Consider the following 55456-nt stretch of genomic DNA (forward strand, 5'->3'; position numbering starts at 1 on the left):
CTTCAAACTGATTCCTTACCGCTCAGTGGTCCACCCATCAAATCCATCTCTCTGCAATTTGGAGATCAGGATGTCATCTGGGACCATGTTGTGGTTTAGCCCGGCTGGCAGCCAAACACCACACAGCCGTTCGCTCACCCTCCCCCCTCCCTCTCCGGGATGGGGGAGAGAAACGGGAAAGTGAAGTCTGTGAGTTGAGATAAAGACAGTTTATTAAGACAGGGAAAAGAATAACAACAACAATAATAATAATAATAATAATAGTATTAATAGTAATAATGTGTACGAAATAAGTGATGCACAATGCAATTGCTCACCACCCGTTGACCGATGCCCAGCCTATCCCCGAGCAGCCGGCCCCCCCACCCCGGCTAGCCACCCCTATATATTGTTCAGCATGACGTCAGATGGTATGGAATACCCCTTTGGCCAGTTTGGGTCAGCTGTCCTGGGTCTGTCCCCTCCCAGCTCCTGCTGCACCCCTAGCCTGCTCGCTAGCAGGACAGAGAGAGGCTGAAAAGTCCTTGGCTTGGTGTAAGCACTGCTCTACAGCAATTAAAACATCAGCATGTTATCAGCGCTCTTCTCATCCTAATCCAAAACATAGCACCCTGCCAGCTACTAGGAGGAAAATTACCTCTGTCCTAACTGAAACCAGGACAGACCATGTGAAAGACCTTACAGAAGTCCAGGTGGATGACTTCAGTCAGTCTTCCCTTTTCGACTGATGCAGTCACAGAAGGCCACCAGATTGGTCAAGCACGATTTGCCCTTGGTGAAGCCATGCTGGCTGTCCCAGATCACCTCCTTGTCCTACATGTGCCTTGACATTGCTTCCAGGAGGATCTGTTCTATGATCTTCCCAGGCACAGAGGTGAGGCTCACCAGTCTGTAGTTCCCCATATCCTCCTTTCAACCATTTTTTAAAATGGGAGTGATGTTTCCCTTTTTCCAGTCACCAGGGACTTCACCTGACTGCCAGGACTTTTGAAATATGATGGAGAGAGGGTTGGCAACTCTGTCAGCCAGTTCCCTCAGGACCCTGGAATGCATGGCATCAGGCTCCATGGGTTTGTACTTGTTCACCTTCATCAGATGGTCTCAAACCTGCTCTTCATTTATAGTGGGAGGGACTTTGCTCCCCAAGCCCTCGCTTACAGGTGCAGGGAAACGAGAGAGATGGGCAGCCTGACTGCTGAGTCAGTGAAGGCTGAGTGAAAGAAGTAGCAGAGCACCTCAGCCTTTCCAGTCTGTCGCTACCAGTTCTCCTTTCTCATTTATCAGAGGGGGAACACTCTCTTTGGCCTTTCTTTTCAGGGGAATGTACCTCTAGAATCCCTTCTTGTTATTCTTTGCATCCCGTGGCAAGCTCAGTTCCATCTGGGCCTTGGCTTTCCTGATCCCATCCCTGCACATCCAGACAGCATCCCTGCACTCTTCCCAGGCCACATGTCCCTGCTTCCACTGCCTGTGCATTTCCTTCTTGTGCCTCAGTTTGACCAGCAGGTCCTTGCTCAGCCATCCCGGTTTCCTGCCCTCCCTGCCCACTTTCTTGCACAGGGGGATGGAGAGTTCCTGTGCTATAAGGAAAACATCCTTAAAGAGTTGCCAGCTCTGCTCAGCTCCTTTGTCTTGAATGATAGTGTTCCAGGGGATGTCATCCACTAGGTCTTCAGATAGCTCGAAGTTCACTCTTCTGAAGTTCAGGGCCCTGACTTTGCTCTTCACCAGGCCCATATTCCTCAAGATCACAAACTCAACCATGGTGTGATCAGACTGCCTCTGATCTTCACCTCTTTAGTGAGTTCATCTGTACTGGTGAGCACCAGGTCCAGTCACACTTCTCTGGTTGGTTTGTCTAATACCTGGACCAGGAAGTTGTCCTCAAGGCACTCCTGGAGTCTTGTTGATTGCTTACAGCCTGCTGTTTTGCTTTCCCAGCAGACATCCGGGTGGTTGAAGTCCCCCATCAGGATGAGAGCGTGTGAGTGTGACACATCTTGTAGTTGAAGTAGGAAGGCCTCATCAACAGGCTCCCCTTGATCAGTTGGTCTGTAGTAGACCCCAACCACAAGGTGGCCTTTATTGGTTTGGTCCTTAACTTTTTCCCACAAGAAGTTTGATGTAATTAAATACAAAAACCTGCACACGTGATTCTGAGGCTGAAAACCAGAGTACTTGTGATACTACTATCTGCTAAACCTTTAGAGATCTGCAGGAAAAATGAATTAACCTTTATTAGTAGTATCTCAGCTATTCAACCAAGCAACCTGTGATACGCAGCAAAGACTACATCCATTTTAAACAAATGTGGATTTCAAAAAATCCAAACAGCTGAGTGTTTAGTATTCTTGTTTTTAAACTGCTTGTTACCACCACTAAAACTGGCCCTGACAAGGAAAGTAGAGGACAAAGAGCTTTGTAGTATGTTAGGAACAATAGGTTTTAGCAAAGGTATGTTTCTTTCAGTAGATGAAACAGGGGTGTTTTTTCAATTTAATAAGTATTTCCATTTTCCAAGTAGGAAAAATAGCCAAATGCATTTGTAGTTCATGTGGATTAAATAAATCAATTTTAAGTGTAAAAGCAACCATGCAAGATTTAAATTGTGAACTTTTGCTGGGATAGGTTTGCCAGCAAGGCTAGTTCCCTTATTAGAATTATTTTACTCAGGAAGAAAGGAGTGGGGCATAAATCATGTCAACCAAAGTGGTGGTTTACAGTAAAAGCTACAACTCTACTAGGAGTTTTTTTCATGCGTAGTGTATTTGGGATAGTAATACTGAAAAGTATTCCTTGTAAAAGTATGTCCGAAAATGAAGGAAGTATGAGGGATAATCAGTCGTTCTACTGGTATTATTTAATCAGCAGGTCCACATAACCCTGAAATCTTAAAAGTGAACGTAACAAAGGAAAGGTCTGACCAAAAGTCTGTTAGACCTCATAAGGTGTTTCTGGACAGTAATCACTAGAAAATGTCTAGTGAGAAGTACAAGAGTAGGGCAAGCGTAGAGTGGTACATTCTTCAAAACACACTCCTGCCTTCCTTTGTCAGCAGAGGAGATAGCTGATCCATTTACAATAATAAATGCAAATCTCAAAAGATTTGAGCAATTTCAGAAAGAGTGATATCAGGGCCAGTTCCCATTTGGCTGAGTCAGGTACTAATAAACCAGCCCATCATGTTAAAATCAGTCCTCATTAAAATAATGGAACAGATAACACAGGAGTTCTTTGATAAAGAATAAAAGGATAAGAATATAACTAACACCATTAAGTGTGGTTTAAGGGAAAAAAAAAAAAAGATCTTGGCAAACATACCGAGTTTCATTACTTGCATAGGTGAGAAGCTTGAGCACAAAACTGTGTAGACAGAGTAGACTTCGGTAAAGTGCTTCACACTGTACACCAGTGAGTCTCACTTAGCGTAATATATTAAATGGTTTAAAAACTAATGGATTGACAGATCTGAAGAAGCAATGAAACAGTTGGATTGTTCATGGAGGTGGGGCCTTAGTTATGGTATCTGGCCCAACAGCTCTATCCATGGTCTAGAAGTAATCATGGTAGTGCTACCTGTGACAAAGATGGTGGAGTGGGTAAATAATGAGGAGGAAAAGACAATAATGCAGAACAGTCACATAGGCTGGATTACTCTGTAACTGGGACATTGAGTAATTTATGTCTTAACATGTCCAAACGCAAAATTACCTATCTAGGATTAATGAATACAAGTCACATACCTAGAAGATATTACTGAATCCTGAAAAGCAGAGAGTTCAGAAAAGATTAAAGGAACACAATTACAAGACACCTCAAGAAGAGTCTCTGGTGTACAGCTGGGACTTTAAAAATAAAAAAAAAAAAGGATCATTGATATTTGGGGATGCTAACAGTGGAGAAGACAGATTGTAGAAATAAGGTGACTTTATACCTGCTTAAAGTCTAAATAGACTAAAAACCAGAGAGAGCACAAAGAATCAGAAGAGTGATTTAAAAGCTTAAAAAATATTTTGCTGTTTAATAACAGCAGAAGCAGACAAACATAAAGAACAACAACAAAACAGAGATACATGAATTAGGTAGTGCTTTTCTGGTAAGAGGTCATTTTAGTCTAGACAAAGACATAACCAAAATTGATAGCTGGAAGTTTAAACAAGATGGATTCATTTTAAAAATTAGACTTGACTTTCTAAACAATTAAATGTGAGCAACCACGAGCAAAACAAAAGGGACAGCATGGGTTCTCTACCTTGGCTTCTTCAGCTCAAGATAGGATGGCATTCTGGTATTTTTCCCTGAGTCCAAGTCCTTCAGTTCACAAGGGAGTGAGTGAAATTTTGTGGCTTATGCCATAGAGAAATTTAAGTGACCTCATCATTTCAGAAGTGGAAGGAATTAAAGGTACCTGGAAGAATATAATTTATTGAAGTCATATTTTTTAGTATTCAGATTTTTTCTATTTAAGAATAGTTTAAAAAAATTAAAAATAATATTTCAAATCATGCCCAGTAGTAGTTGTCACTGTATGGTAGACAGTAAAATCTGCATAGAGCTGTTCAAAATTTCTAAAGAATTGTCCAGAAATAATTTACATTTAGAAATTAAACTAATGTAATTATCTAATGAAAGCCTGTGGAGAGATCTGAGTAGAGTCCTCTAGTGTCTGTGCTCTGCTGCTTGCACACAGGCAGTAGTGCCTATTTCTTCCCACTCTGGCATTTCTCTGTATTGCCAGTCCTTTCATTAGCAAACTGAGATGCTATTGCTGTTTTTCTTTGCTGACTGCTTTAGGAAAAGGTCTTTCTGTGTCCACCACAAGAGAATGTTGCCACCAGGGTGCCGTCACCAGCCCACCGTTATCTCTTGGCAATCACTTGGTCCTTCACCAAAAAGATCCCAGGTTAGATGGTCTCAAGGGTTTCCTTGCAGGACCCGGAAACATCCAGTAAAGAACAGACTGAGGCCTGCAGAAGGAAAAGCATTAGAGATGATTTGATCCCAGGCACCATGCCCCAAAATGGGTCTGTGACTCTTCTCAATTTGAGCAAAAATTTTACCAAGAAAACTTGCTGAAGCCTCCCGGAGCAGTGCTGTTTATTGCTGTGTGCTGTGATGAAGGCTTATGGCTGCACACAAGTCTGAATGTGTGAAACAAAGTCCCTTGAAACTACCTACAGAAAAGTGAAGACAGCTGAAGTCATCTGTAAGTCACAGGGTGTTTTATCCACAGTATGAAGTGTTGAATAATTTTATGTCTGAGAAACCAACATCATCAAATTCAGAGAACTCACAGCGTGGGACAGATGCAGTGTGACAAAAGGATGCAAGATACTCTAAGGTGTGAAAGGGTGTTAAGAAGAGCCAGGGCTTGGAACTCCTGCTGGGTAGAGGAAGGAGGGGTTTATACGATTTATCTTTCTTGCAGGTAAGGAATCACAAGCCTATAAATCTGTCCAGGGCTCGGTATGCATTATGTGATCCACAGGCAACAAAGGGTGAGTGCTTTTTAACCTCACAGCCCTCTCCTAAATCACAGCTCAGTTTGATATTTTTTTGGTACTAAAATGGGCACAGGCTGCTCACAAGTAGAGGTTTCCTGTTCTCCAGGTAGCTCTGCTTGTTATCTGCCTCATTAAAAACAGGACAAAATCAGTGCAGAACTCCAGGACAGTCACCTGCCCTGTCCCCTGACTCTGGCACCTAGCAATCCTCCTGGATTTGCTGCGTGCTCCTGCCAGGTGATATGCTCACCACAGAGCTGGAGCACTGTCTGAATGCCACAGCTTGGTGTGCTGCCCATCACCGTTCCCCCAGAAGGCTGTGAAATGGCTCTGACCGGTCTATCTGCTCTTCTGCCATCACCGCTGGTCTTCAGAGCGTGGTGAGACCCAAAGGGAGAACTGGCTTGACGTTGGTGGGAAGCTTCACATGGCTCCTGGGAAACAAGGCTTGGAAAGCACAACACGAGCTGGAGAAGTGCCCAGGCTGTCAAAATGCCCGGGCTTCAGGTAGCATCTGGCCTGATGTTTGTCAGAACAAATGGCTGGGCCACCAAGACATGCACGTCACAGCCCGAACATCAACACCCACAGCACAGAGCCACTGACTGACTTCAACCCGTGGAGCTTAGGGACAAAAGTGCCAATTGAGCTTGGGCATACAGAGCCACCCCATGGTATAACTTAATAATTACCTCTAGGACCAGAAACGATTTTTTTTTTCCAGCCAGCTTGGTTGAATTTGACCATGTGTATCAGTCTCCACATTTAGGACAAATGTAGATAGCCAAATAAGAGATGCTCACTGGACTGCCCATGTGTACGGGCAGTCAAAAAATGCCCTGGAGCCAAAAGCTTGGGTACAAAGGAAGATGGATGAAGAAGATGTAAGAGAGAAATATTTTCTTTTGATGAGAAAACTAGTTGCAATGAATGATGTAAAAAAAACCAACAACCTGATCAATCATCTATTAGTACACAAAACTCGTTTGAAGAAATTGCCTCTAAAAATGCTCATCTCGGATAACCTCTCTAGTTAAAAACATTAGAAGCAGACAGCATAGTGTCATTTATTTTGAAGCTCTCTGACGTTTTGCATTATACAGGTTTTTAGTTGCTCATAAAACCTTGCCAGTTTCACAAGTCTGAAATTTTCCATTAGGGGTGTTGGCCTCAAACTGAATTTTTGGGAAGATTCCAGACACAGTTTTTTCAGCTGCCTAAGATCAAACCTGCAGATTTTTTTTCCCTTGTTAAAAAAAAAATAATAAATTAAAAATCATAGTTACAGAAAGAAAAAAAGTTTTGAAAAAAGATCTTACATTTAACAGCAGGGTGGTCCTTGTGTTGTGTAGGGACCTCTGGCATACTCTGGGGAACTGACAAGTGGTTTGGCTGCATTAAAAGCTTTGAAATACATTGGTTTACAAATATTCAGTAGACTTCTCAATATTTAGCTGCTAAAGGTAGGGTTTCCACAGGCAATTTTAGTTCTAACTCTTCCTTATCAAGTGCTGTGCATGCTTAAAGGAATTTTTAATTAGGTAGGGAGGTTAATTATTTATTCTGCAATTTCAAATAACATCTCCTTGGTTCAAACTCTCATTGTTTCAGGGGGAAAAAGGAAAAAAATATTCAAGGCTTGCCCTATAATTCTGTAAGCTCATATTTCATTTGCCTTATTTCTCCGTGAGTCAACCCTACCAGTTCCAGAGCTGTTGGAGAGTACAAGCAATAAGGGCGAAAGGACCGGTAAACATTCAGCTCAGTACGTTGCTGGAAGACAGCCTGATAGGTTATGAAAAAGAAAGGCTAGAGAAAATTCAAACAGTTAAAAGGTATTTCTATTTTCTCTTCTTAGCTAAAAAAGTTGCAAATGGCCCTGAGGGCTATCTGCTTCAGTGAATACACAAGCATTGTATTTTGAAATAGGACTGTGCCAGCCCCTCCCTGTTTCTTTAATAAATAGTTTAGCAAGACAGCAGGGCATTACAAAACAAAGCATTGCATTAAGGGACAAACTCTGTTTTCAGTGTGGCTTGAATAGGAACAAAATTTGCTGCTAGAATAGCATGAACTGATTTTTAGGGTTGGAGTTGTCATTTCAAAACTGTTATTTGCTCTCTTTCAAGCAAAACTCTGTTGTAGCTACAGCAGCTGTGCTCTACGTGAGCTGCAACAGTACTTTGAAACATTGAGATGACAAATACCCTATAAAAATGAAAAGTGGGTTTCTCCAGCACAGACATGAGCAATCTCTTCCCTAAACTTACATAAAAATACATGTCGTGACGTGAAACTTTCATATAGGACTGGACTGATGGGACTCAAGAATGGAGCAAAAATGAAAAGCAAAAACACAAATGAAATTCAAACTCCTGGAAGTAAAGCTTAAACTCCTGAAGAAGCTCCTTGTTTCTCCCTGTCCTTACCTGACTTGGGATGTGGAGTCTGTGGTCTACTTAAATTGATAGGAGTTTGTGATCTGTTTAGTACGTGTAGAAGCTTGTCAATAAACTTACCAAGTTGCACCACTAAGTACAGAGAGCCCACTCTTCTGCGGTATTAAGTGTCTAAACAGACACTTCAATGTAAAGTTAAAAACCCTTTCCAAGTCAAACGTGAGGTTTTAGCTGCAAAAATAAATTGCCATCATGAGGATACACATTGGTGGAACAGTGACAGCGTGAACCAAGTCATGTAAAGAAAGAACTATACCTTCAGGAAAATTGAAGTAATTTGAGATCAAAGTTTCCATAACGCTTAAAACACAAGCTTACCTTTAAGCAGATAATAGTCCCACCGGTATTAACAGGACAATTCGTGTGTCTGAGGCGTACACATACATCGCTTGCACGGCTGCACCAGCATGTGCAGGCTCAGCATGTTTAACACACGTGTTATCAGACAGCCAGAGAAGGGGCAAGAAGCCAAAACCATATGGAGAATATGTGAATGCTTGCAATTGTTATGGAAGAAATAATTACGCTCTCATACCTTTGTTGGTGAAAAGTATGACTCCATTTTAGATTTATAAAGGATTAAGTTGTATACAGTTACTGCCAAAGGAACAAACGGGAAATGCTTTATGCTAAACTTCATCGGCAGCATTTTGGCTGTAGGCAGGAAAAGTACAAAAGAAAAAATATTCTACTTCTCTATGTACAGTACTAGTTACATTAGATAAAAAAAAAGGCTTCTTGAATAAAAACTGCCAAAAGCCGAGACTTAATTCTGAACGCATGTAGTAGTTAGGACTATGTTGCAAATGAAACATTTTGAGATTCATAATAGATTACATAGTCTAATAGATGATTAAGCAAAACCAGGAACAAAAATGGATCAGAGAACCTTACATTTGCAGAAGAAAACTCTTTTCAGGTCTTCATCATTAAATAAACTGAAACAGTACCTAAATATAGAGTTGTGCACTATTTTGCAGGGGATGAGGCTGAGGATGTCTTTCTATTTCAAATGACTCCTGTCTGGTATATTAGATTTCTTTACAAATGTCAACCAAGAGACGATAAAGGAGAGCTGGTGCTCCGATTAACTTGAATGCTTCAAAAGTCCCTCAGAAAAATCCTACATAAAAAGCCCCCTAAATTGCTAGGTGGTGATAAAATCATGCAATGCAGGCCAGTGGGCCTTGTTCCTGCTGTGAAGGTGAGAACTGAAATGACTGACAGGCACCTTCTTGCCTGCCCTATACTTTTTTCTTTTGATATTTATTATTCTTGGGATTATGGAACATGAGGCTTAAATTTATGGCTTTTTTTTTTGGTAGATGTACTGAAATATTAAAAAAAAAACATACATACTGGGCTTTAGAAGCAACTTCTTGATCTGAAAATTTGGTGTTTTCAAAATGCAGGCCCTGTAATTCTTTAATGAAGCCTTCCTCAACACAAGTAAAAATCACCTATGAACATTATTTCAACTATTTGGACAATTTTCATCCATGCTTGAGCTGGGTGTTCTAGTTCCTTGCATCTTACAGAAGACATAGAAGAATATAGAATCAGAATTATTAAGGTGGGAAAAGACCTCCAAGATCATCTGGTCCCACCATCGCCCTACCACCAACGTCACCCACTAAACCATGTCCCCAAGCACCACCTCCAACCTTTCCTTGAACACCCCCAGGGACGGTGACTCCACCACTTCCCTGGGCAACCCATCCCAGTGCCTGACCGCTCTTCCTGAGAAGAAATGTCTCCTCATTTCCAACCTGAACCTCCCCTGGCGCAACTTGAGGCCATTCCCTCTAGTCCTATCACTAGTTACCTGTGAGAAGAGGCCAACCCCCAGCTCCCCACAACTTCCTTTCAGGAAGTTGCAGAGAGCAATGAGGTCTCCCCTGAGCCTCCTCTTCTCCAGACTAAACAACCCCAGCTCCCTCAGCCACTCCTCACATGTATTTATTTAAATGCTTGAAGTAATTCCTTTGACAAGATTCCTATTCCTTGCCACCAAAATTCTCCTAGCTCCTCCTCCTTTGTTATACATTTCCCATGTTAGGGTTTAGTGTCTTTTGTTTCTTTGTTGTTTAATACTTTCAAGGTAAGAAAGGAGAAATTATTTACGTGCTTGTGCCCCTTATATAAGTTTTTGACTGTTACAGCTGAAATGTTATTCACCACAAACAAAAAGCTCTCTAAAAACGTTTATTTTGCCTGGGCTTAGTCCAGAAAGATGTGAAACGAGCACTCCTCCTATGCCAGTAAGACGGACTGGAGACATAGGGGAAATTATATCTGCACAGACAGATACAGATTTACAGAAACGAGAACAGCAGAGCCAGGACACATTCATAATTTTAGCATCACGGTACGTGAACATCAGCTTTTAAGCCAGCTGTGCCAGAATAGTGGTGGTAATGGAAGAAGTGATGCGCGACAGGCCGTACATAGGAAGTCTGGCGGTTTCGGTGTAGACCACTGAATATAATCACGCATACACAAGCGCCATCGCATGGTCAGGACGAGACAAGCTCTGGAAAGCAGGACTTGGTGCAATGTTTAAGTATTACTAGTATAAAGGGGGAGGCAGCTGTTTGAAAATATGTAGGGGTTTTTGGCCTTGCCCTTGCGGCAAGGCGTGACGCAGAAGGGCAGGGGCGTGCGTAGCCGGGGCCTCTCCCTGGTGGGGAACCGATGGGATGCCAGCACATCAACAGGAGGGGGGCAGAAGCTGCATGGAAAAACAGTGAAAGCTCCTTTTCCAGGAGTGAGCTAGAGGGAACTTGAGAGGGTAAAGAAGTCACGCAATAGAAGCATCATTTTAAAATGCTTGTGGATTTTTTTTTTTTTTTTTTGTAGTAGAACAAAATCAGCGAAGATGTTAACTGAAAATTCAGGCTTCGCCCTTTCAGAACATGACCTGAGATTTGGCTGAGAAACGACATTTCCCAAGTACCTGCTAAAAATTCAGAAGTAATTAGTCTGACACGGTCCATTAACTTTGTACCACTGCACAAGATACCTCCTTATTGTACCGAAGAAAGGCTCTGTTGCATCAAGCTGCCTTGTTAAATAATCTTGAAGTAATGCAGCCTGACAACGTCTTCAGTCAGCACCATATCCTTCAACAATGCTTTGGTTTAACTTGAGCCAGTATAAAAAACACTGTATGACAAGTCAAACCTTCTTCCCTGTTACACCATTCAAAAGCATTCAGTGCCTCAGCCAGGAAGCCAGAAGGTAACGCAACAGATGTTAAAGTATCAGAACCGCTAGTTGCCCTCATTTTTTCCCTTCTGCATTTAATTTTGGCTACTTTAAAAGATATCTCCATGAGATACTGGGAGAGTACTCCTCGAGAACTGAACTATGAAACCAGAAGGTTTTGCACCTGAACAGCTTCCTGCTTCACCACTGGTATGTTTGAACTCCCACAAGAACAGATTTATACATCAGAATATAACCACAGGGTTCTGGTAATCAGGTAGAGTTTAAACTTTTACTTTTAGAAACCAGTCCTGCATGTTGGAGCCAGACTACTTAAAGAAGCATTTTCTTATTGCCTCCATACGTATGATTACAAACCAATTTTTCCCCAAACCTCCTCTTTTTAAGGTACAAAACGCAGCAAAATAAAACATCATCCTGATTTTTTGTTGAATCTAAGCCTACCCATCCTTTTAAAACTTTGTATGTTCCTCAGCATTTTATAAGTTTCTTCAAAGAAAGGACCTCAATAAGCACCACACACAAATACAAGCTCCCAGCTTTCTTTACCCCTTTTCTGCATCACAGAATTACGCTGCTTCCTGCATATCCATTCACTGTCCTTTTTGCATTGAGCAAGTGCTGCATATATGTAGTAGTCTAATTAACAAAGATACTAGTGCTTTAGAGAAAATACCAATGTTACTAAGATAATTACATTTTTTCCCAGTATTTTTGTGAAACCATGGCTTTGAAAGCCAGCTTTTAAGCTGTTAACAGGAGCACCACCACAGTTCTGGGAAACGCTCTCTTCATGTTACCTCCTTGTTGCACAACTAGCCACGCATCCTAGGAAATGGCCATGCAGATGCTCCACACTCAGGCATGCCTCCTTTCTTTAATCAGCTCAGAGCAATTCCTAAAAATAGTTAAGCAGTGGAAACAGCTGGAATCTTGGGGAAGGAAAAATAGAGATGTTTTGGTTTTAGGATTTTGTCTTTTTTTTTTTTTTTTTTTTTACATGCTGCTTGGACTAATACTACTACAGTTACACCATTCTGGCTTTAACTGCATTATCAGTGTGAATTAACGGATCTGTACAACTGATAGATGCACATGGACTTGGATGTATTTTTACTTTAATGGAGATAGAGCGCAAAGGTATAAAGTTTTAAGTTACGTTAGATACCTAAGGAAATGAAGGTTAATTTCCTAATTGGGGAAAGCAAGAACAGGATTTCCCACATTCCCTGTCGCCTACAATCTTACGACAGATGATTTGTCCTTGAAACCACATTTTAAATCCAAGCTGCCAACAGAAATACATAGCCTTTGACCTGATTCTTTTCTTTCCTGAAAGAATGGATTTTCTTCCAATAGTTACTGAACTCCTCAGAATGACTGGCAGCTAATGGGTCTTATGAGTTTTAATACAGAACCAGTTGCAGGTTCATTAAAAAAAAAAGTTAAGTTACTCTGGTCTTGTAGTTTTTTGACATACTGGAATTATTTTGCAAAATATTTAGTGAGGTGACATATTACCTAGAGTACTGTGTCCAGTTCTGGGCTCCCCAGCACCAGAGGGACATAGAGTACCAGAGGGACTACTGGAGTGAGTCCAGAGGGGGACTATGGAGAAAGGCCTGGAGCACATGTGGTACGAGGACAGGCTGAGAGCTGGGCCTGTTTAGCCTGGAAAAGAGAAGACTGAGGGGAGACCTCATTAATGTGTATAAATATCTGTGGGGAGGGCATCCAGAGAATGGAGCCGGTCTCTTTTCAGTTGTGCCCAGCGAGAGAATGAGAGGCAACGGGCACAACCTGGAGCACAGGCGGTTCTGGCTGAATATGAGGGGGCACTTCTTTACTGTGAGGGTGACAGAGCACTGGAACAGGTTGTCCAGAGAGGTTGTGGAGGCTCCTCTGGAGATATTCAAAACCCACCTGGATGCCATTCTGTACAATGTACTCAAGATGATCCTGCTCAGCAGAGGGGTTGGAAGAGATGACCTTCAGAGATCCCTTCCCACCTCGGCCATTCTGTGATTGACATACTTTCCGCTGCATAGCTGAGAGGTACCACCCTAGCACCCTCTTAAAGCCAACTACCAAATGCTAACAGATTATTTGAAGAGATCCGGTTACTGAGACACGGGTATCTGATGCCACCTGAGATGCCCTGCTGTATCCTGCCTGGTTGCCAGCTACTGCTCCAGAGTGCAAGAACTGATGGCTGCCTGTTCCATACACGTGCCTTGGCTATCCAACCCACCTGAAGCGGGCACCTATGTTCATGTTGCTAAATCTGACCTACAAATGGTTAAAATAAAAGAACTCCTTTCAAACAGATCCTCAGTAAAGGGACAGAGCACATGAGTACTCTGTTACTATTTTTCATTCAAATCAAGAACATTAAATAATTTACTTCCTTAGTTTTATATGGCATCTTTTCTTCTACTTTCATACATCCAAATCATGGCATCACAATTTCATCTCTGTAGTCAGTGAATGCTGGGTGCCTGTATACAGACACATCAGCACATTACATATTTACACTTACAACATTCGTATTTGGCTCTGACACTACAGTCATGTGCTTCACATGTACATCTAAATCAAAACTTTTTTTTTCACTACTCATACCAGAAGAGCCAAACCATTTCAGTTAGAGGCAATGTAAGATTCTGTTAACAACAACAACAAAAAACTGTATTTTACATACCCCATTCACCACAACAGGGCAGAATACGTAGCACACTGTCATACATAAACCAGTTCACAACTCAGACCACCTACACATGCTCCTAACACCCCTTCTCTTGGAAAGGATCAGGAACAGACTTCATTCCAGACAGACAATTCTTCAACAACCATCCACTCTTAGGCAACTCTTTTTCTGCACGACACAGCGTACACGCACATACAATGAGCCTAACTCCACCAACAGGAGGAAGTTCCAAATAAAAGAAACTGCTGTAGGACAGGGCTGCAGCTGCCAAAATACCTAGCCAAGCCTGTTGGAAAAGCCACCGTGAAAGCAGGCTGATGTAAAAACAGAACAGAAGCAAAGTTTACCATCCTGGCACTTAATTGCTTCTATTCACACACTAGTTCCCATCAGTTCCTGAGCACACGATCGAACAAACAAGGTATTGCTTAATGTTTCAGAGGGACCAATACAAAATTTCATAAAGCATTCTTTTATTACTGATAACGTATACCTAATGTATAAATTTGATATTCACTACAGCAGTATCAAACCACATTTTAGACCCAAGCTAAGTAATGACCTATGGATATTTGGATGGAATGATGTAGTTACGGCTACTGATCTAGCACTAGGACAATACTAGTACTTGCATTTATTACCTACCTAAATGAAAGAATACATCAAGTGTTTTGGAAAGATTATAGCACTTCTTTTGGATTTCAGATCAAGACATTAAGGCCTAATCTCCAAAATACATGGATGACTAGAAACGCCTGTGGGTGCTTAACCAATACATCAGAAGCATTTTGGCTTGGCATTTCTTTAGTATTAGACCCACACATTGAGGACATCCAGAAAGAACTCTTTGGAGATTTCAACTTTGTGGCAGAGTTGTTCTGGCACTCTGTGGTGGCTTACTTTCTCTTCTGTGTCCTCATGCAACCAAACTAGGTAAGATTTTAGTTTATCTAAGTCTTCAGAATTCAGAGTTACATAAGTGAGCTTCCAAAGCGTTGAAGATGCAGTCTTTGAAACATCCATGTTCATTGCATACTGGTCAAGTACTAGGAGAATCAGGAAGAACTGTATCTGACACTTTTTAAAAGGAGAAGCACTATACAAAAATCAACGCATTTAGTCCCAACACTGTGTGAGGTAGAAGTACTTTACAAATGGAGAAACTGAGTACAGGAATGTAGATGGAATAAGGCAACAGAAAATACAGTGTGAAATCATTAACAGAACCAATTTGCTTCACTGAAGTCCATTTTGATGAGTGAAACAATATTTACCCTTAGAATGCCCTTGGCCATCCCAAACACAGTAGCTCAAACCAGATTTCGAAAGTGAACACAGTACTTTGTATAAAAATATGGGAAGCAGCATGACTTGCTAAATAGTCTACTATATAAAATACCTACAACTAATTACACTAATACAAATGAAAAGAAGTTAAATCTAAATGAATGAGTGTTAGCACCCTACAGTAAGTTTATTACGTTGTTTTCTTCTAAGGAGTATGTGATCCAGGAAAGCAAAAGTGGTTTTTATACCTTTCTCATCTCATTGTGATTTTTTCCTTCAAAATCATTCCCTTAACAGCCCTTTCCAGCTATTTTATAGTTCAAGATCACAGCTAATAATCGCTCAATAGCTTAATTTAAAATATGCCAGGTTGCTCACAAGTTCCACAAGGATAAAGAGCTATGCTTCAAGATAATCCCGTTCTTTTTGCAAACCCATTCTAAAGTAAGTTCAAAAAAAAAAAGTACTGTCAATTCAGATCCAGTTTGTTTTTTTTCTTTGGGCATTTATCCAAAGCTCCTTGTAATATTGAAAGTGACAAATATAAGTCAGTCAACACTGCCATCTTAATTATAAAGTGTACTACAATCACAATCCTAAAGTCAGAACCATACAGACTTCAGAAGAAAGTTTCTGCTGTAAACAGCTGACTAAATAAACCAAGATGTTGTGCAGAAAGGGTACTAGTCTTCCAGGAGACGATGGTTTTTGCTTGTTTAATTCTTGTACTGGTTGAGCAATCACTGCTGTCTTTTGTTATTCAAAACGTTTTAGGAATTAATGAAAATAAGTGATATTATTTTATTTCAATACCAGATTTATGGTTTGTGTGTTACACTGGGGCCGGCTTGACTGATATTAAACAGATATGTCTGAAAGAGCAAACATAAATTAGACATGCCATGAGACATGTACAATTAACTTCTACTAAAATGTGGATAATGAAACCCACTTCTACGACATTTCTTTTACACTTTTAATGGTGATAATGACTAGTATTTTAGTAAGAGGGTAAAATTCAATAAGATGTACAAGGAGAGCCATACAACTCAAAGATGATGTTTGCACAGCTTCTGATTCCATTGTGAAAATATACCCCCTCCAAAGTAGATAGAAATAGGCACTTCATCTTTAAAAATGAAGCACTCTTTTTCGCTCTTCAGTCATCATCGACAGTTGGCTTGATTGTCACTCCTCTCCTGATTTGACCCCAACCAATTAAACTGTAAAAAGAAAAACAGTTTATGTTTTTTTAATAGCAGTTAGAAATATCCAGAATAAGTCAACGTACTTCTATTATGCTTAAGCCTTCAATTCGCACATTTTGAATTTTTTCCCCACTTGCCTTCCTCACAAAACATCCTGCAAGATCTAAGGATGAGAGACATAGAACATCTGCATGATTGTAATCATTTAAGAGTGCACCTCGCACAGTGAACTAAAAATCTGAAGGTTTTGTAACATAAGTTGCAACAGCTGACTGTAAATATACTTATAGCTAAATGTCTTTCTACCCCTATGAAAGTGCTGCATTACTTTCAGAGAGAAATAAAAATGTAAGGATTCAGACAAGATTGCAGTAAGATCATAAACAAATCTAACTCTTAATGAAACTATAACCTAAAAAGGTAAATCAATTCTCAGGTAAGTTCAGTACTCTTAAGGCCCGTTTTATAGGCCACTGTCACCTCAGAAAAACATACTTCAAAGAATTTAAGATTAAGTTCATTTACAGAGTCAGCAGGCAGACCGTACTATTAACACAACAATCTTTAATACATTTTGCATTTTCAGCAAGGAGATGCACAGGAACCACGTGCATTTCAGTTCCATTTGCTAACAGTAGGGGGTCTCTCCGGACATCAGCAAATTACCGAAAAAAGTAACCACATTCAATTAACATTGGATTTCCTACTTTTTGGGACCATATTTATAGCTTATAACTAATCCACATTTGGAATCAGTGTTCCCTGGAATCACGAGTGCATCTTGTTTGCTTTGGCATTTGCTGCTTAACTTCTATGCCTTTACGTATTTATTTTCTACTTTTTCCTCCTTTTCTTGCTTTCTTACCACCTTTTCAGTACTCCATTCCCTCAGGCAACAAGTTCCTTCCCACAATACCAACTGTACAGAGACAAGTGCCCTTTTGGCAAACTTTGCTTATGTTTTATGAGTGGGAAGTACGAGAGACAGATGCCTTTGAACGAAACTTGCATTAAAATTTGCATAAGTTGACAGTCGCTGGCTTAAAAAAAAAAAAAATGCACTGTTTCCAATACATTCTCCTCTTCCTTTCTGCTTTTGCTATCTTAATTTAGGTTCTCTATTTCTCTTCCCTTCTTCTTTCTCCTGTTCAAGAACTTATCTTTTTCTTTTCTTCTGCTCACCCTGAGCAGGGTTTCCTGATTCCTCTTTCTGATTTATCAGCTATCTCCAAGACAGCAAGCACCAAATTCTTGTCTATGCTTTCTTGTTGAACCAAAACACCCATCCATGGATATTAAAGCCTCAGTTCTTTTTCATACAGTAAGAACTTCTTGGGTGAATGCTCCTGTTCCCTTATACTTTCCCCTCATACTGCAAGAGCTGTGCAGGGTCAAGGAATATAAATACCCTTACGTTCTTATGGAATAAATACATAACAGTTACAGTATGCATAATCATCTAAAGAGCAGTACAGCACTAAGCTTAAAATTAATCATCAATCGAATCCACTCATCATTTTTAGCCTCCAGATACTTCCGTACATTCAGCCATTTTACATCTGTAAGTTAAACAGATCAAACCAGCTGATATATATTTTTTCTCTCTGCCCAGAGCACATGAAATACTGGAACCTTAGTATGTCCCTCCTCCATTCCCCTGCTATTACTTTAAGGTCACACTACAAGTCACATTCAGCTCCACAGGTTGAACACCACTGACTTGTGTGCGCATAATGACAAGCTTTGGCTTAAGGTCACTTGAATTTTCAAACCACTCCACCAAGATTGCCTGCTGTTAGCTCAATTATGGCATGGTTGTTTTGGCAGAACCACGAAACCTCACGTTTCCTCGTCTGTTAAGGTAAAATATCTATCCATCTACAATGCTTCTTTTAAAAGAGGATTGGAGAATAAAATGAAGCATCCCACAATTACGGTGTCAGTGCGTTAGGAGAATCCATAGGTAAATGTATATCCATTTTTAAAATTCCTATTCTAGAGCAAAATCAGATCCACCCATTTTCTGTGTTTAGATCATAACAAGCAGATATTCTACCAATTTCCTGTCAGCTTACCGCCAGTGCTTCTCAACTCGTCGACTCAGGGCAATTTTTTCTCCCACTTCTGTGCATACTGGGTTGGTTAGCACAATCTTCCCCAAATCAGCCTTTACTGCACTGACTCTCCCTCCAGTAGATAAGGATCCTATGTTTACCATTAAAACTTCATTCTTTGATAATTTTTGCACCTGAAACAAGACATACAAAGCTCTGAAACATAAGCTTTAGTATTTAAAATAACCTGCTCACACTGAGCCAGCATTATTTAGCAATACAATTCCTCAAATGAAGAAAAATACCACAGACAGTATTGAACATTACCTAACTGCCACAAAAAACGATGCAGCTGAGAAATGCAAAAACCATACATATCCCACACAAAATATGTATGGGATATGCATATGTATTTTATGCATACGTATATTACTTTATAGTACTTTAAGTTACTCTGACATGAATTCCTATTCCTCTGAAGAGCTTTATTCTGTAAAATTAGAGGTAACAGTTTTGCAACAACCATACACAAACAGGGAAACAAAATTACTACGTCAAAAATGTAGGTATTAATGAAACTTAATACAAGATATTAAAACAGAAATCAGAAAAAAATACATGAAATACCTTTTATTTTTTTTAAAAAAAGGGTACAGACCTTTGCAGCTTTCTTGTCCCCTTCAGTGCGCACACCTAATAGTCGTCTCAGCAGGAAATAGGAAATTTCTAGCTCTGTAAATATTTCAGGCAGTGCTCCAACTGCACCAAGAACTTGCCCTACCATTCGGTCAGCCCGACACAAAGTTGGATCGATCTTAGTTCCAACACCTACAACATAACAAGGAAAGTCCCAAGGAGTAATCGAAAGGTAGGTGTCACATTTACGTATTAAAATATTTGAATGAAACCTGAAAACAATAAACTGAGAATGTGCTGTGAATTCCCTGTGAACTTGGACAGCCCTTTCAGAATGCCAGCAAGACTGATCTGTCTAAACACATGAAGAGATATTCTACCGTTATAGCTGATACAATTAACAGTTCAAGTTGATATAAGTTGGCTAGTGACAGCCAGGAAAATTATTTCCTAAATATCTAATTGTCACACACATCGTCTCCTTCTACATCTAAGTATTTGAAATTGCTCATAACCCTTTTGGTTTCACTTAGCAATGAATTTCAGTAACCAAGCGTTTTCAAAAAGCATTAAACAGAAAGATCTTTCTGTAAGAGACTATCCTTACCTATAAGACCTCCTGGAGCAGCGTACTGTAGATCATTGTGTTCTGCAAAGAGTGACACGATTTTGGAAAAGATTGGCTTACACATGAGTTTCCCTTCACTGTCCTTGGACACAATACCAGGCCGGACCTCAATTTCCTGACCAACCTAATTACAAAAGTCAAAAAGTGGTTAACAGGTTGTTTCACAGGAACATGAAGAAACTACTAGTCATAGGTAAGACAACTTATTCCAAGGCCCACTGTTAATACAAATCCTTTGTTTTGGGCTACTGTGGAACTTTTAAGACTTTGGCACTGCTTAATGCAAGCCAGAAAATACCTAAAGCTCTGTATCTTGCAGCCAATCAAACAATTGCTTTTCCTTCCAATTAATTTTAAATAACTGCTTTTGCAAAGGATATTTATCAGCTTTAATTCTGACATACAAATTAAGGTGTGTTTTTTAATGACATTTCATTTAGAAGTGTTACAGCACCAATAAAAATTGAGTTAATTTGATCTGTGTAACTGACCATTGATAAACAAGACAAAGAAAATACAAGTCAAATGCTCAAAGACAGTTTGCTTTCCGGTCTACTACAGTAACTTTTACAGTTCCCACCCACTGACAGTATTCCACAAGAAAAAAATATTTACAGAATACTTAAGTAGGGAAGTGAGACCTGTGGGAACCCACATACACTTCAGAAGTACCTTTAAAGTTTTTCCCCTTCCTCCACAGAATAATTGAGAAAGTAAGAGTGGTGGGACAGGGAAAAAGCAATTAGCTCCCTCAACTTTTGTTAAGCAATGAAAACAGTATCATTAGTAATAAAAGTTAATATAGAAACATATTTTAAATATAATTTTAAAAAAATCAGTGTTTCTTGTTACAGTATTTTAAAACAGGAAAGTGGCAATGAGGCACATACAGACAGGATAGGTGCCACCTGACTGTATTCTTGTTTAAGAGAAAATCAACTACATAGATTAATTTTGTACTAAAAATGTACGAAAACTACTCATTATCACTAAAAATCTCCAAAAAGAGAGAAAAGGTTACCTTTAAAACACCCTTTAGAATACTGCCACCAGCTACTCCCCCCTTAAGGTCATCCACTTCACAGCCAGGCTTGTTGACATCAAAAGATCTAATTACTGAAAAGGACAATAAACAAGTTTATATTTAAGAGCCAGTTTTCAAAGAATGTGTGTTTTTTTCAACAACAATTTTGATTGCTTCCTTATCCTTATGAAGGTATACAACTATTTATGAAAACATAATTCAGAGAGAATAAAACATGAGTATTTAGCTGATTTGTTCTCAAATCCATTTAAGCAGCTCATATATATAACAGTATTTTAAAAATCTATTTCTGCATAACACACATTAAGTTAAATATCAATACCTGAAAAAGAAAGCAATGACCAGCTATTTAGAAAACTTCAATATTCACGTCAACTTCTTTGTAACCTTGTTTTAATGTACTCCATTCATATGCACTATGAACATGTTCTGTGGGTTTGGGGGGAAGAGGCAAAAGTGTGGTTTTATTGTAGTGGAACTGAATTTCAAAATATGCTGTACAAGAACAGAGGTTTTTTAATACAGAAAATTTAACCACGCTACCCTAATTATAGGATTTTCATGTAAATTATTTTTCAAATCAAACAGCCTGTCAATACTTTGTTAAATCAAATTTAAATTCACAGCAATTAATGTTTAAGATACTGACAAATTTCTCATCTTTATTGCATTTTACTACTGTTGGACACAGAGAATATATACAAAAGAACAATTACCTTGGAGAGATTTAACTGGATTAATTTAGCTATCAACAAATTATACAGCTCTCAGGAAAGAGTTTTAAAGAGCAAACTGAACACTCCTTTTAGGCCCACGTCTTTTTAGAGCATTCTGCAACATGCTATTCTGAGTGTAGGTAAAGGTAGGAAACATTTAATCACAAAAGCCCAAAGATAAGCATTTACATACCAATAAGCCTTGGTTCGGATGTGAAGTCTCGCAAAGGGACTGGGATTTTCTTCACTATATACTCACAGACTACCTCAATGTTGTATTTCAGCTGTGCTGAGATTGGAATTATTGGAGCTCCTTCTGCAACTGTACCTAGAACAAGTTCCACATCAAGTCTTAATATAGTATTTATAGAAGCATGACCAAGCGTTCTGTCGTTGTTAAAAGCACAAATGAAGTTTGAAGCACACTTTACACGTATTTCCCAAAGCAGTATCACAACATACACCCTTCCCTTCAACATCTTAGCTCAAGCCAGCCAGACCTACTTTTCAAGGCAGTCTGAAACAACCTTCATGTTGCCACTGGATAACTCCATACAGAGGAGTTTTACAGTTGCTCTATGAAAATTGTGAAAGGTAATCCGCTTCTTTGTGAGCAGAAAAAGTCTTAAAAGAATTTCCTCAGAGAGATCAGATATCTAATCATTTGATACATTGGTATTCATTTTACAGTCAGTTTTCGTGAACTAAAACATGAAGCACAACTCCAATGGCTTATTTTTTTTTTAGATTAACAGACCATGTACACCAGTAAAGTCCAAGTAAGGGATTTTCTATATGTTTATAAAAAAACATCTCTATGTCCCAACACTGAATAACTTCCACCACCAACTGGATTTCTGCTGGTGAAAACTTACCTTGTACAAATGCAAGAATCTGTTCATACTGTTCTTTAGCCTGGCTCTCTTTCACCAAATCAATCTTATTCTGCAGAATCAAAATGTGTTTCAGTTTCATGATTTCTATAGCAGCTAGATGTTCTGAGGTCTGGGGTTGAGGGCATGACTCATTGCCAGCTGGAAGAAGAAAAGGGACTGTGATACAGAAACTAGAGAGAGAGACAAAACTCCTGCACTTAAGACATCTTTCTGTTGTGCCTTTATAAAAAAAGTCAGCCCCCAGTAAGCTACATGTGAAGTACCCACACTTTCCCAGAACTGCTGGATTCAGCATCCACACAATATGACAGATGAGCGGTTGCAAGAACAGTCTGCCGTTCTACTTGCTCCCAACGGAAACCGATTTAAAGTTTCCAAAGGCGCTGACAGCTAACTCACGTCTACTTGAATCATGCCATCCTCTAGGTCTCAGTACTGACTGTACTGGACCTTTCAAGAAAGGTCTTAAAATTCTTTAATGTTTTCTTATCACTAACAATAAAACCAGCAACATCCCCAAACTGTATGGCAGACAGCAAAAATATTAAGTTCGTGAAAATGGCAGTTATCAGTACAGTTGGCCATCCAAGAAGCCAACTTTGACCCAATGCGCCATTATGATGGTTAATCTCACTTAAGTTTGGTCTATCACACTTTATAGACTTAAACTATCACTCCTCTGTTTATCAGTTATCTCGGACTACTTAAACTTCAATATCTGAAGTTGCTGTTCTTGTTTGTTGACATGCCCTGTCCAGATAATGTAATTGCTATGTATCCCTGTAGAGAATTACAGTGTTTCACAGGCATATAAAAATGAGTTTTACTCGCTTCTGATCACTTGCAAATCAGAACAATTGTTGTAATCAAGCTATATCTCCTGTATCCTGGATTTTGCCCATATTCACCTGGATTTACTGTTCATACTGATGTCTGTGTACTCTCCTATATGACTAAGACTACATATTTAAAGCAAACTGAAGCTTCAAAGAAAAGTCAAAAGTAACTGTATCCAATGCATTTCCATAAAATATAAATGTTACAGTAGTATTCCACTACAGAGATTCATCTTGGCCAACTGATGGCTACCAGGCTATTGAGTATGTATAGCTGTGTTTCAAAAAAAGAGCTTGTTGGAGTGTATTTTCACTGTAACATCACTTAAGCTTCTCAAACACATCTCAAAAGAATTCTCTTGTTTTAACAACTCACCCCACTAGATTTCAAAACCCATATAAAGCTGGCTTATGGTATTAAAAAAATAGAGCCCTGCTTTCGTGTAACAGTTATTACCTATCAACAGTAAAGCTGCATCCATTACTGCTGCACCGTTCAACATAGTAGCCATCAAAATATCATGGCCAGGACAATCCACAAAAGAGACATGCCTGTTGTAGAAGGTGAGAAAAAGCCAAGAGCCAGTTATCAACAATTTTTCTGATTTATATGAATGGTTAAGCAGATACCCAAGTTAAAATAAATAAATAAAAACAAATAGGACAAGTTTAAATAAATAAATAAGCAAACAAAATTTTGAGACAGCTGCTGAGAAGTAATATATTAAAAGTATACACATAAGAGCACAAAGACTATGGAAAGGCTACTGACGGCTACGGAAAGGCTTTCTGAGTTCTAAGATTCAATACCATGTATTCATACTAGTTATTGCTTTAATATTTCAAAAAGTTACATGGAAATTAGACTAGATTTAAATGCACCAGAACAAAAAACCACAGGATATAGCACATTATATGCCATTTCTCTTATCTCTTTTAAGATGTCTCACACTCCAATTTTAGAAAATTATGCATCTTTAATTACATAGTTACAATTGCACTTCAAAGATTTATCCAGAGACAGCACTGCAGTTGCTAGCTCCAATCTTATGGATTTGTTGTGCAGCTGATAACAGTCAATGCACTACATTCTTGTGTGAACCTATTTAACAAAGAAACCTTGCAGCATGCCACCAAAAAGCGAAAGACTAATTTTCCGTTTCACCAACAACATAAAAAATCTACAATAAGCAAATAAACAGCAAGATATAGAACCTAAAGCTTTAAAGCAATAGCTTAACAATGGCTGCACAACAATCACACTCCGACAGAAGCTATTGTTGGAACTAGTGCTCTACCGGGAATCTGAGGAAAAGGAGGAAATACATGACTACAGCAGAACGCGTATTTCATACGTAAGCGTGAACCAGGAATCCTGTCATACAACTGCCTTTGTGACTACTCTCATTTGAACAATCATTGTGCGGACTCACACAACCACGGCTGTGATTACGATGCTTGCATAATGACCATGCTATGCTTGTGAAGTAAATCAAGGACACCTGTCCTCCAGTACTAAGAATCAGGCTTTAACAGATTCCTTTTTAGAACTAGGAAAACTTTTCTGGCTCTATGGGAAAAAAGAGAGTTTAAAAGGTCACACATCAGAAATGAATTTTAACGATGAGTTTGCAAAGTCCACATTAGTTCTTACTCTAGTGGCTTGAAAAATGTACTTACGGTAAGGGTAGAACAAAGCATCGTTTCACTTCAGAGTCCTGCAAACACCCAATGACAGAGAACACAGTTGTGCTCTGCGCTGGACGGTGCACCACAACTAATAAAACCAACGCAAGTTAAACGATGCCTTAGATCAGGGGTGCCCAATCTCAGCATCTACGAGCATGAGGTCTGTTATCATTCAGCTCACAGCTCAATCCTTTCTATTTTCAGTTCCGTAAAGGAAATGCAAATAAAAAAAAAATACAATTTGTACCACTCATTTTACAGCAGTTACCTGACTAGTTTGAAATTCCCTTTGGTGCCAGGAATATCTGTAGGGAACTCATCTGGGGTGCTGCTTCCACAGGATCGGTAACACTCTGGTCGGGAACAGCTTGGGTCATCCAGCTTGTAAATCTGGAAGTAATTTTTAAAAATAGAGAAGTTTAATTAACTGATAATTATTTATAAGCTTACATCCACCCTCAGATGTATCAGCAACAGACTTGCTCTATATTTCTAGCAATAACTCACCTTTGCATTAGCATAGCCCAGCTTGATTGTGATATTTCTTTCCAGTTCATTTTTAAATCTGACAGTATGAACTCCAGATATAGCTTTGACTACTGTCGACTTTCCATGGGCTACGTGGCCAATTGTACCTATGGTTTAAAAACAAATGTTTGTCAATAAACCATTGTTTAATTTGCGCAGCGTTCAACTACGGTCAACACCTAATTACCCCAAACTCTCTGGAGACAGCAAGCCCAGTGGTACCATCACAATAAATATGGGTTTCTTAAAGGCTTTTGTTTAAACAAACGACATCCTAGAACTGTCTCTCGATGCACTGATCTTTGCATTGTTGTGATTTGCATTTTCATGAAAGTAACTTCAACATATAATCTTAAGGTATAATAAACTTTATTTTAGCAACTACACCCCACATTATTCAACGTGGTGTTCTTGAAGTAAAATCACGGTGCTTTTCAAGTTAAAATGGTTTGACAAGTCTCTTCCTGCATCTTGACAAAATTTATAATAAGAATACCTTATCTACAGTACTGTGCTTCAGTCAGAATTTCTTAAATTTTTTCAACACGGGTACCATATGCTAACACATGAGCACCACAAAGACTTACATTACTATGCCCCGGCCCCTCTTTTTTTTTTTTTTTTTTTTTTTTTTTTTTAGGAATTTGTTGTTACCTATATTAATTGTGGCTTGTCTGCTGATGACTTCTGGTGACAGAGGTGTCAGCTTGGTAACATCCTGTATGAAGGAGATTTTACAATTTATTCATCTTGGATTTAAATGTTTAGAGTGATATATGTATTGGCTTAAAATTTACCCAGTAGCTCCATTAAGCAAAATCCAACCAAGCTCATTAAAACATCTCTAGTTATGGATTTCATTTTTAAAGTATACAAAATAGAACAAAAAGGAAACAAAAGCCTCCAATCAGAAGAGGTTGTAAAGTGTTAAAGAAAGAAGGAAGAAAAGTAAACAAAACAAAAAGATTCAACAGAAGCTCTAAAACCAAAAATACCCTGCACCCATCCCCAAATTGAACTGGGCGCAACATGCAAATGCAAATTAACTTTCCATGGGTTACACAGCCAACTGTACTCATATTTTTTTTGAAAAAAAGTCTGTCAATAGACAGTCGTTGAATTTTCTTCAAGATTAAGGTTCCATTATAGTAAATATATAATTACGTGTATATTTGCAGCTTTGGAGTAAGTAGGTCCAGAGACAGTCATTAACACCATGGTTTTGATTCTGATTTTTTGAATGAGAACTTCTTCCTCAAATACTGTTACTCCCACCAGAAAACAAAAAAAAAAAAAAAAAGAAAAAAGAAACTGTTGTCCTCAGCAGAATGCTGCTGGAACCTACTGGTAGCGCCTGGCCAAATACATTCAGTATAGCGACTGCATTGAATTTATACGGAGGAGCTGCTGGCTTCAAGGGAAGATTCCACAAAGCCAGGAAGCCTTCGTTGCAAACCAGGATGTAAGTATTTGTGAAATCCTGTAGCGTTTACAGGGCTATGCAGGCAGGTTCTCTACGTGACAACCAAATAAAGTTAACCATAACCTTGTAATATCACCCACTATATTCTCAAGTACTACACGAATAAAATGTTCGGGTTCAAAGCAAGTTCCGCCCACCTACCACGATCATATTTCTACTTCTTGTTCGCCTGCCTTACGGCGGTCGGGCTGGCCGAGGCCAGCGGCGGGACGGCGACCTGCAGATGGCGCTGGGCAGCAGGACGACGGGCACGCGCGGCTCGACGCGAACCCTGTCATCGCCAAACTCGTCCCTCAAGCACGCAATGAGGCACGCACGCGATTTCTTCTTCAAGACCGGCATAACGCTAAGCTAAGCTACAAGCTCCGGCCAGCTCGTCGGGCCGCACCGAAGGGCCGAGTGAAAAAAGGGCAGAAAAGGAGTGAAAAAAGGGCAGAAGAGGGCCAGCAGCTACACCCCAGCAGCGAGGGGAGGAGGCTCAGAAGCCTTTTGAAACGATCAGCGAGCTTCACTGACGAAACTAACGTACTTAAGCATGAAACTAAGCCGGCTAAGTTTCACTAGCAGAGACTAACAGGCTTAGTTATGACACAAAAAGGTTAAATTACACTGAGGAAGATCCACGTATTTGGGTGTGAGGCTAAAAGCAAGGCCCGCACGGCCACGGGAAGAGACCGAGACCCGGCCCCGGCCCCGGCCCCGGCCCCGGCCCCGGCCCCGGCCCCCGGCCCCCGGCCCCCGGCCCCCGGCCCCGGCCCCGGCCCCGGCCCCCGGCCCCCGGCCCCCGGCCGTCCCGTTCCCTCACCAGGGTGCCGAGGTCCTGCCGGGAGAGGTGCGGCTGCCCCAGCGTCACCCCCGCCTCGTCCCCCGCCATCTTGGCCGCCAGAGGAAGCCGGGGCTGCCCGAGCGGCCGCCTGACCCCCGGCTCCGCTCCGCGCCGCCGCCGCCCTCACCGAGCCTCGCGGCGCTCCTCAACCCAGCGGGCAGAACCCGGCGCGGGGCCGCCCCGCAGTGGCCGCAGCGGGGCGCCCGGCGGCACCGCCGCGGCGAGGGGGTGGCTCAGGCGCGGCGCGGGGCAGCCCCGGGAAGGCCCCCGCCGCCCTGCCGCCGGGTGATGCAACCCGGCCCCGCGTGCGGCAGCGCCGCCGGGGCGCCGAGGGCTTCGCGCATGCGCGGGGCGGGAGCGGCGCGCGTGCGCCTGGCTCCCGCCTCCGGGTAACGGTCGCGGGCTGAGGGAAAGGGGGGAGGGGAGGGGCGGCGCGTGGGGCGCTGAGGTAGCGGCCGCCTTAACGGCTGCTCTAACGGCCGCCGCGGGGATCGGGCGTCGCCGTGGCCGGGGGGGGGTGAAGACGTCAACGTCTGTCACTGCGCGTCTAGCGGCTTGGACATGGAGGTGTGTTGGGGGCGGTGAGGGGCGCGATGTAAAAGGCAGGTGGGTTACCTCCCCCGCGTGAGAGCCACGCGTGCCCGCGTGCGCTGCAAGTGAGCGCACCCAGTTCGACGGCTGATCAGCTCAGCGGCTTTAACGGCAAAATGTCGCTGTGCATATGCTGGTAATCTCCGCTGGCCATCAGCCTAATGCGATTTTGAATGTCAGCCTTTCCCTTGTTACTGGCTTCTGGAGGCTGAGCGCTGTAGAGAACTGATATAAGGCCCTGCTCCAAGACGTGAGCTTTTTTTACACCAAACAGCCCAAAACCCCCACCAAATGCGTGCTGTGTTCATCAACGTAACGTGTTAAAACGTGTTTACAAAATAAACGTGTTAAAAAGGGAATAAAATCCCTGATCAATGCTGACAGCCATTTTAGAGACTTAACAGAGACTAAATGCCAAATTCACAACCCTCCCTCGTGGGGAATTGAATTGACTTCTTCTCCATGGGAACTTCTTAAAGGCCTAGGGCATATTGCTACTGTAATAGGATTTCTTCAATGATCAGAGCAACTGGTTTCACAATAAGTAACCGCTGTCAAATGCATCCACATTCATCAACAGCGGTTTTGCTTACTGGAAAATGTGGAGGTTCCCAGATTTTGTCTGGCTAAGTGCTTGGGTGAAAACAATAGGTCTCGGGCACACAGCACACATGTGATTGAAACGCGATGATGGAAATCTGTACAAAACTGGTATGCCTGGTTTAACAACGCGCGTAACCTCCAACTTTCACAAATACTATTTCCATACTTTCCTGATACAAGATCCAGGAGTGACTTCTGCTCTATATACCAATAGCAAATACATTGCCAGCAGTCTTGTTTTGAAGAAAAGAATACAAGAATGTGGTAAGAAACTGTACAGTAATGATGTTGCCAGTGACAAAATGTATTATGTCTTGCAACCCAGTAATTCTGCACAAAAATAAAACACATTTTCATTTCTAGTCTTTCATCAGGCCACATGATGTTTTACATAAGAATTGTAAATATCTTGCTTTTGGGAAAAACAATATATGCTTATGACAGATATACAAATTATAGTGAGAACATGATGTAGTACTTGAATGTAGTTGCCTCAACATCAGGCATGAAAATGAGCTGAAAATACTAGACTCTATAGTTACTTAGCTATATACTTATGCAGTAATGCAGTGCAATATAAAATTACAGAAACAGCTTTTGTCACGTTTGCAGCAATCTTTAGAAATGATTTAATCCCTGCCAAGAATTCTGCCAGGAATCTGAAAAAATAACACAAACGGTTGCTCCTATTTTAAACAATGAAATGCTACATTTTGCATATTCTGATGTTTTATTACTAGGGTTCACTGTATTTGGGAATATGTGTAGTATGAAGAAAAATGAAAGTCTAAAGACTGCAAATGTCAAATCAAAACAAGACAAAAACGTTTCTAGGAACTGTCAAGTATATGATACACGCATGCATAAATTTAATGTCTAAATTATAGAAATGAAATAGTAAACTACATACTAATATAACTCAAAAACTTATGTCCCGAATTTTATTAATTTCAATAGTCTCACTTAAGCCAATGGTAACTACTTAATAACCGAGGTTGTACAGATACCTAAATGAGAGGAGACAACCTAAATCTCTATGTAAATTAGTATTAGTTAAGGTAGTATTGACCCTACTGGTTGCTGACTAGGGCCCAAATTTAACAGTCTTACATTTTTAGTTAGGAGATTGCAGCATTATTAACAAGTTTTGTGTTTTACACTAGAGGCAAATTCTCCGATGTGGAGGAGGAGTGTTTTTTTGTTAATACTCTCTAATACGTTAATACATGTTTTAATAATGATGAGAATAAGAATGTAAAAACTGCTGGCTTGCTTTGTTTGTTTTTTTTGCCAGGTTTGAGGTCCATTTCTATGGCAGTATATAGGAGAGACCTGAAGATCATCTTACACCTCAGCTTGCCACAAACTGCAAACAGCAAAATGACAGTCAGGTAAAACCAAAACAGCCCGGCTAGCTTTTTCTGCCTTCCCTGACCTGTGAAGGTCAAAAGTCTGATGGGGGCAGAGGGATGCGTGATGTTTCAGTTGTATGGTTTCTGCACGTGTGAAACGTATTCTGTAGTGATTCTCCTTGTCAAGCATGAGATAGGAGCGGTGTGGTATGTGCTTGATACAGCAGAAGACATATCCTGTGAACAAGGAAGAGCTGTCTTTTTGAGGCTGAGGAGGCAGGAATGGTAGCTGCTTTGGGATAGCGGGTGCATAAAGGTCAGTTGTTTCACTGTAACTGCACAAGTAACAGGTTTTGAAACAGTGACCGGGGAAATGGGGCAAATTTACTGCGTGAGTAAGCGCATGAGGTGGAACGGTATGAAGTTGGCTGAGCAGAGAGAGGTCAGGTCACCGGTATGAGGGAGTGAATGGGAGCAGGTTGTTTGTAACGTGGAGTAAGTAGGCCATGAGGGAGCAGCAGGAGGTCAGTTGAACAGAGTGGGAATAGCAGTGGGAAGTCTTTTGTGAAGCTGAGCACGGAGTAACTGGTTGATTGTGCGAAGCTGTGAAAGGTGGGATAGACCTTCAGACTGGGGGTGGCAGTTCTAGAGGAGTTGTGCTGTTGTTTTATTAATCGAGAGTGGGGTGGGGGTGGTAACGAATGGCTGAAAATTGACAGCGAAGGGGATGGGAACAGCAGTATACACGGGGAGGATGGCAGCGTGCGTGCAGCCTGTTACTTAAAGCAGAGAATGACATAGCAGGTAGCACAGGGTTTGAGGGTGGCAGGGCCAGACCAAAGGTCCGACAGTGCCCGTGTGGTGTCGTTAGATAGGCGGGAAGGTCGGGTTTTCTTTTGACCTCTTACAGTAAAGCAGGGAGGTGAAGTCTGGGCTACGGCCAAGCCCCGCGCAGTCAGTCCGCAGGGAGCCGCGCGCAGTTCGTCGCTCGGGGCTGTGCTGTGCAGACGGGGCTGGCGGCCCTGACCCGCTGGGCTTCGGTGACCTGGTTCCCACAGCGGCCGCCGGGGCTGCCCGTGACGAGCGAGGCGGCTCGGATCAGCCTGCAGCTCCCGCAGCCGGCCAGCTGCGAGGGGGAGGAGTTGCGCCAGCTCCTGCGAGGGCTCGCTGTCGCTCGGAGCGCGTTCCGGTACGACGTCCCCGCCGCGCCGCTGCCCCCGCGGTGCCCGAGGGGGCCGCTGCCAAGCCGAGGCGAGGCTGGCGGGCCGCGGGGCGAAGCCAAGCCCCGGAGCCCCCACAGGTGGATGCTCGCGGGCGAGGAGCCAAGCAGATGACGCTCCTCGGCACGGCTCTCCCGATCCCCAGCGGCCGGCGGCCGCTGCCAGCCCCCGGTAAGAGACCTGCCTCCCAGGGGCCCGCCGGGCTCCGGGCCGGCTCCGGGCGGGGTAGGCGTGCGGGGCCGGGCCGGGCCGGGCCGCGGGCGGGGGAGCGGCGGCCGCCTCGTGCCGCCCGGGGCGCGGCCCCTCCCGCGGGCTGCCGGCCGCTCGGCGGGCCCGCAGGTGGCGGCGGAAGTGACGGGCGGCGCGGGGCGCCTGCGGCGGGGGAACATGGCGCCTGCGGCCGCGCCGGGCAGCGCGGGAGGTACGCGGGGGGCGGGCGGCGGGGCCCGGCCGGGAGCGCCCCTGGCCGAGCGGAGCGGAGCGGGGAGCGGCGCGGCGGGGAGCGGCTCCCCGGCTCCCCCCGAGCGCGGACCGCGGGGAGGAGGGAGCTCAGGGTCCCCCCTTCTTCCTCCTTCTCCGCCTCTTCTCCTCCTCCCGACTTTGCCTCAGCCCTCGCCCCTCTCCCCAGCCCCGCGGCGCGTCCCGCCGCTGCCGCCGCCTCCGGCTGTATGTTACACGGAGGGCACCCTCTCCGCCGGTCCTGCGGGAGGAGCCGCGTCTTCAGCGCCGCTGCCGCCGAGAGGTAGGCGAAGCCGACAGCCTTGCCGCTGCCGTCAGCTCCGCCGAGGGCGGCCCGGGCCCCCTCGCCTCCACCGGTCTCCGGGGCCCTCCTCCTCCGCTCCGCCCGCAGAACCCGGCGGGGGTAGCGAGCTCCGTGCCTACGGCCGCCGGGGAGGGGGCGGCGGGCACGGCTGGGCCGCGGCGGGCTGCCGGGAGAGCTGGGACTCCCAGCGCGGCCTCGCGGGACCCGGCGGCCCGTCTGGACCTGCCGGCCCTCCTGCCCCGTTGGTCGGGGCCACTCAGCCGTGTGGGACGTGTCGGTAGGAGGGCTGAAGTAGGTCAGCCGAGCGCCTGCCGCAGGAAGGGCTACTTTGCGATCGGCAGCATTAGAAAATACAGTGGTTACTGGTAGCAGGAGTAGCCTACCACTCAGGATTGGTACTGAGGCTTCTACCTGTTTTGGTAAACGCATAAATGTCACTTAAAAACTTAGTCTTTTTCATTCCTTTAAATGAAGAATAGGGGAACCATAAAGCTGTTACCCGATAAAAAGGCAGAACTGCTGAGGTGTGGCATCCTGTTGACTTCTTTGTTGTGTCATATACCTGTTCCTAAGATGTAACCCAGCTCTTTCACTGCCATCACCCCAGTTCACTCTCGGATCCCCTTGGCATACCACCATGTGTCAACATCCTTTCTGTGTTTTTTCCTTCCAACACCTAGCCAATGTGTTTAATTTCTACCACATGTCCTATAAACTTTCCCACCGTCACTCATCTCCTTTCACTTTCCTTAATTATATCCTGTAGCTGGTTTGGATCTACACGTGCTGATTTGCCTTTCAGCAGGCGAAGCAGAACAGATAAGTTGAGCTCACGCTGGAGGTAGTACTGGGTCTTTTTGTTTGGGTAGCTGCCAGTTTGGTGCAGATTTGTAGAAGTTTGAGACTTCTGTCCTGACAAATGAAGTTGGCACTTGACAGTGGAGTCAAAAGCTGTGCATCTTGGACAAAGGGCACAATCTCATCATTCTTATTTTCTCAGAGGACTACTAAAAAGGCATGTCTGAGTTAGCAGTAAATTTACTGATGGTAACAAAAAAGTCAATGAGTTTTAAGAAGTAGTTAAAATATCCTAAGTTGTATTAAAATAATTTTTACTGAAGTAGTATCATACAGCTTATTACCTTTTATCGTGCTAAAACTGTATGTGCTAAAAGCCTAAACACTTTGCTGTAAACATGTAGGATTAGATTTTTTGTTATTGAGTAGGAAATACTTAATTTGATACTTCTCTGTATAAAATATACTGTGATGTTCTTAGTATCTTAACAATGAGAAAAATCACTGGTCCTAATATTTCTGACGTTTGATAAAATTAATCATTATATACATTACAAATACATAAATAATGTTGACCCTTAGGTAGGGTGGTCCTACTTCTTTGAGAGCAGTGGCAAATTCATAGTTTTCATCCCTGCCATCATGTAACTCTTACATATTAGTGTTACAAATTTTTCTTGTTAGAGACGATTCTCATTCTTACGGCTCTATTAGAAATATTTTAGACTGCGTGGTCTGACATCAGTAAATGTAGCTGGAACAGCATTGGGCTGCGCTTGTTCTTAGCTCTGGCACATGTTTTTTAGAAAGATGTAGCTGCAGTGATAATTTAGCCAAATGGTTTAAAAATCTCTCCGTGTCTGTGAGGTGCAATTACGTCATCCACTTAATGTTAATTCATGGGGCAGAAACTGAGTTTAGATTCAGTCAGGTGAGGTTAAACTGGTCAAGCAACTACAGCAGCTTAATATGTCTAGCAGTCTTAAAAAGCTTGTCAAGCATCCACTTTCATCAGACACCTTTTGATTATCGTCCTAAAGCTTGATTTAAGGGCTCATCTGGGGAGCATATTATTATTCTCTGGTTGCTAGCGTTGTAAAATGCGAAGTTTCTGACAAAATCTGTTTGTATTCATCTAAATTGAATGTATGTGATACTTAAACTCTTCAATAGTCTCTTAAAATGAAATGGTTCTATTTTTTGTGTGTGCTTATAACATTTGGATTCTTCAGTGCAGAAAGACTAAATTGGGTTGTAATGCCGTTTTTTAGGAACAGAAAGCAATATCAGTTGAGAACCTCATCCATTATGAATACATATATCTAAGAGCAGCGACACATCTGCTTTGGGTTAGAGGTTTTTCCAAAACAAAACGCTCCTAGTACTGTACGCTATAGTTGAAGCAGACTTCCCTTCCAGTGTGACGTATAAGCATGCAGAGCTGAGACGATCCACATGTCATTTAAGTATGTTTGGTTATAACTAGTTCTGATAACGCTTCTAGCATAACCGTGATGACCTCGCAGGCAACTGATGTGCTACAAAAATGCTGCTGCTGTTAAGAGCTGCTGTGGATTGCTTAGAGATAGCGACACAGGTAGAGACTGTCAGTGTCTGATGTATGCCCCTAAAATAAATGCCTCGTACAGTGGCTGGTTTTCAAGAGTACCCAAAGTGTTAGCTTCTGAAGTTCTGGCAGCGTTGTTTCTTTGGCTCTGTGACTGTTAAGCTCACAACTGGTCGCTTCTGAAGTAACTGGATGCTTTTGGAATTCTCACCTCAGGCTGGGTGAAGTCCTCAGCGTGAGCTACCAGATAATGCTGAGAGGTTTAAGAGAAGTTGTTTCCAAAATTTAGGATTATAAAGGATTTTACACATGCAGAAACTTGATATGTTTCTTTGTTTCCTGCATCTCCAATTATTCTAGCAATGGAAAGTTTTGATATCCACTCTTACTGATCCTTTTCACTTTTATATAATTCCTTCCATTGTTGTTAGTGGGGAGCTGTGAGGAAAAATTGTGGTTCAGACAAAGTTTGGTGGGTTTAGTGTCAAACCATGTAAATAGAGGCCTAATTTGGGGGATAAATTATCTATACCATATAAGCATGTTTATACACTCATTGTCTGCATTCAAAGGCCCGTTTTTCAGTGACCGGTTCGTGCAATTGTGAATGCTTTGCCTGTATGTAGTGTATTTTCACATACGTGTATAAAATCTGACTATGGAGAAATGTTGCGTTCGTGCAGGACAGTGTTAGTTTAAATAAAGTTAGTGAGAAAGAGTGCTCCTCAAAGCAGCTTTTGCTATATGCTTTGCTATATAAAGCGTACGTACTGGCTTTGAAATTTACATTTAAATGCATGCATTTGACAGATGAAAGGAATGGCATAGATGGAAGACATTTCTGTTTTTTAAGCTCTATTTTAGTACTTTATGTTACCAAAACACGGCTATATATGCCTTGTGAAATATCTTTTGTGTAACCTGGAGATAGCGTTGTATTATGTGAAAAATTGTGGTTCAGCTGTGTTCACATAGATGCTTTCTTAGAATTTCTATGAGGTAGGTGGTAGAATGAACAAGTAGTTCATATGAAGCTTGCTAGTTCTGTCTCAGCATCACAGATGAGTTATTAAGGAACAGCAGGAAAGGAAAGCAGAAATTTGCCGTTCAGATGCTGTGCTCGATCATGTCAGTGCTTTACTAGGACAATACATTTCTATCCCTAGGAAGTGCACACAAGCTTCCGTATTAAATACAGATGCTTCTTTTTAGGGCACTTTTTTCAGGAAATACTGCTTTTGGATAGATTTTGAAATCAAGAAGGGCATGAGCCACAAGTAAGTATTCCATAACTTCCTTCTCAGTAGCCTGTGCATTTAGCCTCCATTTCTTCTACTTGTGACTAAAAGCCTCAGACCCTGAGGAAAGACGGTTCTCCTTGTTTGGCAAGAAAAAGCAGTCTGGAGCAGGCTTTTCAGACATTTATTACAACTGCAGAATAAAGATGAGAAATCAGTGTTCCAAGAAAGAGCTTTTACAGTCGCAGCAGAGTAGACTCTGTAATGCATTATGTGCTGAAAGAAGAAATGTCAGGAAAAGCTAACAAGGTTGAGCGTATTTCCCTTGTTTTTTTTTCAGCAGAGAATCTTACTTCCTGTGCTGCATTACACTGATCAGCTCTACTATGCGCAGGACAATGCAGAACGTCAGCTTTAGGCTTTTTTCCCTTTACTGTTTATACATTGGAATTTTTTGTTCCATTTTTCTTGCGGATCACTGTAGGCTACATGTCTTCTGTCAAATCAAGTGTGCTATTGTGACTTGCATGGGTGGAAAAAAAATCTAATTCTGAATTTTGCATTTTTATTGAAAGTAAGAAAAAATTGTTACGTTATTGTCTTCTGGGAAATAAGCTGCAGCATTTGAATAGTGCATAGAATTACATCGAAGATTGCAAGTGTCTGCGTGGGAGGAATAGGATAGCTGTGCTTTAGAAAAATGACTTCCTTTGAGAGTATTTTGTATTGCTTTTTTAATATTTGAGCTACCATGTTGCTGTTTGCTTTTGACTTGGAATACTAGCTATAGAAATGAAGATTTTTGCTGGTTGGTCATAATATGCATTTAACTTTTACCCTTTCAGTCTCTGTTGAAGACTCTATAGAAAACTATTTTAACCCCTTGTTAAAGTATATGCACTGGCCAACACAATTTTGAGTTTTAAAGAAAATTGTAACTTCTGATATTGTGTATGGCTTTATACCAGAAAAAGAGTGTTTACTCCTTTTGTTTAATAGAGGGAGACAGGTAGTCTTCCCCTTGTTACTTGTAAAATTCTGAGGCTTCTTTAGATGGGGTTTTGGTGAAGTCTTATTTTTGTGTTTTCCTAAGAAATCCATTAAATGCAGTGTGATGTTTGGGAGGAAGCATTCTGAGATTGAAAATTGTAGACTTACTAAAAATAATATAAGCAGAGACGTGAAAAGAAGGATTAAGTGACTTAAAACATCACATTCTCTGAAACGTTCTGAAATAATAACTTCAGAGTGTTCACTAGCTTGTTACCATTGAGTTTTGTGGCTGACTTCTTATTTTAATACATTTTCTTTTTTTTAACCAAATAACCACCTCTAGGGAGATGTGAAAATTGGAACCTAGTAGGATTCCCTCTGTACAGTTTTTTTTTTTAATGCCTTTTGGTGATTCCTACCACCTTACTTTTTCGATAGATTTAAATTTGAATGGTAATAGTTGTTTTTTTTTTTTTAACTACTGTTTAATCACATTAAAAAAAAAAAAAAGCAGTTGCTATACAAGCACCTTGATCACAGAATCATGGGATGGCTGAAGTTGGAAGAGACCTCTGGAGAGGTTGTCTGGTCCAAGCCCCCTGCTCAAGCAGGGCCATCCACAGTCAGTTGCCTAGATCACTGTGTGATGCTGGTTTTTGGATATCGTGACTCTATTTATTCATCTAGATCATTAGAAAAACACCCCACTTGCTCCTCTCGAGTTGGTGCATTTACCTTCTGGGATTTGTCTCTGTTTATCTTCACTTGCTGACTTCTCCTTTTTGTTGCTTTGAGGGTGATGAGAGCACCCTTTTAAAGCCCTGAGTTCCTCTCATTTGCAGAGTATGTGTAATGTAATTATCTTTCTGAAATTAAGGGCAAAGGCCCCCAACATGTCTTACTGGTATTGTTCCTGTGTGGTCTTTATGTATGCAGTAATGTATGTACTGTTTTGAAGAAATCCCTCCCATGAGATTGTTGCCTTTGTGATGGGAAATCCCATTATTTTCAGATTATTATATGTTGCTTCAGTCACCTGGGGAATGTTCCTTCTCTTGAGACTTTTTTTGACCTTTTTTTTTATATTTATTCTTCCGTTATTCTGTTCATGTCTCACATTAGCAGATGTCAACTGTCCTTCTGTCCTGTCATCTCCATTCACCTTGGAGTCGAAGCTGAGGCATATGCCTCCTAAAGAAATGTAGCTAACCCAGCTTTGCTGCCTTAGAATCCTACTAACCTTTGAACCCCTTGGCCAGTTTCAAACCAAATGGAGAGGTAGTTGTATATAGAAGTTGCTCTGTATTTTATGAAAAAGGGGAGTTCATTTAAAGTAACCATTAAGTTTCATAAAGAGAAAAAAATTTAGTGTGAGCTTAGCTACTGTTAGACATCAGAGGACTGGAGGTGGAAGGGGAGGTGTTAGAAGTGCTCTAATGAAAGAAAAAAAAATGTAACATTAGTGCTTGTCTTTTATTTAATATCACAGTTCCTATTGGAAAAAAAGTTCCTGAAGCCAGGCTTTATGTTTCCTCTTCAGTTTGTTGCTTCTTTTTGAGATGGTAGGAGTTAGAAAAGTAATTCTATCCTTTCTTGCTTTTATACAAGAATTATCAACAGCTAAGAGGAAAATATTTGATGATGATTTACCTTTCTGGTAGGGATGTGCTTTATTCAGGAACAAGGGATTCACAATAGGAAGCTCCAGAGCAGTTTGCATTTTCTCTCTTACCTTCAGTTGCATTGAAAGGAGTGTGCTATCATGGATACTGGATCACTGGAAAGTGTTTGGGTTGTCAGCTTTGTTCCCTTGTTGCTGCTCTTACTTTGAGGAATTTGAATTTTGTTTTAAGGCCCTAATTTGCCTGAATTGCTCCTGGCCTTAACTCTATTCTGTGATTGTCAGCAGGCTTCAACGGTATGGGAGTGGTGCCAATTCCACAAGGCGCGGCTACAAACACCCACACACCACTGTAGTTTTGTGTAGACAAAGAAAATCTCAGGTTTTGTTTTCCAGAATGGGTGTGGATGAGTTAAGGAGAGGAGGTGATTATCTGTTCATGGAGACTCATAAAATACATTGCCAACAGAATGGCAGCAGTCAGGATGTGGTGCTTAGGGTGCAACGTGGTAACTGCTCTCTGAAGTTGTGGAACCTCGGCCAACCTGGTCGCTCTCTGGTTATGTTTTTCCCCGTGGTTTATTTTCTGCCAGGCTTAAGAGCTGAATGGGTTTTCCAGAGCAGTCCGATGAGCAGCAGAAACGGCACAAAGTAGGCAGCAGAAGCTTGGACTCCAGGATGAGGACAGGGGGAGAATGGGGTGCACCGTTGCCCTGTGAATAGTGATAAACAGTTAGGTTGGTTCAAGCTGTTTAATGGAACTGCACCCTAGCTAGCCCCCAGGAAGGTGAGCAAGATTTTGACAAATTCTTGGATTTTGAGTACTTTTTTTATACTGCTTTTTACTGATTATTGATCTTCCTTAACTTTTACAGGGCAAGATGGTGCTGGTCTTTATTTTCTTTTTGACTTAATTGTGGTTGACCCTAGCTTGCACAGAAGTAGTGCTTAAAAAGCGGTTAAGCTTCACTAAGCCCAGTAGATAAAATACAGTAGATAGAATATTATTTATTGTGACCTAATCCTGTCAGTGCTTCCTGTGGCCTTTAGTATTTTGTAGTTTATAAATCTCATTATGTAAATAATTCTGAGAATAAGAAACAAGAGGGAAAGTTGGACTATATCTTTATGGGAGAAACGAGACGCAAAAAACTTAAATAGTATATTCGAATCGCAAAATGTTTGATTTCCTAGAAATAACTTTTGAGTAAATTGATGTACATTTTTTAAGGAGGGTAATTTTTTATTTTTTTTTATTGTTACACCTCGTACAGTTCTTCTACAGCTTGGTTCTGAAGTTAAGGAAGTTCCACTTCCTTTCTGAAACCTTTGATATTCAGGAGTCGGTGTTTTATTGCTCTCTTGAGATACCTCCTTTAGAAAGATTGGGGGGGAGGGGAAGGAGGGAGAACAATGGTGAGCTTTTTGGCATTGTATATTCATTATCTGACCACTAGGTAGTGTGGAGTGAGGAATTACTTCGGTATTACTGCATAGTTAAACTTGTTCATCAACCGATCTTTAAAAGGAGAATATTTGGGGGTGAAAAGTATTTGAATTTCGAGTCTTAAGTTGTTTCTTCAGTTAATTTTTCAGCTGAAGATAAAACCAAAAGGGTGGGGAAGACTTAAGTCTTAGTGAAAGCAACTTAAGTTAGGATTTATCTGGTCAGGAAGAGTTTGTGATATGTTCGTTACTAGAAATAAAAATTTATTTTTATTTTTATGTTTATTTTTTTCCCCCAGGTGATTCATGGCAGGGGACGTGGAAGGGTTTAGCTCCTCCATCCATGACACCAGTGTCTCTGCTGGATTCAGAGCACTGTATGAGGAGGGATTGCTTCTTGATGTCACACTTGTCATTGAAGACCACCAATTTCAGGCCCATAAAGCACTGCTTGCCACCCAGAGTGATTACTTCAGGATTATGTTCACAGCTGACATGCGGGAACGAGATCAGGACAAAATCCATTTGAAAGGTCTGACAGCTACAGGCTTCAGTCATGTCCTCCAGTTCATGTACTATGGAACTATTGAACTGAGTATGAACACTGTTCATGAAATCCTTCAGGCTGCCATGTATGTCCAGCTTATAGAGGTGGTAAAATTTTGCTGCTCTTTTCTCTTAGCTAAGATCTGCTTAGAAAACTGTGCAGAAATTATGAGACTTCTGGATGATTTTGGTGTAAACATCGAAGGAGTCAGGGAAAAATTGGACTCCTTTCTGCTAGAGAATTTTGTGCCGCTCATGTCCAGACCTGACTTCCTTTCATATCTGAGCTTCGAGAAGCTCATGTCTTACTTGGATAATGACCATCTGAGCAGGTTTCCAGAGATAGAGCTGTATGAAGCTGTTCAGGCCTGGCTGCGCCATGATAGAAGACGCTGGAGGCATACGGACACCATCATTCAGAACATCAGGTTTTGTTTGATGACACCATCCAGTGTTTTTGAGAAGGTTGGTGCATTTGAAAAGCAATAGACAGGATTCATCATTTAGCTAGGGCAGCATGCCATTAAATAGGTAAGATTCCCAGTCCTGTTAGGAGGAACAAAAAGATACCATTTATTTTTCTAGTATACCTGTAGAAGATAAACATCTTAAAGTATTGTCATCTGATTATTAGACAGTAGTATGTACAGTGGCTGGAGAACAGGTAGGTTTACAGTACATCTGTTTTAAGTGATTTCATATGGAAAGGATGCTTTAAAATAAGGTCACCTGTATCAAGTTTTATTTTAATCATTCTTGTTTTCTACAAGTTGCTTCTTGCTTTCCAGAGATTTTGGGACTGCATGTGTCATGTAGGGCATATGTCATGACAAATGTTACCAATATAATCAAAACATACTGACTGTGGAGTTTGTGTGTTTTAAGTACTTTTTAAAAAAATTATAATTGTTTACAAATGAAAACTGTCATCTGCTGTTAAATCTGCAGGGTGTTTTTGTTGTTATTGTATCTTCAGTACTCGTGCTGTTACACAGCAGTTGGAAGTAAGTCCTGATCCCTCAAAGATACACGTACATTTGATTTTATACAAGGCAAATAATGCAATCAAAAGTGATTGACAGTGTGAAACATAATGACTTTGAATATCAGAGGAATCTTTGTAATAGGTGATCTAAAATTTATCTGGTGATTATGTATGTTGAGAGGTTAAGAGAACTTGCTTTTTTCCACTGTTCTGTTGAAGAATAAACACAAAATGTTGTTCTTTAGCTCCTGAGAATCTCAGGAATATTTGTCAACAGAGAGCTAGAAAGCTCATAAGCAGCTCTCTCACAGCCTAGTAGCAGTAAAGGTATTCAAGTTAGGAGTTACTTAATTTGTGCTATTTTGTTTTAACAATGTTATTAATTTTGTGTGATCAGGTGAAGTTTAACTTGTATGTTTTTCACCACCTAATGAATTAATAGGATTTAAGGCCCTGTGTTGGGCCTTAAATGGGTTGGTTTTTTGTGTGTGAATTGAGTAGACAACTTAATACATAAAATATATTGGTGATCCTGTATTAGCCTGTGGACATGAAATAAATCTAATTACCTAGAATTGTTTCAGAACACCAATGGAATGTTTATATTGGGTTAAAACATTTCCAGCTAGTAAGAGCTGGATTCTGCAAGATACCGTGTAGTGCCTTGTTTTTTATAAAGCTTTTTTACCTTTTTATGTAATTTAAGCCTTTCAGTAGGAAAACTGGTAGGATTCACTAGGTATTCTTAAAGTCGATTTAATAGGCTAAGATTCATGTGAAAGAGGCTTCAGCTCTTTGAGTTTTTGGGATAGAAGTTCAAGTATCAAGCTGTCTCCCGTCAAATTTCTGTAAGCGCAAGTGAAAAGTGCGTGTTGATTTTTAGGATTATACTTAGGTGTAACTTCTGAAGTTGGTTTTGATATCACTGATATCTGTCCTGCATACACTGCTTTTCATGGTTTCTCTTGGCAGCTACCAAACAGATAGAACTTAAGGAGAGACGTTGTTTTCAGTGTCCCGGGTTATATACCCACATGTAAAAGCTTTATCTGTGAATGCCCTACCCATAACTGTAAGTGGCAACGGAGAGACTCCAGTGCGCTTTCTAAAGGGGGACAGTGCTATGTTCAGTACAGGGAAGCACAGCTAAATATGTGTGTTGTTCGTCACTGCAGCTAGAAATGTATTTGTCTTTTGACCTGCTAGAGAGCACTGAGTAATCCAACGTGACAAGCAACAAAGGACATCTGCAGTTGAAGCCAATGTGAAAAAAAAAAATACAAACCACTTTTTTTTTTTTCTAATAAAAGAACATGTCTGTTAACTGTTCTGTCAGTAACTTGAGGAAAACCTGCTACTGTGTGTAGAAAGGGGAAGATATTGATTACTCTGCTTTCCTGGAGATCAAAAATCAGACAAGAATTCCTCCTTCTCCTGAAGCCAGTGCATGGTAAACTGCATAAATGTACCAAATACAGTCTGAGGCTGACTCTTACGGTTCAGCAAGCTCAGTATTCACAATACACTCACTGACATGTCATATGTACTCTTATGTAACCTTCCTAACAGGCATTTCTGAGATGCCTGTCATTATGGTACATAAATAACTTACATAACGTAATTTTGCAAGTCGCAGTAAGGATACTTTTTGCCTCTTAGGCCATTCTGTTTCTTACAGCGTTTTAAAAAGAGATCTACAATCTGAGTGGTATGGCTTGTCTTTTTAAAAAGGAATTGATGAGTGACTGAGTTAATACCTCAAGACTGACATGCATTTGGGATGCACAAGAGAAGGTGTAGCCTGTTTGCTTGTTCTAAATGGTCCTGGAAAAGCTGCCCCTGAAGTAGGAATAGGTGCTTCTGTTGTTGTTTGGCTCTTAAAATAGATATATGAGGAAAATGGAAGGATAAATATAAGGATTCAGGGAAATTGTTTGAAAATAAAGGAAAGGTTCATGACTGAGAAGCACAAGTTCCACTAGACATTACATTTACCTTTATTTTAAACCTTCACATAACTCTTGTAAGTCTTGAGGAAAGTTGAGTTTTTCTCTGTTATTGTATACAACCATGTTATGCTTTCCCTTCATGTTTTGATTTTGATCTGTGTACTGCTCAGATGTAAATGTTTCAAAAATCTCTGTCCTTAAAACTTGGAAATTTTTTCAAATAACCATATTTTAGGGTGTGTTATGACTAGTCCGTACTGATTTATAAATTTTGAGTTTAAATCAGAAGCTTGCTAATCACTAGGTACATCAATTTGTACTTTAGAGCTACGATGAAAAGCACATTAATTAGTCCATCTTTGAGTATGTGCTTTTCTGTATCTAGCAAATCATTGCTTTTGAGAAGATGGCATTATAATTTTGTCATTGTGATTTCGTCTTTGATAAATGTATCTAATTTTTTTTTTCTCACCTCCATATCTAGTAAATTACATATCAATATTTTCTACATATTTCATATGCTGAGGTTTAGAATAAGCGTCTAGTGGATAAGGTTAGTGGTCCCCACTTCTCTTACATAGGTGCTGCACGTGATATTTTTCTGTCTGAAGGTTATCACTGACTTGGATAGACTTGCTAGCAGTATTTATTATGTGCTGAGCACCTCAATTCTGGCATGTAGATTTCTGGTTCTATCCTGATAGGAGAGTTCTTTGCAATTAGATTCCAGCTTCCCTGTGATTTCTCTTGCTGTTCCCTTTTTTTTTTTTTTTTTTAAACTGGGGAGACGCTCTGAGGGCATTGTTCTTGCTGTAGTCTTTTTCTCTTTTTATAGCTAGGCTGAAAAACACTACGTGATTTGTAGCACTTGCAGAATAGCCCTTCAAAGTCCTATGCAGGTACTGACCGGTTTTCACACTGGTGGTGGGCTGTAACTAAGTAATCACCCATGCTAGAGAAAGGAAAAATTAAGTACAGCAGTTTACCTAGTGTCATGTATACTGATACTTGGTTGCAAAGTAATTTTGGTTGCTGCCCTTTCAGAGACATACATGTAACTTTTTAAATTTGACTGAATTTTGACTTGGAGTAAGCGTGTCAGAAATTTAATCATGTTTGTTGACAGGCTTGTAATCGTGTTTAGAATATGGCCAGAGATAAGTAGATGTGAAAATAATATGGATTGTAGCAGGGTTGATGGATCTTTTGTTTTGAGTCAGCTTAGTCTCTAGTCAAATCTCAGTTATTTATTATTATTATTTTGCAAGTAAGGTAGAGTTAGCTCTAGAAATCTGATATATACATATTCTTTGAAAAGACATAGCATAGCTTCTGTGTTCCTGGTAGTTGAGTTTGAGCTGCTTCACTTAGACATTCAGAATTAGCAGTTTTAGAAAACTCATGTACAATTTTATGACCTTTGAAATAGTTTTCTGCTTATGTGGCTAGAAATAGTACAGTTGTATTATGAGCCATCCAAATCTTTGTGTTTTCACCAGTTCTACATAAGGAGCTATGCTAATATCTACCTCAGATAATAACATGTTAAGAATTAGTTACTGAGTTTACAAATAATAAATGTTTATTTTGGCCACTTCAGAAGTAGCCTTTCTATATTTTTTGTTAGCTTTTTACTAAAAGACCGAGTAACAAAAATACAAATAGAGCGAGAGTGGTAAATGGCTGCTGAAAAAAAAAAAAGCTATGCTCTGAAGACAATCTTTTGTTAAAGAAAACTTACCCTGCATTTCATTATCTTTCCTTCTGCTTATTAGTTTCCTTAATTGTTAAAGGGGAAAAATAAGACTGACATAGCATGGGGTATATTTGATCCTTTATAGGGCTCGCTTTTCAGACTAGACACTCTGATGTAGAGGCTTATATTTTGGGTTTATTCTTAGAATATGGTTGGAAACATTCTTTAAATTGCATGCATTGCAGTTCTGCAGGAAAATAGTCAATGATGAATAGTTGCTTTATTTCGGAGAATGAGAAGTCTTTACTGAGTGTCTCATGGATTCAAATTGAAGAAGAGAAAATGCGTTCCAGCTCCAATTTACTATGCCTGGAAGGATGATGGTAATTTTGGTAAAGCTTTGGTATTGGCTACCTGTAGGATGGCTGTGGAGGTAAATGGCTTTTAATTATTTTCTTCATCTTTTTTATGGAATGACACACTTCATTTTGTTCACGCTGTTTTCTGACTGTGTACCTAGAAGTCTGACTGTGAACCACTGTAACTAGTAGATGGTGCAATGAGATATTTCTCCTGTGGTTCTTTAGGCAGCTATGTCCCTACATTAATCCTGTGTCCTCGCAGACCCTCTAGGAAGGCTTTGTCCAGAAAACTGAAGAGTAATACTGGGAAGAATGCAAAAAAAATCACAGGAGGGAAGATTTATCACCTGGATTAAATTTAATTTTTACAGTACGACTGGTGTTGGTAAGGAAGTCTGAATCAAACTTTCTGTGAGACCCTTCAGCAAGAGAACAGAAAGTCTTTCTAAACTCTGGGATTACTGTGAAGCACTTAATATTTTTATTATCACTACAGAGCTGATGATGTACTTTTTACCATGCACGTTTGTTTTACTTCAGATTCATCACAGCGTACATTTCCATCTATCTGATGTTCTACACAGGCTTGTGAACATTCTCTTTAATTTTATATTATATGTTGGTAGTTAGGTGCATGTTCTTTCTAGATCTTCTCCATTTGAACTTAACAGAAAAATATGGTCTGTTATTAAGCACTTAGATATTTTTTGGACAACTACTTTTTCTACTTACAGGTAATGGCAGAAGCCTACTCCTGAACACTGAGGGATTTCCTTCAGCATATTTTGGGTATCAGACAGCAGTTCTCACAAAAGGCTTGTTGTGGGCCATGCTTTTAATTTACCGAAACTAAAGCATATACAACTTTCTGTTGTATTTTAACCACTAAACACATAAATTTTAATGCTTGCTTCCCTTTTTTGATTATACACTCAAGTAACTAAAAGTATTATAAAATTATTCAAAAGTGTAGGTGTATGGGAAGTTTTCTTTACTGTGATCTGGATAGGACTTTCAAGTAATTCTGGAATATCTCACACAGATGAGATGAACACAGGTGAATGTGAAAGTGGGCAAACTGTTCTACAGTTGCCTTGCCTTTGTTCATATCAAGGAAGCGTGAACAGTCTCTGCTTGTTCCTGTGGACACATACCAGCATTCATCTTAGACCATCATTTGAGCCTCAGGAGAAGTATTGTTCCTGTATGGCAGAGGTGGTGCTGGTGAAAGGTGGAAGGCTAGCAACACTGATGTTTTTCCCCAACAGCAAAGTCTAGGAAGCCTCCAAGTACCTTTTCTTACTGGAGTACAGATAAACAGCGTATCACCCTGTTTTTTGTTTCTGAATATTGTAAGAATTCCCTTACATATTTTCATCTGTTTAAGATTGTGTGTGTAGCTAATCAGACATAGGTCAGTCTGAGAGGGTTGTTTGTAACTGATGGTTACATTTGCTTCTTGATGTCTTTCTTACTGGTTTAAGGTAAGAGATTGAAGCTTTGCTTTGATGTTAGTGCCCTTGTCGAGAAAAGTAGTGGTAAACTACTAATCAATGGGCTCCTTGGCCTTGAGAGGCTGTCTCTGAAATAAGATAGATCCGTCATTTCTTTTCGTGTACTCTCATGGTGTGAGGTTTAGGCTGTCTAAATAAAGGAGTAGAGTGATGAGGATATATGAAGCTTATGCCAGTTTCCAGCTGGCATTTTCATTTCTAGGTCTAAAGACAGTTGTAAAGACAGACTGATGAGGAAAGAAACAACACCTCCCATCTCAGCCAGCTTTTGATGGCATGCTTGTTTTATGCATGCTGATCTTCCATAATCTTCTAAGAAAACTTCAGATGCATATAGGTAGAACAAAAATCGTCTGTCTTTTTGGTTAATTCCAGAAATGATAGCTTCAGTTTGGGTGCAAACAGTGTGAAATTGTAGTGCTGTATTAGAATTTGAAAGTAACTTTTGAGGATACCCACCTTAATTGTCATTTTTGTTTTACTTATTTTTATTTAACTTACTGTTTATTTTATTTTGTTTGAATCTTTAAGTCTTTCTATGTTTTACCTGTGGTGGGATGTGGCTTGAAAGGATTTTTTTGAAATGTGTATCTGATAGCAGAACGCCATGGTTACTATACAAGGAAGAGAAGCGATTAACAGAAAGCTAACATAATTTGTGTAGTCCTTGTTTAAGGAGCTATTTTATTCACAAGGTATAAACAATATTTGTTTCAAAACTGCTTTTCATATATGTGAAAACTCATTCACACCATAACCACTTACATAAGTGGTGGTCTGGGCTTTTGTCCCCTGGGAAAGAGAATAGGAGGAAGTGGGGGAACAGATGTTGAAATACAGTAGTTTCTGATGTTATTGTGTGGCTACCTTGAAATTTTGGAGTTACCTGACACTTTTTCAGAGCATTGCTCCTCTTTTTGGAGCTGGTAGGAACTAAAGGTGTTGAGAATGTTTGAAAGCAATCCATTTTATTTGTGGAAGATACTGAGAGTTAGGATCAAATCTGATAGAGGATTTGTGGATTAGGCAACATTTGGGAGTGTTGTTGTTTTTTTGTTTGTTTTTAAATTTGTTTTAGAGGTGTAATTCAGAATGTTGCACAGACAGAGTGAAGCCTCTTTGAAGAGAGTCACATGGTGACTGAGCGCTTCTTGGAGTTACATAAATGAAAATGTTCAAATCAGATATGTTTTGGAATCATCTCCAGACCAGTTTCAGGAACTTGAATTAGCTTCGATACTAGGTAGAGTCCAGGGAAGGTAAATTACAATCATTCTTTCAAAAAAACTGAGCAGAGAGAGCTCTTTTCAAATTGAGAGATGGCAGCGGGAAGGGGCGCTTCATGACTACGCATTGATAGAAAAGTTGTAACGCTCACCGGGGAAGTGGAAGTTCAAACCTACGTCCGCAATTTACCAATAAAATGCGCGAGCAAAGGAATATTTGTTTATATGTTTTCCTCTTGTGTTGAAGGTGTGTGCTAACCTGTGGAGATGCACAGAGGGGGAACCATAAGGTAACCATGATGGAAAAGTGGTTAGCGTGATCACATGCTCTGAAGGAAGGGGTTTGTGTACCTTTCCTTTCTACCACGATTAAATGGCCCTGTGAGCAGAGCCTAGTGTTTGGGAATACCTGCTTGGGCTCTGTTGTGAGAATTCATCGGAAATTAGTCTAGAGTAGGCACAGAATGGGTGTGTAGAATATTTTTCAAAACCAGGGCAATGGCGCGCTTTTAATTTTGGCACTTCATTGATTAAGCAGAAGATGAACGAGCTTTTAGGGAGAAGGAATAATGATTTTTAAACTAGGGGACTTGAGTTGTGCATAATCCCTGCTTAAATTTTGCATGCGAGTATTCCACTGAAAATGTTAGCCACTGCTGTTAATTTCTAAATTGCCTTCTGGATTTTGGATAACAGTGCATTAGCTTAACCTTCCGTACACAAATGCAATTGCTGTCAAGAATACCCGAATGAAACTAAGTAAAATAATCTTTTAATGGCACCTAGTCATTTAGATTTTCTGGATTGTTTCTCTTGGTCAGAATTTTAATATCTTTTAAATGTATTCATAGGTAAAAACATCAGAGTTTTATCGATACTCCCGGCAGCTGCGACATGAGGTTGACCAAGCCATGAATTACTTTCATAGCGTTCACCAACAGCCTTTGATGGAAATGAAATCGAACAAAATTCGTTCTGCCAAACCCCAGACTGCTGTATTTAGAGGAATGATAGGACACAGTATGGTAAACAGTAAAATTCTTCTCTTGCACAAACCAAGGGTCTGGTGGGAACTCGAGGGTCCTCAAGTACCTTTACGACCAGACTGCCTTGCCATTGTGAATAACTTTGTGTTCCTATTAGGTGGGGAAGAACTGGGGCCAGACGGTGAGTTTCATGCTTCATCCAAAGTGTTTAGATATGACCCAAGACAGAACACTTGGTTACGAATGGCAGACATGTCTGTCCCACGGTCTGAGTTTGCTGTTGGAGTTATTGGGAGGTATGTTTACGCAGTGGCTGGGAGAACCAGGGACGAAACGTTTTACTCAACCGAACGGTATGATATTACTGAAGATAAATGGGAGTTTGTGGATCCCTATCCGGTCAATAAGTACGGACATGAAGGGACTGTGCTTGGTAACAAGCTGTATATCACTGGTGGAATTACATCATCTTCAACCTCTAAGCAAGTGTGTGTATTTGATCCCAGTAAAGAAGGGACAGTAGAGCAGCGAACAAGGAGAACTCAAGTGGTCACTAATTGTTGGGAGAACAAGTGCAAAATGAATTATGCGAGATGCTTTCACAAAATGATTTCTTATAATGGTAAGCTGTATGTCTTTGGTGGTGTCTGCGTGATTCTAAGGGCCTCCTTTGAATCTCAAGGGTGTCCGTCTACAGAGGTTTACGACCCAGATACTGATCAGTGGACTATACTGGCTTCTATGCCGATTGGTAGGAGTGGTCATGGTGTAGCTGTTCTGGACAAGCAGATAATGGTTCTTGGAGGCCTTTGTTACAATGGTCATTACAGTGATTCGATTCTCACCTTTGATCCAGAGGAAAACAAATGGAAAGAAGATGAATACCCAAGGATGCCATGTAAGCTGGATGGCTTACAAGTCTGCAGCTTGCACTTCCCTGAATATGTTTTGGAGCATGTTAGACGTTGCAGCTAAAAACGAATGAACAACCCAGTGAAATTTGAAAAGCTGAACTCCTTTGTCAGAAAACACAAACCAGTTGAATTCCTTCAGAGACATTAGCTTGTCTGTATGAACAACTGCTAAATGCTTCAGAGAAACGGGATGTACAGGGAGAGTACTTACCAAGTTTATTAGAAAAGTCAATAGTTGGTCTGATATTGTAAAAGCTTTGTTTTTTTTAACAAACATAATTGTAAGTAGGAGAAAGAAAAATATATTTTTGGGTGTGTTTACTTTTTTTGATAGCATTTCATGTCCATAATACATTATTTTTTTCTTCTATGGCCATGATACCACACTGCTTCTGAAATCAATTGAATTTAACAAAATATTTCTGGATGGAAGAGAAAAAAGACTTTATTCTCATTTTTTATTGAGCATCAAAGTAAAACTCATTAACTATACTAGGGTACAACCAGGTTTAAAAGAAGAAAACTAAACCATTTTTGTGTTTTATGTTGTCTTTGGATGCTTTTCCCATTAATTGCAAAGTATTCTCAAATCTGCTAGGCGTTTCTGTTTTCCCTTAAATACTTTCAAGAATAATCCTGACCCCTTTGCATGGCTTTTTTCCTGGTTTTGTATAGTAGTACCAGTGAGTCTGCCAAAACGCAATTTACACATTTTCTACAAAATTGAAAATGGAACTTTTTTTTATTCAAAACACTACTTCTGTGCTGCTTTCTGTTGTCTGCATTGTGTTTGTTGGTGAGTAAGGTATTTACACACACATGCATACACTGTAAAAAAAAAAAAAAAAAAAAAAACAAAAAAAACCACCATCTTTTCATGTGCAGCTATAATATATTTTAACTAGTGCACAGAGTCAGCCATATCTGTTGAATTTAAGGTATAGTATTTTCCATTCATGAACTACATAATTCAGAGTTCTTAAGTAACTGGAGGCCTCATCTGTTCTCTTCAAATTCTCATTAGCATATACTATTGATTCAGTAACTTCAAAATCTTTACATTGATTCTACGTAATGAACTGTTAATAATTTGTTATTTTATAAATTATTTTTTAAAAGTAAACATATCTTACCTGAGTTTCTTTTATGTTTGAATGTGCTGCCCAGTCATCATTTTTATGAAAATGGAAACTGTAAGTAAGCAAATGCTCATCAGCACGGCTTTGACCCACGGTTATTTTTGGAACTGGATGTACTATAGTTTATTCTCAGCAGTGACTTCGCTTGTACTCATATTGGAGTGGTATAATCTTTTATTATTAATGATTTTTTAATTATCAGCTGCGGTGAACTACTGTGTTTTAAAAATGTGGAGCCTCGGTGGTTGGATGGTTGGTACCATTTATGTTTCTTTTACAAAAAAACAACAAAACAACCTTCAAACCTATAGCTACTGACCTCAGAGTGCCTGAACTGAGTGAGATGTGTGGTCCAAGTGGGCTTTTAAAAACTCATTGTGTTAACTTGCAGATATTCTAACACTGCATTGGTAAGAATTATCTGCCAAGGCATAAATAATAATGAGTAATTTAATCCTCATTTTCTTTAATTATATGAAAGTAGTCACTTCTAGAATCTGAATGAGAAATGTGTGGAAGTCAGAGGCTTAGTTCAGACATCTAGGGGCAAAATGCTGAAACGTGCACCTGCATATTTTGTAAAATCTTATGCTACTGTGTTTTTTCTTTAAGCAAGAGACTCTACTTCATATGCAGCAATGCAAGTCCACTTTATTCAGCATCTTCCAGTCAGAAATCACTGTAGAAAAGGAATGTACTGTACTCAGGGAGTTCAAAAGAATGCACTTACAGAGGGACCAAAATCGCACAAAATGTCCTGTGTTAAAAACAACACCTACTTGCCTAAACTAAATTTGAAATCATCAATAGAAGTTAAAGCAATGTGTAAAACTCCTCATCCATATATTTAGCGATATCATTGTAGCAATTATGTTGGTTTCAGGTTTGAGGATCTGGAGCTACGTGACAAGTCAGCAGGATCTTTTCCATAACAATGATTTATTGATAGAGTATTTCCTTTCCATAAGTTTTAACAGAGAGAATGTATGCCATCATAGCTGTGGTGATAAGTTGTCTGTGCCAGTAGTGACTGGACCAAATATTGATATTCAGCCTTCTGATGCAGACTGAGGTTTGCAGTTATATTTAATTCTTTACTGGGTAAGAAATATAGTTTAATTAATAGCTTAACTTAAAGCCAACTTGGTTTACACTAAAACCTCAGTTTCACTGTGAGACGTCTGCGTACATCGCCCTGCGTGGGTGCAGAGATACCTGATTCCAGGAGGTGCTGGCTGTGTGCAAGTTCTGCTGTACCTATCTCATAGGATGTTAGGGCACAAGAAAAAAAATACTTGTTTCTTTTCTTTCTTTTTTTTGTTACTGTTCATATTCTTTTTGCTACCAGCTCGTTTCTTAAGTGTATGGGGCAGCAAAAACCTAATCCTGCTCAAGTAAGCTTTAATGGGCATTATGGGTACGGCGTACTTTACCTGTCAGTCTGGGGAATGGATGTGGTTCTGGAAACCTGGTCTTCCATGTTTCAGGTGTAGTAAATGCACATGGTTAAGACTCTATTTGGGACACCTCCATCCTTATTTTTAATCGAGTTTTCAGCTCTACATTTAAGTACCTCCTTAGTTTTGTGGGCTAAGCAACTGCCAGTGAAGTCATTGGTGAGTATCGACGCTGACATGAAAAACCAGATCATTTTTAGGCACTGTGCTTTGAAGCAGGTACAGTCTTCAGATGCCCAGTTCTGGAAGACCTTGTTCAGGATTTTAACAGTAATTATTCTATGAAGTTTCAACTTGCACTGTTGGTTTCAGCTTCCCTGAAGTTGTGTCTTTGTTGAGAAGCTGGCTGTAATCTTTGAGCATTAGGAATGACTGGAATTTGCTTGGGTTTAGAACGTGTGGGGGTATGTGAGAATGTTATGTTCATTTTGTTAACATTTCTACCATGCTTTTATTGTTTCAAACACAAAATATAAAATTAGCTTACATTCTCTTTTTCCACTGCAGTGGGAACTTTTGAGCCAGTTGTTTTTGTTACGTCCTGTCTCAGAGAGATACTTTATTGAAAGTTTCTGTTTGTATTTTCTTTTAGTATTTAGTTCCAGATCATTTAGTGTTTAAATAAAAACGAAATTAGTTTGGCTAAAAAGAATTGCTTGTTACTATCAAATTTTAAGCGTTATGAGTAGGTTAAGATAAGGAGGGTTTTAAGACCATCTAAATGCCTCCCTTTCATCAAGGGAAAGGTAAGTTACTATGTTTGATTTGTAAGTTTGGGAGGTTCTTCTATTTCCACCCCACCCTTAAAAGAACACCGGCAAATCTGATCTTACCTACATACTTAAAACTTAATGTATCACCTCCTTTTAAATAGCAAGTGTACTTGCCTTTTATTTAAAAGGTGGACATAGTGAGTTACAGTCTAGTTGATTCACATTTATACCAAAATGTATCAGCTTCTTGTCTTAATGTAGCACCTAGCTCCAGGAAGGAGGTTTGTTTCCAAATGAGCCAGAATAGACAAAATGTGTAGTGCTTCTGTAAGTTGGTTAAACACTGCCAGTTGCCATTCAGCGTCCTGCTATATCTGTTTTTATGGGACAGAACTCTTTTCAAAGTACCACATAAGGAAGAAATAGCTCATTTTTCCCCACAAAGTGTTGGCAGTAGTTTCATAGTGGGAGGTATGAGGTGGGGAAAAAATCCTTTAGAAATTCTTTCCTCATTGATTCAACCGGAGGAAGGCAGTACTTGATTTTACAAAGGGTCAATGCTATTTCAGAAAGCAGCGCTAGCAAGAAGGGCCAGCAGCAGCATATCAGGTACCTGACAACCTGCTTTTGTGTTTCCTTCTTTGGAAACATGTGGATGCCCTACTTTCTGCAGTATGACGGCAGTCCTGCTGTACCTAGTTCTAAGGGGTTGTGACTCTAATATTGCTGCTCTCTGACGCTTGCAGCCATTTTTTTTTACGGATCTCCTGCCTTACAAACACAAGTGCTGCCTTTTTTCCTGCTGATAATACAATATTTGCATCAGGGATGAAGCACTGACACTCAGGAAGCAAAGGATAAAATTCAGCAGGCACAAATTATAGGAAGCTTAAAAAGAAAAACATTGCTTAACTCATTATGTCCATTCTTTTGCAAAATGAAGGCAAGCATTACGAGGAGATGCTAATGGCTCTTTAAAAATAAACTTCAAGCTTAAGTCAGTTTTGTAAGTGGCAGTCTTTTTAGAAATAATCACATTTGTGGGGTGCTTAGCCTTTTTAATGTATTTTTTCCATACAAAACTAAAGTAGTGAATTGGGCCCCTCATTCTTTCAACACTTCAAATGTGTTCTTCACATATGTGAACAGTCCAATGTAAAGAAAACAGAACTGTAAGGTACTTAAAACATAAAGACACAGATGTTATAAGCTGTGCTTAAGTATTTACAAGGTTGGGTCATCAAAGAAAACATCCGTGTTGTTCTTCATTTAATAGAAAAAACAACTGGTGAAGTTAACTTGAATAAGCGTGGTCCATCACATGTGGCAGGGCTCACTGAAGGAACATGGGAAAGAACATAACTGGGAAGTACGTGTAACTCATTTAAAACAAAGCTTGCCAGTGTCCTGTAGCTAACTTGTTGAGGTTTTAATGTTTGTAAAACAATCTGAAGCTGCTTAAAATAAATACTAATGACTACTTTTGCATCTGTATTCTATTTTTGGAAGTCGATAAGCAACTTAGAATTTGCCTTTGTATGGATGAACTTCATAAAAGCATAGTCAGTGTGGCAGGTGGCAGAAAAACTGATGTTTTTTTGTGTACAGCTTTCCTGGATTTCTCTCTGCTATTTTTTTTTCCCACTTCCCAGATTTCAATTAATGTTTATATAGTCTTTTAAAATAACTCTCAACGATCAAATATCTTCGGATTAATGTTAAGTTGGTAGCTAGGGGAAAACCACTTCTATTTGCAGACAGTAGTTTTTATTTATGGCTCTGGTAGAAAGCATTGGTGTTAAGTCCAGGAAATACAGTGTTATGTAGGGCTGTAAGGCTATACTTAGGGGGCTTTTATTACCTCAGTGGAACCCACCTAAGTTTCATGTCAGTTATGGGAACAGGTGGAGGGAAGAGTGAGTTATGTTTTTCATTTTAAATATTTTTCCCTATATATTGTTATTTTTTTAGATCTTTTAAAAATATATTATTATATGCTGAAGAATGCAATTCTGCTATAGTATCCCACTTGTTTCCAGTGTACAAT

General features: G+C 40.4%; 2 protein-coding genes across 14 annotated transcripts; one reads left to right on the top strand and one right to left on the bottom strand.

Annotated features, from left to right (window-relative positions):
• Window positions 1-15966: 15966 nt before the first annotated feature.
• On the bottom strand, window positions 15967-27864 carry EIF2S3 (eukaryotic translation initiation factor 2 subunit gamma). Its single transcript, XM_040531647.1, has 12 exons — window positions 27710-27864; window positions 26076-26139; window positions 25401-25528; window positions 25162-25283; window positions 23662-23756; window positions 22348-22506; window positions 21666-21800; window positions 20733-20827; window positions 19691-19835; window positions 19106-19275; window positions 18469-18641; window positions 15967-16408 (listed from the first exon to the last, which is right to left on the bottom strand). Exons 1-12 carry the CDS (start codon window positions 27776-27778, stop codon window positions 16345-16347), a joined length of 1419 nt encoding a protein of 472 aa, XP_040387581.1. The 5' UTR covers window positions 27779-27864; the 3' UTR covers window positions 15967-16344.
• A 140-nt stretch (window positions 27865-28004) lies between these two features.
• On the top strand, window positions 28005-52758 carry KLHL15 (kelch like family member 15). 13 transcript variants are annotated; one of them, XM_040531753.1, is made up of 6 exons: window positions 28137-28336; window positions 29105-29188; window positions 30219-30315; window positions 38345-38417; window positions 40222-40933; window positions 49052-52758. In XM_040531753.1, exons 5-6 carry the CDS (start codon window positions 40229-40231, stop codon window positions 50159-50161), a joined length of 1815 nt encoding a protein of 604 aa, XP_040387687.1. In that variant the 5' UTR covers window positions 28137-28336; window positions 29105-29188; window positions 30219-30315; window positions 38345-38417; window positions 40222-40228; the 3' UTR covers window positions 50162-52758. The 13 variants fall into 13 exon arrangements, with proteins under 13 accessions (XP_040387646.1, XP_040387639.1, XP_040387621.1 ...); XM_040531732.1 differs by lacking the exon at window positions 29105-29188 and having other exon boundaries at window positions 28135-28297; XM_040531661.1 differs by lacking the exon at window positions 38345-38417 and having other exon boundaries at window positions 28138-28336.
• The last annotated feature ends 2698 nt before the right edge of the window (window positions 52759-55456 follow it).

This window comes from Cygnus olor, chromosome 1 (genome assembly GCF_009769625.2).
Source record: "Cygnus olor isolate bCygOlo1 chromosome 1, bCygOlo1.pri.v2, whole genome shotgun sequence".
In the NCBI taxonomy this organism is placed as follows: Eukaryota; Metazoa; Chordata; class Aves; order Anseriformes; family Anatidae; genus Cygnus; species Cygnus olor.

Bases quoted from the DNA above. Each gene is read 5' to 3' on its own strand.
- EIF2S3 (XM_040531647.1), bottom strand. From the start codon at position 27,778: ATGGCGGGGGACGAGGCGGGGGTGACGCTGGGGCAGCCGCACCTCTCC. The intron at 25,529-26,075 runs GTAACAACAAAT...TTTAAACCATAG, and splicing joins ACAAGCCACAATTAATATAG to GTACAATTGGCCACGTAGCC. The intron at 21,801-22,347 runs GTAAGTTTTCAC...AACTTGTTCTAG, and splicing joins GATTCTTGCATTTGTACAAG to GTACAGTTGCAGAAGGAGCT.
- KLHL15 (XM_040531712.1), top strand. From the start codon at position 40,229: ATGGCAGGGGACGTGGAAGGGTTTAGCTCCTCCATCCATGACACCAGT. The intron at 40,934-49,051 runs GTTGGTGCATTT...ATGTATTCATAG, and splicing joins CATCCAGTGTTTTTGAGAAG to GTAAAAACATCAGAGTTTTA.